The sequence below is a fragment of the Sparus aurata genome, chromosome 7 (assembly GCF_900880675.1).
Source record: "Sparus aurata chromosome 7, fSpaAur1.1, whole genome shotgun sequence".
NCBI lineage: Eukaryota > Metazoa > Chordata > Actinopteri > Spariformes > Sparidae > Sparus > Sparus aurata.
In genome coordinates, this window is record NC_044193.1 from 10,760,687 (window position 1) to 10,831,432 (window position 70,746).

Below are 70,746 nucleotides of genomic sequence, written 5' to 3' on the forward strand. Positions count from 1 at the left end.
AAAAAACAAAAAGCAGTTGGTGACAATATAAGCCCAATATTCATGTCGCTGCATGTCATGTTTGGTGTAAATTGACTGCCATGGTCCACTCACAGCCTGTCGCCACCACTTAACTCGCTCCGTTTGTTTTATAAATGTACTGAACTGAGTACTTATAGCGAACTCATGCACTTTTTATAATGTCCTTCACAATTGTCTTACCCTAGCCCAAGCAAAGTGCAAATACTAAGCTATATAACTTGTCATTATCCTCTGTAGTCATTTTTTTTTCTGGCCTGGAAGGCTAAAGTACATGTACTGCTGCATCAGAGACAGATGACTGCATGTTTAAACCAACTTATTTAAACTTTTTTTTAAAACGCTGACTCAAATAATTGGAAAATGCTGAAATAATAATAAGCAGTTATTAAACATATGTATGATTTACTTTTTTACCATAATTTGATTTATAATTTTTTTCTTATACAAATACTTTCCCAACTCCATCCCCACCAAAGAGGTCCGCTGCTACCCCAACAACAAATTCTGGGTTACCAGCGACCTAAATGGCCCTACTCAATGAGAAAAGGAGGGCCTTTAGGTCGGGGGACTGAGCAGAGCTCAAGCATATTCATCAGGGAGAGCACGGACAACAATAAGAGAAAACTGGAACATTAACTGGAGAATAACAAGACCAGGCACGTGTGGAGTGGGACGAGAGAGATAACCGGCTTCTAGAGAAAAGGTGGAGGAGCAGCTGAGGGAAGTTAACAAGAGAAAGAGAACAGTGGGGAAATGCCTTAAGTGTTGTTCTTTTAACTTGAATTTTATGACTTTTCCTAAAGTGACCTAAATATTAGAAAAAGGACATATTCATATTTCTTCTCATTGTCTTTGGGTCATTTTTGATCCGGTAGAAACAGAAACACACACACACACACACACACACACACAACCTTTGTGGCTGAAAGGTTGTTTCTGCTTCACAATGACTTGATTTCACTCTTGGTGGTTATATATGACAGATTATAACCAATCCAGCCCTTTTTACTTGTTGCAATACCTTAATAGGGCCAATGCAACTCATAAAAGGCTGTATTTCACCTGCCAAAAAGTGATTGCAGCTCCTACCTTTGTGGCTGAAAGGTTGTTTCTGCATCAAAATGACTTGATATAGAACTTTATAGTTTCTTTGTATATTGTTTAGTACTTTATCAATCCTTATTGTTTTCTATATTTGATCTTGCATTTTGACTGTACTTATATTTGAATTTAGCCGCTGCTATGATAACCAAATTTCCCCTTGGAGATTAATGAACTTATCTATCTATCTATCTATCTATCTATCTATCTATCTATCTATCTATCTATCCATCTATCCATCTATCTATCTATCTATCTATCTATCTATCTATCTATCTATCATGACACCAACATGCCAGCCCGGACAGTGCACTGCTTCACCAACAACAAGCCCTGGATCACCAGTGAACTGAAGGCACTTCTGAACAAGAAGAAGAGGGCTTTCAGGTCTGGAGACAGAGAGGAACAGAGGAGAGTGCAGCATGAACTCAGAGAGATGCTGAGGACATGTAAGGACAGCTACAGGAGGAAGCTGGAGGCCAACTCCAGCAGAACAGTGGGAGAGATGTGTGGACGGGAATGAAGAACATCACGGGGATGAAGGGGAAAGACAGGCAGACATCAGGGAGCCTGAATAGAGCTAACCAGTTCAACCAGTTTTTTAACAGGTTTAGCTCACCTCCTGCCACCCCCCCGACACCCAGCCCCCGTCACACCCACACTGTCCCAAATGGCTCGACCCTCCCCCCAGCACTCTCCTGTGCAGCATCTCCCCATCTGCCCCCCCTCTTTCTCCCCCTCCCCCTCCTCCACCTCCACTGATGACATCTGCATCAACCCCCGCCCAACAGTGACTACAGGCCAGGTAAAGAGGCAGCTGGAAAGACTACATCAGCGAAAAGCTGCAGGCCCTGATGGCACCACACCCAGGATCCTGAAGACCTCTGCCAGCCAGCTGTCTCCTGTACTGGGACATCTGTACAACCTGAGTCTGAGTCAGGAGAAGGTCCCGATGCTTTGGAAAAAGTCCTGCCTGGTTCCAGTCCCCAAGAAGTCGAGACCATCTGACCCGGCAGACTACAGACCAGTCGCCCTCACATCTCATGTGATGAAGGTCCTGGAGAGACTGGTCTTAGCCCAGCTGAGGCCACAGGTGAGGACGTTTCTGGACCCTTTGCGGGTTTGCCTATCAGCCCCATTTAGGAGTCGATGACGCTGTCATCTACCTGCTGCAACGAGCCCATATGTATCTGGATGGTGGAGGAGGCACTGTGAGGATCACATTCTTTGATTTCTCCAGTGCTTTTAACACCATCCAACCTCTGCTACTGGGTGAGTAGCTGCAGGTGATGGGAGTTGATGACACAATGATCTCCTGGATTACTGACTACCTGACAGGCAGGCCACAGTTTGTCCGTGTGGGCAGTGTTCTGTCTGATGTGGTGGTCAGTGATACAGGAGCTCCACAGGGAACTGTGCTTTCGCCCTTCCTCTTCACCTTATACACCACTGACTTTCAGCACAACTCTGAGTCATGTCACCTGCAGAAATTTTCTGACGACTCAGCTGTTGTTGGGTGTATAAGAGAGGGAGAGGAGGGTGAGTACAGGACACTGGTAGACGGCTTTGTAGATTGGTCCGAACAGAATCACCTGAGGCTGAATGTTGACAAGACCAGAGAGATGGTGATCGACTTCAAGAAGAAGAACATGCCTTCACAGCCACTATGGATCAGAGGGGAGGTGGTGGAAGAGGTGGAGGACTACAAATACCTCGGAGTGGTGATCGACAACAGACTGGACTGTAAATCGAATACCGAGGCTGTGTACAAGAAGGGGATGAGCAGACTCTATTTCCTGAGGAAACTGAGATCCTTCAACTGTGCAGCAAGATGTTGGAGATCTTTCACCAGTCTGTTGTTTCCAGCGTCATTTTCTTTGCTGCTGTGTGTTGGGGCAGCAGCATCAGAGCCAGCGACACCAACAGACTTGATAAAAATCATCAAGAAGGCTGGCTCTGTACTTGGTCTCAGGTTGGAGTCTTTTGAGACCGTGGTGGAGAGGAGAACGCTGAACAAACTTTTATCCATCACAGACAATGATCAGCACCCTCTCCATCACACAGTAGACAGACAGCGGAGCACCTTCTCTCACAGACTGCTGCAGCTCCGCTGTCGAAGGGACAGATACAGGAAATCTTTCCTGCCACATGCCATCACACTGTACAATAACAACAGCTAAAACTCTGGTCATAACACAAAGTCTCTACGCACTTTAATATTATACAATCTGTTCACTAAACCTTATATTTTATCTTGCACTACAATTACTCTGCTTATTTATAAATTTTTATACATTTTGTACATTTTGTATATGACTTTTTTCTATTGCTATTTAATATGTCTAGGTTGTTCCTCTTATTTCATTGTGTTGTTATTGTCTCTGTGTATAATGCTGCTGCTACACCGGAATTTCCCAGCTTGGGATCAATAAAGTATATCTATCTATCTATCTATCTATCTATCTATCTATCTATCTATCTATCTATCTATCTATCTATCTACAAGTGGCCAGTGGAGGGCAGCAAGGCGCATGCGCTGCGTCCAGTCTACCCGAAATTTATCAGTAGAAGAAGAAGAAGGAAAAAACGTATACAACAAAGATGGCGTCTCCCGGCGAGGCAACGGTGAAGGATTCACACGTGGGGAAAAAGAAGAAGGTAACTACGGATAAAGAAGTAATAAGAGGAGGTCACTGTAACCGTGTCAAACGTTTGATATAATCAGCTAAGGCAGACTAGCACAGTGCTTTTCAAACTGACAGAAACAACGTAACACTGGCTGATTAGTTGCTAGCACCGTGCAGCTAACGCAAGTAGTGCTGGTGTGCGGTGGGCTAATACATAAAATAATGCACTGAACCTTCGTGTTTCCTCCTGCTAACCTGCCGGTGTTTTCTCGTTTTTTACAGCCTCCAGCCCGTTACTGGCCGGAGCAACAGAAGGAAGGGAAAGATGACAACAAAGTGGGAAAAAACGAGGAACATGCTGAACAGGCTGTGGAACAAGAGGAGCAAAAGACTCAGAAAACAACGAAAAGAAAGCAAGAAGGGGGTGAAAGAGATGGAAAGAAGTTCATATCAGGGGTAAGGCTATGTGTGACCGACTCAAGGTGTCAGTGTCATCAGGGAAGTGGGAACTCGTGTTGAATATCACAGGGAATATGATTACATACCTGACATGTCATGGTCCTTAAGGTGTTTATTTCTTTCCCATAAGATTGTATGAATCGTTATCTTCCATATTTCCTGACAGTATACAATATCATGTTGATTTTTTTTTTTTTACTGCTGCACTATTCCATCCAATTGGAAATGGTAGTTTAATTAAAGTTTCCCCAAACTCCAACCTGACACATTTGAGATTGTTATAGGATGATTCTACCTCTAAATGAAAGTTCAGTCATCATCTACTCGCCCTCATTCCATTGGAAAGTTGGAGGAAGTTTCATAGTCCTCAAAACATTTTATGGAGCTTCACGGCAAACATTTTTGCAGCAGTCTCCTAAGCATCTGAGGTAGATGGGGACTTGTTTTAAAAAGCTAAAGAAACAATTGAAAACATCAACACTGAATGCCTCCATGTAGTTTGTCCGACGCAAATTCGCTTCATAAGAATATGAATGGGGTTCTGCCTAGGAAGCTGCAACCGTAAGGATGTTGTTGGCTTAGCAGCTACAATGAAGATTTTGGCTTGAAAAAGCATGAAAATAACATCTTTTCAAATCAATTTCGGACTCTTGACAAAGTGAATCTAATATATTTCTTCTGATTATTGTTCCTATTCTCTCAGAAAATGGACCCTTTCCCTGGGCCTGCTCGTATTCCAGAGGACAGGATAAATAAGTTCAAGAGGAAAGATAAAACTAAAAAGGTAAGCACCCCAATTTGACTTATTAAAAATCTATCTAGTGAGTTAGCTGTTGCCACCAGCCAACAAGTCATCAATAAATTGTTCTTTCCCAGCCTCGTGGAAGTCATTACAAGCTGAAAGACATGATAAGTCGCTCAGAAAAAGCATCAGAAATGGCCCAGAAACAAGCTGCCCGGTTCGACCTCCTACTCCCAGAGGACGCAGGGTACATTTTCTGATTGCTTCTCTGTGTCACGCTTTATAATGCGATGGAGATTAAACTGTTAAAAAATGTCACTTTAAGCCCTTACTTCAAAGCCTGGTTGTGACACATTTCCCTCCAATCTCAGGTTTCTAGAAGGAGATGAAGATGAGGACACATGTACGATCTCTCAGGAAGATATTGCAGATGCAGTGGACATAACAGCTGGGTCAAAGGTGAGACACTAATGGGACACTTCACTTGCAACATTTAAGTGCTGGGGCCTTTGTTGCAAAATATTGATTGAAATACTGCGACCTACTTTATACTTTAAGTAAGGATGCCAAACTTGATTATGGCAAAATAAAATAATTACATTATATTTAATGATGTTTGGATTACATTTGAATTGAATTTAAGAGTACCTTTTATAGATTATGTTCCAGGTGTCCTGTTGTTGGTTAGATTATTTGCCTTTTTATTAATTCATTTTCTCTCTCTCACCTCCTCCTCAGTATTTTAATCTGAAACTGTCACAGTTTGGACCGTATCGAGTGGATTATAGCAAGACTGGACGGTCAGTGTCACGCTCTAATGCTGTTCATTCCAAGTTCAGCTTGATTGTCACAATACAATACACAGATACACTTTACAAACAAATATTACAATATTTAAATTAACATAGGATAAACCATTAGAATAGGCAATAGATTAGAAGACAGTATTTAAAGGTGGTACAAACAGAATTGAGTATAATGTAAACTATGTGTGCACTCAGACTGTTGCAATTTCAAAATATTTTAGATATCTGTGATACTAAAAGAAATGAAATATTAACGTTAACAGTTTGTTCTCTTCACTTCAGTCACCTGGTGCTTGGTGGGAGGAGAGGCCATGTTGCCTGTATAGACTGGCAGTCCAAACAGCTTATGTGTGAGATAAATGTGATGGAGTCTGTGAATGATGTGAAGTAAGTCATCCGCATTACATAAAGCACAAAACATTGTATATTACAGGCATGCAAAACAGCTGTTATGAAAAAAGAAAAAACTACATTTCGGTCTTTTTGTAGGTGGCTCCACAGTGAGGCCATGTATGCGGTGGCTCAGAAGAAGTGGCTGTATATCTACGACTCAAATGGAATAGAGCTTCACTGCATCCGCAAATTCAATGATGTCCTGCGAATGCAGTTCCTCCCGTACCACTTCTTGCTTGCCACAGCGGTAGGTTCATTAAACCCATTCTTGTAGATTTTGCATGTTCATTATCTAAATACATTCACCTGTCACTTCATATACTACACTTGTACTGCATGACTTTATTTACACCCTTGGTGCGTGGTCAAGTTCTTTCACCCACTTCAGACGAGCTACGCTTGCAATTTCATCCTGGCAGCTAAAGTGAAGATTTGCATATATAACAACTTGTCGTGTTCTCAAGGCAGAGACTTGGATTGCACGGGATGAGCTATATGTTTTTCCTAGTTGTCTTATTTTTATGTTAATATTTTGATGAACTTTTAATTTAAACTAACTGCATGTTAATTGATGAGGATGTAGTTTGCAAAATAAAAAACACAAAGTAGAATTATTGTGGTTATTATTGTTTTTGACAATGTGAACAAAAACTAAATAATAGAAGCATGTGTTGATACGCTGACAGGGTTTGTGCAAACTCTCGAAAGTTTGGAAAATTTCCACCGATCAATTTAATGTTTGGGAATGTGCTTAAATGCAAAGACATTCCTTTAAAGGTTATTTGATAATAGTGTTTTTCATCCATTACTCATGTAATTATGTTTTCAAATTTGAAAGGAATCAATCCTGTCACCATATTTGTCTCCTGGAATCAGCGAGTAGTATCTTTGAGTCACATCTCTCCCTCTGCGCCTCACAGTCTATAAACTGTTCATGTAAAGTAAGAACAACAAATCTCAAAACAAAAGCACACACACTGACAAATCTTCCTGTCGCTTGCATCGTCAGAGTGCTACAGGTTTCCTGCAGTACTTGGATGTGTCTGTGGGAAAGGAGGTGACAGCCATCTGCACCAAGACTGGCCGGCTTGACGTGATGTGCCAGAACCCACACAATGCCATTATCCATCTTGGCCACCACAACGGCACAGTCACCCTCTGGTCACCAAACCAGAAGGAAGCCCTCGTCAAGATGCTCTGTCACCAGGGCGGCGTTCGCTCTGTCACTGTGGACAAGACGGGCACGTGAGTCACTGAAAACAGAAGTTATTAACATTTCTCACGTAGGACAACATGGACTTCATTTACTGGCAGGAAGCTGTGGATAGTTGTCCCCAAAATTTTACTGAATTCTTTGAGAGTGTAATAGGGGTGTTAACTATTCTGAAACTAAGCTTGAAGCCACAATCCAAATGTCCATGATCTTGGGTCACAATTCTGGACACCGTCCAACCCCATCCCAACCAGCTGCTGCTTCTTTGGTATTAATTCAATTTTCATTTTTATTCAAAAGGAGTCAGACGCTTTACTTCCTGCTGTTTACTATCAGGCCCGTCCTTAAAAGGACAAAAACTGTGAATACATAAAGATTCCCCTCAGTACAGATCTTCCTTCTCATCCTAAATCTTCTGGTTTTGTCACTTTGTTGGACCGTGTCCTACTGTAAACAGCTGTCTGCTTCTGTTGGCTGAAAGCCTGGTTGCAAGAGAATTGTTTTGTTTTTTTTAAGTAAGCCCCTTTATGTGAACTAATTTATAAAGTTATTTTACCTTCATAGTATTTCTTATTCACCCAAAACTCCGGTCTCCCAAAACAAACTAAAAGAAAAATGTAGGTCTGAGGCAAACCACATTTAGAGAATTATTATACGCATAGGGTTTAATAAGTCCTTGTAATTATTGACACAATCTTTCTGTTTTCTCCTCTCTGTGTGTTTAACATGTTGATAAACAGCTTTATGATCAAGATGAATAACATTACATTTTCTGGTGTAAGAGTGAGCTGTACTTCCCTCAATGTCCACCAGAGAGCAATCTGTAACACTTGTCTCCTCTCACCTTACAGATACATGGTGACGTCTGGCATGGATAAAAAGCTGAAGGTGTATGACATTAGAACCTTTAAGCCCTTGAAGTCCTACTTCCTGCCTGCTGGAGCTTCCTGTTTGTCATTGAGCCAGAGGGGACTGCTGTCTGCAGCCACAGGGGATATTGTCCAGGTCATTATCAACTCCACACTGCGTGATTAATGATTTTTTATTGAAAACTGATCGAGCGCAGAGGAAGCAATGCATTTGGTGCAATGATTTGCACTATAGACGTGCAAGTGTCTGCGGTTTCCTTTTGGTTAAAATATGGAACAGAAAGAGGTTAGACGTGAGTGGTCATTGACTTAGCTTGTATCCCTTTCAACTTCCTCAGGGTGTGTAAAAAACAAACAGCTCATACATATCAAGGCTGGTTTCGGCATAGCTCTGCATAGTTGTCACAGGTTGCACTCGAGAGTGGGTGTGTTCATAAACAGGTAAATTCTCATTATGTCTTTACATTTCTTTCGCCATATCTCAAAATCGAGTCAGATATGAAGGCACAGTCAAAAGAAATGCAAACACAATTATTGAATAGGGGGTACAAGTCCATTAACCAGGCCTTTTTTTTAAAGCTGAGAAATTGAGAGGACAGGAACACATTGACTTTCTGACCCATGACTAATTAGTTTTGATTACTACATTATTACATCAGTAGTCAGTACTCATTGGTAGGACCATGCCCATCTTCAAACTTCACTTTAATTTTTATCTCAGCGAAAAATCTGTAGAGTTTGCACTGTATCTTTAATCGCTGTGACGATACCGAGGTTACAAAATCTGTCCACAAAAAACCAGACATGTAAACACGTGCTCGTTCTGGGCTGGTGTCAGTGCTGGTTCATGATAAGTCTTTAGATCCAAACAGCCCGTATATGAAGCCTTATATGAAGGCAACACAGGCTGTAAGTGTATATTAGCTATATTAGCCTACTATCAAAATGACTAAGTAGGCTACAAATACATAATGAGCATTCATGATTAAATGTTTATTTTCCCTGCAGCGCATCCTGGAGAGAATGACACACCACGTGACTACTCTGCTGTACGATATTTGGTGCTTTAAGTTTAACTTCCATTACAATATTAATGTATTATGTTTTGTTGCATTGATGAAATTATAGAAATACAGTAAAGAAATCCGTGTTTGGCCTTTCAGTGGTATTAATCATTTCTTCTTGCGGCCCATCAGAGTTCACATACCTGCATAACAGCGCTGTCTGTTCGATATCGATCACATCACACGACTCATCACAGGCAATTGAGTACGCTGGAGTTGAATTAATGTCCTTGATTTGCCGATTGGTGATGTCGCCTGCCATTTTAATGGCCCTTTCTTTCACCGTCTTTGCGGAGAGAGGCATGTCTTTAATTTTCTGGATTATCTCGGTTTTGTTTTTGAAGTCTGAAAATAGGTGCTCTGATATTTTGATGAATGAATCCTTCATGTAATCACCATCCGTGAACGGTTTTCCACGCTTTATTATCTCTCGGGTTGCAACAAAACTTGCATCAGTAGTGGAGTTTGGAGATGCAATCCATTTCTTAAATCTACCTTTGCGCTCCTCTAATTTCTCCAGAAGTACTGCAATCGCACTTTTTCTCTCACTCCCAACTGGGTAGTCGGCTGCAAATTTAGCATGCCTTCCCTGGAAATTTCTTTCCAAATTACTCTTTTTGTTGTTTGACAACTTCTCATTACAAAGCAAACATGCAGGCAATCCTTCCGGTCCATTCTTCCTTGAATCCTCTGTTCTCATCAGCTATCTTTCTCTTTTTCCCTTTGGGATCCATGGCCCTTGACACACCCGCCGGTTTGTTTACAACAGCCACCTGCCTGGCACGGCGCTGCGCTGAAACGTGTGTTGCAGGCTATGACGCAAATCTTCGTTGACAGAAATGTTGAAATTTAATATTTATTATGCACATTTTTACAGCATTGGAAACCGTTAAGAATGTTTGTCCTCCTACAGAAACCACAAAAAATATATCCCCCCATCCATTTTCATACATTTTTGAAGAGGCTCCGCTCTAGAGCCGCGGGTTGCCGACCCCTGTTCTAGTTCATCGAAATGGAATGCTTTTGTTCATGTTATCAATTACAGCTCTGCGTTTCCTGGTATGATAAGCACAATGTAGATAAGTTATGTGGTGCCTTTTACTTGACAAAGATCGACAAAACATGCAGACACTTTGTCCGCTATAGCTTTAAACTACCTATGACAAAGCAGAAGGTGAAAGGGAGGTCCTAAGTCAGTCACTGAACTGACAGGATAAATCTGCTAATCTAAGAATGGACGATGTGAATGTGTAAATGTGTGCATTTAACCAGGGTGTTCCTGAAAAAGAGAACTTTGCTCTCAGCGAACCTGCCCTCAACCTTTTTTCTGTCTTTATGACAATGGTTTCTTAAATACACATGATGCCTGCATAAAAGTTCAATTATAACCTCACACCACTTCATCTGCGTCTGCAGGTGTACAGGGACGTGTGGAGTTCTCCAGTGACTAAACCCTACATGGCTCACAGAGTTCCGAGAACAGTTTGGGGCCTTCACTTCTGTCCCTTTGAAGATGTACTCGGAGTGGGGCACGGTGATGGTTTCACCAGCATGCTCGTTCCAGGTCCTGCTCAATTTCGCATTATACCATGTGTTTTTCTGTGCATTGAAGCCGTTGCCATCTTTACATTTGTCTTCCTCCATTTGCATTGACAGGTGCGGGAGAGCCTAACTTTGATGGTCTGGATGCAAATCCATTCCGTAGTGCAAAGCAGAGGCAAGAGTGGGAGGTCAAAGCCCTGCTGGAGAAAATCCAGCCAGAGCTCATCAGCCTCAACCCAACCGAGCTGGGGCAGGTTGACCGTGCCAGCTTTGCACAAAGGCACCAAGACAGGGTCCAAGCTCTGGTCAGTGGCTGCATCTTGATTGGCACACATCTAATAATATTTCAAGATATAGATCTTTACTTCTTGGTCGTGAAAGTTTTATCGTATTTACAGCCTTTAAGTGCATTTTTTGTCTCCCCAGGGCTTTGACCCATTGGCCAAAGAAAAGTTTATTCCCAAGTATAAGACAAAAGGGCGTAGCTCTGCGGGTGGTGTTGAAAGGCGCAAGAAACAAGTGGCTTATGAGGACCAGAGGGTAAGAAATCCAGAATATAAGATACTGATGACTGATGCAGTCACTTAATGATCTTTCTGCTGCATCTGCAGTGTTGGGCTCATCTATCTTGACTTGTTTACCCCCCCAGGATGTGATCAAGAAAACTGTGGAGACCAAAATGAAGATGGAAAAAGAGAGAAAGCAGAAGGAACAGAAGGCGACAGTGTTCTCTAGCCAGAGATCCGCTCTGGACAGATTCAAGAAATAGAAAAGGAGCACCCTTTGTGCAGCCCAGAACCCAGTGACTTTCTGTGGGAGTGACCTCTTACATTCATATAAAGGACACATTTTTTGGACACATTGCTCCACCGAGGGAACAAAACATTGTGCAGAAGTGCAGAAATCCTGTATGTAGTCGTGTCTCTCAAGTTGAGACTTGAATTCTGACTAATGAGTATTTTATCTGAATTCAGTGTTGATTGCAGTAGTAGGGCTGTTCTGTTTAATGACTACTGCCTGAGGTACTCCCAGCCTGCATGAGTAATGGGGTAATGTGAGGTTCCATGGCTGGAGTGGGTGTCAACCAGAATTTGTCGTCATTGTTTTCTCTACTGATAAACAAGTTTTACACGTTTGATCTTGTTGAATGGAGTGCTTTGGAAGCTGAACTGACTGTCAAATATTTTGTATAAATATGTTCTCAAACTAGGTTAATGCTTTCTGAATGAATTGTTATTAGAGATTGCAACTGAATGTAAAACATGCTCACACAATTAATACATAAAGGACCATCGCTTAGAATTTAGGTGGGTCCATTGGTAAAAATCAGATACGGTATTTATGTCTGTTCTCATAAGTGTTGTGTTCGATGGACTACCAGTGGTCTGCGAGAGCCCCCTACTAAAATATGTTCTAAATTAAGTGTTTCGCAAACTGTATGCGATAATGAGAATCTCCGAAGCCTCCTAGTGAGGTGTTGTTTTTAATATTAGATCAGTTTGCCTGAATATTTTTAATTGGCTTACCTGCTATGTTGTCAGACCTCAGCAGTGTAACCAAACATTTTGTGGCCATTTTGAGACACTCCCTGCATAGCACATTTAAGATTTATGTCAAAAAGGATCAGCCGTTGAGTGCTATGTGAGACTAAAATTCTCCACTTTGGAACCGGACATTGCTACACATGGCAACAGAGAAAATTAGTGAGTAGGTGAGACTATTTTGCCAGACTGTCACCTAATTAGGCCATAATATGATAATATACGGTTGAAGTAGGCCGATTGTATTTTGGGGGATGTTGAGAAGTTAACTCTAGTTGTCCGTGAGGTTATGTTTTTATTGGTTAATTGGTCCTTGGTCTAAAGAAGATTGAGAAACACTGGTGTATAATCACCTGAGACCAGGGGTATTACATGTGTTTCAATCTGCAACCTCACTACTAGATGTCATTAAATCCCACACGCTGGACCTTTTATTCATGAAAGGGCTACCCCAATTCCACACATTAAAGTTCGTTTACAGGACTGATTACTACTACATGTGTGAAAAAAGTAGTGTAAAGTCTTTTGTGATTCCAGAGGAAGCTGCACATAATCTGATTAATTGCCCGCAATGGCTAAATTGCAGTGTGGGTGATGTAGGCACCAGGTTTTGAAAAGCAGTCCACTTGTGTGGCATTGCACTGCCATAACAGTGGTTAGACTCATCTTGGACAGTTTGAAAACAAAAACCCAAGGTCAACACAGCAGAACCAGATATTATCTTAACCTTAGTCCATGAATTCTTCTTCCTCTTAAAAACATTTTACCTGCATTACTCACAGTGCAACCTGTGTTGATTGATATCACTGGAGGAATTTTATCAGATAACATGGAGCTTCCTCTGGAGGTTGATTGGTTGGTGGTTATGAAATGGTAAGAAAATCAGACCCATCAGCAAGAAGATTTGCTATTTCTATAAAGTTACAGTTCTTAAAGACGTCATATCATACTTTTGTGGTTTTTTGCCTTTCCTTTCCTTTATTGGACTATGTTGCATTTCTGCGCATGTAAGACGTCTACAAAATCAAAAAAGCCAAAGTCCTGGCCAAACTTACTCTCCCAGAGAAAACACTGCTCCTTTACTGCCTAACACACCAGGTTTAGAGTGGAGGCCTTTACTTCCTTGACTTATGTGTAATATGAGATATATATGTATCTATATATATACACGTCTGCTTACCAGCTGTGGCAGCGTTATTTTCAATCACACTATCTTGGCATGACCTGTCCTACTCTGAATCTGCATCTGATTAGCTACATCCTGCCCTTAAAGTAATGTGTGTGGGAGAAAAATTTTATTCTCCCAGGACATTCTGTCTCTGACCACTGCTCTGTGAGGATGTAACCAGCTCTCTGATTTTCCCTTTCTTTCTCCACAAGGGCAGCAACGTCCATGCACAAGTCATCATTCCTCTATTTGGTCCTCTCCCTAGCTTCTTCGTCGTCTATTTCCCTCTTGTTTAACACCTTTGGACAAATGGTTGGTACGTATGAACAAGTTATGTGCTCTTGGAGAGGTATTTCAGTAACTAGAAGCAGTGCACAGAGACGCATTCCTTCCTTTATTCTTCTCCCATGTGTTACAACTCGCTTTGGTACAACCCTCTGTATCTATACGATTGGACTGCTGAATCTGAATTTCAAAGACAGCCTTACCTACATCCATCCTTTTTCTCCAATCTACGTAAATGTTGAAGTGTTCTATAGCCAGCACTCCCTTCAGCTAGCATTTCAGATCAGCCGACAACCACACACATTTCTTCTCGTAATCTTTTTCTTGCTCTACACCGGAAACCTCAGCCCATTCCTTCCCACATTTAACAATATGATTATTACCCCATGTGGGATTACCAACCAGTGGGTTCACATTCGCACAGAGCGACTCAATTTTATCATGTTCAAATGTTCCATCATACGGCCACTCATGCTTTGTCCAAGCTCTCACCAATACGGTGAATAGATACACACACTCCCATCCTTTTTCTCTGAAAACGTTTCCTGCAGGCATACTCACAGGAAACATGGCGCCATAGAAAGTTTTGGGCTGAGTTAAACTCAAATGTTAAAAAGTCTTAAAAAGTTATTGCACTTGCATTAATATATTGCTCTACGGCCGCTGACCTATAGAGTCTTACACAGAGTCACCGTCTGATCTTGCCTTTATATAAAATTGATTCTACTCAGTAATGCAACCCTGGAATGTCTTCCCACGGATATAGGCTCACAGTTTGATTCCTCTGTGTCGGGCACAGCCTTGATGTTACCTACTTTCCGCAGGACTGCTGTGGTGATTGAAACTAACCCCCAGTCTTTTCAGCCCAACTCAGACCAATTGCTATGATTTCTTTTCTCAGAATATTTTCAATATTATTCTACTTTCGTGAAGCTTGAATTAATTAATCTGCTTTGCTCTGGCTTGGTTCATCTGTGCTATCCACCCGTTTCTTCAGAAGCCTATGGGGGCTGCCATGACAGATAACTACTTCAGCCAGCGGTTTTGCGGTTGCCTTGCAACTTGCATGACTGATTGCCGCCGCAAAGCTAGCCCAAACAACTAGTGTTATGTCATAAATGCTAAATTGTTTTTAAAATGAGCTCAGGTTGATGTGCCATTGTTGGTTGCCACAACAATTCAAGAAAATTGAAGGTTTTTTTCAAAAACTTCTTGTGTAGAACATCAACAACTTCGACAAACTTGTCCAGGCCCTGTGCGCCATGCCGAGGAAGGAGGAACGGAGACTAGTGTGGCTCACGGCTTTGAGACTAAAATAAATATTTGGGTTTATGTATACCTTCCACAGAATAGCTGCTGCATGACTACATGACTTCCCTAACCCGGCAATGCACGAGCAGCCGCCTGTCTCCACAACTCCACTTTCCTTCAGCATTATCCACGCTGTATGTTTAGCTTTATTGACACTCTGGGTGGGCTCTACTGCTGCCTTCAGAAATATAAACTCGCTGTGTCTCTACAACATTACTTTCCCTATTTTGTTGCTGTGCAGGTAGTTGTATGCTTCTGTGCTTTTGTCACTGTGTAATTCTCCGCCGTCAACACCTTCAGAAAAAACAAGATAATTAACTATGTCGATGTAGCTAACATCGGGCCATTGCTTCATGTCATCTGCCCACTCTGTGAGAACTGACGGGTGAAGTACTGTTACAGAACTGTCCTCATGACTTTTTAAATCATCCGAACTGTGTATCCAGCTCCGATCTTTGTCCATTGTGTCGCTTTCTTTGTGTTAAAAGCTGTTTTTTTGAGCTACGCTAGCTTAAACACCAAGTTCAACCAATTCAACCGGAAAAGCATAACCGACTACCGCTATGAACCATGGGTAAACTCGCGAAGTCAGGAATAAGGTGGATAGACATAATCTACAGTAGCTTCGAAATGCTAGGTTGCAGGGACCATAAGATATAAACTCATAGAGCAGACATCACTATGCGCTGCAGACCTTGACATTTATACAGGGTACGTATGACATCCTGTCGTATAAAGACAGAATGTCCTGGGAGAATCATATTTTTCGCCCCCCAAGTGCATATGTGCAACTCTTATCAAAGACTGAAAACAGGAGAGATGTCTCACTCCATAGCTAAAACAGAGCGTCTAACACAAAGTGTGGAAAGGATGTTGCAGCAATGCATCTTAACCTCCTGACTACCAGGAAAAAAAATGTTGTCCAATCACAATTTTTTTTAATTCCCCAATCTTTGTAAGGTAATTAGAATACTGAAATCATTTTCTTTGAAAAAAAAGCTTTTATTTTTAAGATATCATATGTCCATGTTACGACCCTCTAGTAACAATCCACTACAGTGGACATCGGAATGCCATACATGTGAAACTGAACCTTGATGCAACCAAGGTGCTTCTGAGAATGACTCCCTTTCTTTTCATTTGAAAAAACAGAACAAAATGGAGGAAATAACTACAAATGTCCACTACAGAGGACATTTTTAAAAACTTAAATACTATGCTAAAATACAGTTTAAAAAATCAGACAATGTTTTAATGTGTTGTTAAGAGACTTATATAAAATATGCCAACAACATTTCAAGCCAAAATTTGCTCAATGAAAAGTGCGCTTACTTTTCCTCTTTCCATAAAATGTGCTTGCCATTTTCCTAAATGAGGAAGAGAAAGGTACCAAAGCCCCACCCCTTCACATTTGGTATCATTGAAAAGCCCTAAATGTCCTCTGTAGATAGCAAAAGGAGTTAATTTATTAGTAAGCAGTGGGTGGGAGATATTCAGGTTTAGAAATGTCCTCCACAGAGGACAAATTTGAACTACTGGTAGTCAGGAGGATATGAGTAAAATAACTTGTACATTAGAGTGTGTAATCCTAATCTATTGGAACCCCCAAATAAAAGTAGGAACCTGAAAAATAGCATAAAATCACCTCTTTAATGCCTGTCACCATGTTCGATTCTGTCATAAAAGTCATATCGAGTCATAAAATTAAACTGTGTGGCGAAGTACAGAAGATGAATCATGGAGTCTCACAGCCTGAGGAAAGTAGCTCCTCCGTAGTCTGGTGGTACAGTGAGGTACTACAAAGAAATGTTTCAAACCCTCCACAGAAAAGTCAAAGTCCCTTGAAGCAAAAAAGTCAGGACCTGGTGCCCTCAGTTGTAAAACTGAAGCACTTAGGCTTACCTCATTCACGGCTGCACCAAGCCAAGGGTGAGGTTAAAAATTCTTTAATAGTTAGGGCATATCAGAGAAAAAAACACAAACAGGTAAACAGCATTTTTTCAGGTAACATCGCCTATAAGCAAATCTACAGAAGTAGGTTTTTAGAAGTGATAACTCAGGTAAGAGGAAGGTAGAAGAGGAACCACAGCTTGGGTAATACAGGAAGAGATGTGACAACCACTTGTTTGTCTAACTGAAGTTCATATCCACGGTTGAATTGAAAGTGCAGGTTTGACCGGATTACCGGAGAGATTAGCTTTAAACTTGGAGGACTGGCTTCCTTTAACAGACTGCTAAATACATTAAGGACAGAAAATCTCATTCCTTTTGCTGGATGTTCAAGTTCTAATAACCAATACATTACACGGTCTGTTTATGTCATGTATTGTGTAAGTGACATGCTGGATAATTAATCTCTATTTACATAACACTTTACACACAACAGAGTTCATCTTAAAGGTCCCATATCATAAAAAAACTAATTTTCTCTGCTCTCTACATATATATGCTGGTCCTCCCTGAGCCTGCCAACTCCCAGAATGAGGAAAACAAGCGAGTCCTGCATGGTCTCTGCAGCCCACCCATTGGTAACACGGCGCTCCAACAGGCTGTTCAGATTCTGCTCCTTTCGTTACGTAACGAAAGGAGTCATTATCATAGGCCAGCCCCCTCTGCGCCGTGATAGGAGATATCAGAGAGGGGGGCGTCCATCCCCGAGGTGAAGTTCGGTGTGTCCAGCAGAGAGACAGCGGAGAGACATCAGTGTTTCGCAACGTTGTCGCTCAGAGCTAGACACGCAATTGCTCTGTTGTTGTTGTATAAATCAACATAAGTGCCTATATTCTGTCCCAGCTACGGAACAACAGAAGAGACAGTGGTTGTGTTTCATTTTTAATGACAACGTGCCGGCTGCGGTTCGTGTTAGCTTGTATGTGTATGCTAACCACTTCACATCGGACTGCTTCAGTAACGAGTGTCAGTAACTACAAAGCTGGCTTTGCCTCGACACTGACCCTCGTAAAAGGATCAGTCCCAACCATACCAGACCCAGCAACTGCACCCCAGCCACCGATAAGTGTCGCCGCGGTTTGATAGTATTTACAGTTGCCGACGAGTACGGTGAAGTCAGCTGGAAACTGGCTAACTAGTTAGCTCCACTTCGGTCCGCTATGCAATGGCGTTTGAAGCGAGTTTGATGTTAATAATATTACGATGGTGCTTGGTTGTCACAGTAGAAAGTCTGGAAACATGTTCAGACTGGAGACAGAGAACAGTGTACAAGAGTTTGGAGACTGTGTTGGAGTCAAACACAGCTTTCGCTAGCTGTTAGAATGGTTAGTGTGTCTTAATAATGTTAGTTTGTTTGTATATGTTGTAACAGTTACTACCGTGTAGCTAATGGCTGACACGTCCTGCTGCAGCCGCAGAGTCTGTACTTCTTCCAGAGCCTTTCCTTCTGGGTCCGATTGTGGGTCAAACTGGTTCGGCTGAACGAAAAAATCAGCTGGAGTTCAGGACCACGGATGTGTTTGGGGCAATACATATCGAATACAGAGTTGTTGGACCTCTGACAGCTGTGTGAAATTGATGAAAAACAGTATAATATGGGACCTTTAAGCGCTTTGCAGCAGACACAAAGGCAGAAAACAAAAGAAGGCAAACAAACGCAAGAGGAGAGAAACCTGAGTTTATGGATGAATAAAGCCTAAACACGAATTTAGTTCTCTCAAACAGGACGGCTCAGACTGGTACCTGTGTGGAGCTGTGATTTGGGATTTGGCATATAGAAATAGATACAAAAACAAACACCTTGACTTAAAGCTCTTTAAATATAGAAGACAGGACTGCTGTGGGGAAAAGATGAGTCAAGTCAGGAAGCAATGCTGACTCAAACACATCCACATTATTTATTAATAACATAGTCAAACTACCTTTATACTGTTGTTCCCCACATTTTGTGTCCTCATTACTTATAATGCCTCCTTTCCTAGTGTGTGTGTGTGTGTGTGTGTGTGTGTGTGTGTGTTGGTAGGTGTATCTCTTGTAAGAAAAGATATCTGGCAAACTGCAGATAGGATACGGAGCATTTTATTGGTGACAGTACATATTTTTCCTGAGCGTAAAACACACCGACTTTCTCTCCGTTCACATAGTGGCTGAAGCACGACCGCCAGGACTTTTATCCTGACACATTTTTAAACTGCACTCAGAACATACACACCAGCACAAAGCTGTCATTCACACTCACAATTTCTTTGTTATTATTATTGGAAAAAAACACAATACTTAAAGGATAAGTTCACCCAAAAGTGGAAATTCTACTCTTTTTTCCCCCAGTTTTGCTGTGAAGCTCCAGCAATTTTTTGTGGATTAGGAAATTCCCCCCGTCCTTCCATTTCCATGGGGGGTGAGTAGATAATGACAGAATTTTAACTTTTTTGTTGAACTGATCCTTTAAAATCCTTGAACACATCCTGCACTGAGGTGATCGTTTTTTCGAAATCATCATCATAAAAGGATTTAAGCTTATATTTTTATTTAATCGTATCGGGTACTTGAAGCCTGTGGTTCGATATCTATTGTACTATTATTTGGAGCATCATGCATTTAGGCATCTTCATAATCTAACATCTACATTTAAAGTACCTGGCGAAAGACTACAGGGGGGTTAAATATATGACTTTAGCAGCATATAGATGTAAGACCTGGTGTGTTAACTGAATACCTGTCCCAGTGCGCATTTAAACAGAAGCAGCTGAATTTCCTCACTGTATAATATCAGCATGCTAATATTGTTTGCTCAACATCTACGATACTGTCAGTGTGAGGATGAAGGATGCTCTAACAGTCAAAGGATAGGTTACAGACTACTGTGACAGTTCTTCGTACCACCAGCTGGTCGTCCCCCTTTTTTTTCTGCAAAATAAAAAGCAGGTTAAATATATTGTAGTGTTTTAAAAAAATAAAGCTACAAAAATAAAGTGACATTTTCTCAGTGCACAATGTGTAGCTTCACAGCCTCAAGTGCACTTGTGCTGTTCACAGTATTGAAGCGAGGCACGGACAACCCGAGTGAGTTCAGCCTTCCTTCTCATTATAGCCCCCTCTCCAGCCCCAGGACTGAGCCGAGCATCGACCTGACTTTGCACATCCCCAGTGAGGCGCGCACACTCAGCCAGGAGCAGGGTTGTGTTGAGTGGATGTCAGCCCAGAATTGGAGCATCTCCCTGGGCGAGATGTGGTGGATGGACACCATCGCCTGATAGCAGCAGCGCCCGTATGGCACACCTGGACCACCGGAGAAGAGGGGGCAGTGAGAGGGCAGCACCCCAGCTGCCCGGGCACACAGGCCTACAAATACATCCTCAGGGGGGAGAGGGGTGGATAAGGGTGATGCAGAGGCTGCCAGGGAAATTTTGAGCAATGCAGAGCGGGACAGGACATAAGCTGTACCACTGCAATAGTCTGGGAAGACAGAAGGAGGGTAGGCCCCTGAGGGGAGATAGTGTTTGCTGTCCGGGTCACGGTTTGGAGCTACTTGGAGGTGCACCCTGCCAAGGTACAGGTCCCCTTGTTCATACGGGTTACGGCTCTTGTTGAGGAAGTGCAGGAGGGTGCTGGGATTGAACAGGACGTCATCATCCACTTTGGCCATGAAGTGAGCCTGAGGGCAGAAGCGGCGGGCCCAGCCCAGCATGGACAGGGTCTTCAGGGTGAGGTTGGAGTAGGTGTCCAGAAAGCGGCCCTGGATCAGGTCCCCTCTCTCCCTCGCCTCCTCTATCAGCAGCTTGGCCAGCCCGGGGTCAGACGCCACGCCAACCATGAAGAGGGTCATGACCCGCAGGCCCCTCACCTCCACGTCCCCTCCCCAGGTGTCTCTGATGGCTTGGCGGGCCCTCTGATTGGCAGGAGCCGAGGTAACCATGGTGATGAGGTAAGGCTTGGCACGCTGACACACGAGCGGGCTGGGCATGAGCAGGAACTCCTCAGGTCTGGTGGGAGGGACGCTCTGCGGGGGGATGATGCCGGCGTGCGGCTCCACCACCGTGTTCATGCCCATGGAGGTGACCCATGACTCGATGCAGTCCACGAAGAGCAGCGCCAACAGGGCCGCGCTCGCGATCCCCGCGCACAGAAACGGCAAAACGCCAAGCCTGCTGCCACGCTTTCCAAACCGGGGCTTACACATCCACAGCCCCCGTCCGACCATGACCAACCCCCACCACCACCTACACCACCGCTACAACTGCGCCGCTCTGAACACCACTGTGGCCGCTCCAACTCGCCCCGTTTCTTCCTCCCTGATCCTCCTTCCCTTGTCTCCACGAGCTGGTTCACTCTCTCATTCACCCGCTCCGGAACTCATCTCTGCTCGCAGGCGGAGTTGGAGGGGACCCTGATGGTGCCACGGAGGATGCAGTAAAGCAAGCTGGTACTCCCGTGTTGATGCTGCAGCCCGGTCACTTTCTACTAAAGTGGGATACGCAGCTGCGCAAATGGAACGGTCGATTGGGCCGAAAGCCCGAGGCTGTAAAAAAAAAAAAAAAAAAAAAAGAATCTCAACCGGAGCGACTGAAAGGTCGATTGCGATACGTGTCAAATGATGGCGACAACTCCACCCCGACGCGATGTTGTTTTAATGTGTGATGCTCTTATGCTCTGCTTTGCTCTGCTTCTGGCAAAGAGGATGATGATGATGATGAGCGGTGTTTTTCCGACCATCGGCCTGCGTGACTGTGCTGTGGGCGAACCAGTGGTTAACGGTTAACACACATCGAGCTAGACACCCCAAATTCCAATCTGCGTTCAACCATTTGCGCAAATGCTGACCTAAAACATAAAGATTTTTATTTTTATTTTTTTTATATTTATATTATGTTTGCATGCATTTGATGCAATTTGGTGATTTAATGGCTGCGTCTATAGAAAATGTCCATGCGTGGAAATCTACCCAGCTAATACAAGTCCGGATTCCGATTATTGCGGCATAATTTGCTGTCTAAATGTGCAAACAATTAGATGTGGGGATAAAATAAAGACTCCCTTGGTTGAAAGAAGCGAGCACCCAAAAGTGAATTTTTAGGAGGGTCATTTGAGCAGATGTGAGGTTCTGCTATGCGCCTATTGTTCTCCTGCACACGTCGTCCAACCGCACCTGGTGGTGCAGGGCGACACCTGGTGGTCGCTCCGAGGGACTTTTCCTGGTAGTTTGTTTTTCTTTCTCCTTTTTTGGAGCAGAAATTGTTTTCACAAAAGGAGGAAGAGGAGGTCATGTAAATGCAGGCAAATGCTCTCATGCAAATCCGAATGGTTCTCGGGCTCGTCTACCTCAGAGATCCAACTGAGTGCAACTATGGGAAGAGACAGACGTAGAAAAGATGCCTGTGGTGCAGTGTTTGTTCATTCAGAATGCATTTAGGAGAGTCGTTTAGTTGGGATGGGCCATGCAAGAAACACAACTACATTAAGTCCACTTATTGGAGTAAAAAAGATTTCCATACTTTGAGACCATGGTGACCAAATGGCATCTATTAAAGACTGCCATCTGGAAATGTTTAGAACATATGTTGTGCTCCTTTTAAAAAAAAACAGAATCTAAGACATATCCAGACGTTGTTTATTTCAAGTTTAACTAAGTACAAGATGTTTCCTGCTTCACTTAAAAGTCCTTTCTCAGTACACTTGTATAATAAATGATAACATAAATAAAGAATAAAAAAAATCAATAATAAAAACACAAAACGACTCAATGAGTCATTACAAGTAAAAGAAATTAAACAGGCAATATCACAGAAAAATAATGGGAGAACAAAAGTTATCCAAAAATAGAATAAAATAAAAAAAATGACAAAAAGAAGATGACAGATGTGTGAGACACAAACTGGACTGGGATCAACTTATAAATCAGTTCTGGACTCATGAAGTTCTGCTCATACGTCTTAAACTCTGATTTTAGGTTGAAGAAACTTTCAACATTTAGCAGATGATTTTGAAAACTGCCTATAGTGTCAAACTAAACTTCACACATACACAGGTAAAGTGAAAAATTAAGTGTTTTGTTAAAATATTACTTTGCCCACCCGTACAAATAATACTTGGGTAAAGGTCGTGATGAATCTGGTATTAGATCAAAAGTACAAGTAGCAGTAAGTTATACATATGGTTGCATGCATGCATGAAACCACCTGACAGTAATGGGATCTGATATTCAGCATTTTTCCGATGACCTGATTCAGTGTTGTTTTAATCTGATTGCAAGTAAAATAAATTAATTTAAAATGTGCAACTACAGCAAAGTAATTGAGTAATGTAGTGAGCAAAAAAGTACAATATTTGCCTATGAAATGTAGTGGAGCAGAAGTATAAAGTAGCCTAAAATGGAAATGCTCAAGTTAAGTCGAAGTGCCTCAAAATAGTGCACTTGATTAAATGCACTTAGTTACATTCTGCCACTGCACACGCAGTACGCCACTCTGCTTAGTGAAGGTCAAACATCCAACAACAAGTGAGGTGACATTAAGCAGCACATTTACATTCACGAGTATCTTTATGTGCATGTAAATGTGTGCGTCTTCCGCTTTGGCTATAAGAGCAAACATCGATTATGAGTTCACTGTGTTTTAAATTCACTGTAAATGACCTGAAATTAAAACATATGGCTGTGAGGGAACCAAGAAATGTTTGTGTTTTTATTGCACTGTAAAAGTTGCATAAATTAACTTCTAATATATAAATTGTGACAGACCTTTTCTTGTGCGGGTCCTGGACAGCTGGACATGTCTGGACGGCGTTAGTCACAAGAAGCAAGTGATTGTCAGTGTAAAAACAGCACATAGGAGAATAAAACAACATCAGATTTTATTTATATTTAAATGTATGAATAAAAAGCTTTATTTTGACTAACTGCAAGTCTGGCCCCTCTTCTCTACTGGAGCAATACTCTACTATATACTATATAGTGTATGTGTGATTATTTCTTTATAAATAAATACATATAAATACATCTCTGATCGACTTGTACGCTACAAAGCATCCCGACCCCTCAGTACATCAGGGACAGGTTCAGTCAGTGTTCCCAGAATCAAATCCAAACGAGGTGAGGCAGCTTTTTGTTCCGCTGCTCCACCCGTGGAGCAAGTTTCCTGATTACCTGAAGGCTGTTAAAACCGTTGGCTCATGTAAATCATTGTTACAGCTCATTGTGGCTTTCAAAGATTAGATTCATAACTTCCTTGTGAATCTGTAACATTGTTCTAGCTTGCTTTTGTTTTAAAAGCATTTTCAAACCGGTAATAATTTGCATGGGTTGCCTTTTTGTTTGAATGATGTCTCAGCATGTTTGGATAAATATACTTAATTTGTTGTAAATTTTGCATGTAGTAACTTTACTGAACTGTAAAATTGCGTAGATTTAGAAAACATCTTTGTCTAAAAATTCTATGATAACAATACGTAAATAAATGTGTAAATAAAAGCTGTGGTATTTTGACAGTATCTGCAAAGCGTGGCCCCTCATTCCACTAGATTAATCAATAACTAAATAATGTATGTTGTGTGTTTGTTATGCTATTATACGTCACAGATCCGAGCCAGATCTGTCTCTTGAAAATGATTTATATGTGGTGCCAGGCCTGTATTTGTCTTTGTCTATTGTGAATGTTTGTGTCTTTACAATTATTTAAATCAGTTTAGATAGATAGATAGATAGATAGATAGATAGATAGATAGATAGATAGATAGCACCATCTAATAAAAAAAAGAAGAAATGGCTTCATTAATAATACAGAAACAATGCTAATGCTAGTAGGTTTGTCCGTTTCACATCTGTCATGACACTTTTTGTCTTGATTGTGTACATTTTCCAACATCTTGACAGCAACATCCCTAGACAGTCAGACACAATGACGTCAGTCCTGTCTGGCTCGCGTCAGGAGGGTAAGGGAAGGGAGGGGTGGCGCGCGGGGACGCGAAAGAGGAAGGAGTAAAAAAAAAAAAAAAACGAACCATCACCGACGCGCTGGCGGAGCGGGGTCACGAACTATGACCTTTAACAGAAGAAAACCAAAACAAATATTTTATAAAATAGCCGAGAGCTCTAAATCTGTGTCCACCGCTTCTCGGAGGTAAGTCTCAGCCTCGCATTGAAAACCGTTGAAAGCTCTGTGAGATACTGGATGATTAAAGAGCGCAGCTAATCTTCCAGCTAGCTTGTTAGCCTGCCGATGCGGAGCTCCCTTCCTGGCCGACTCTGGCTGCTCGGGATCCGGGGCAGGGAGCTTGAATAGCTTGGCGTTGTCGGGCAACACTGATCTGCTTTACAGACAGTTAAACTATGTATTAATATCTGACACTGCCGTTGACGTAACCTCAAGTAGTCCCTGCATGCTAGAAAGGGGAAACACGGGTAGAGTCGGCTCCTGCTGCAGCCGTTACTGCGTTTAGGTGAATAAAGCTAGCTTAAACGGCTAACAGTGAAAAGCCACAGCTGCTGCAGATGAACTCGACCCTTTTACCTTTGCCATCCCGGGGACAGAAGTGGGTTGAGATGACAGGGACTGTGACTTAATTCACCAGGGCTGCATTTTCATACTTATGATCAGCACATCACGTCTTCCACCGTAACTTACAGTTTGGAAAGAAAAATGCTCCAGTATATTTATCAATAGGATTCGTCTCTAGTGTTATTGGCTGACTGCCAAATTCTCCATTTTGTTCTGTGTTGTGATGCGTTTTGGGGAAGGAGGTATTGATGATGGGCACTCTGTTAGACCAATCGGTCCACAGCGTGAGGCAGCATGCTCCTCCCTTTGGTGAGTAAGCATGTGGAGCCACTGCAGTCACATAAATCAGTTTTCACTTAGGCTGTCAGGATGCATTAGTAGTTATGATCCCAAATTAACAGGGACAGGGTCAGAACTGTCAAGTGCAGGGAGGTCATTAATGGTGGGAGTATATCCTGACACCTATTTCTGCAGAGGATGATGCTCAGATGCAATGTGTCACCTACAATTTAAATATAGAGCTTCAGAAATCATGTAGTATTGTCTGTGGTAGTAGGGGTCGAACAATATGGCTACCGATTATTAGAAAGCAAGGAAGCTGAAATCGATATTTCGGACTGATATTCATTTGCAGTCAAAATGTTAATCGTTGTTTGAAAATCTCCAACGATCAGTGATGAAATGAATCGAAGTACAGTATACTTAATGCTCCTCTTAAGTATACATTTTAGGTACTTTGCTTGAGTTTTTCAATTTTCTGCTACCTCTGTTTCCTCTCCACTACATTTATTTGATACATTTATTGACTAGTTACTTTGCAGATTCGGGATCATTCACTCTTAATAGGCGATTAATTATGACGTGTTAGCAATTAGAATATTGTCGTAGGCTGGATATTGGGTCAGAGGATGTTGCATCAGAGCCAAAGTAGAACATTTTAAAATGTGTTAATATTATTGGCCGTCAAAGAGAAAAATCTAGTCACACATATATTAGAATTCAATACTGTAGATATGCAAATATACACGACAGAATAACTGGTGCAACCCTAGTGCAAAAAAGTATTTTTCCCTCGGTGTCTGCTCATCCTCTGTGTGTCAATATGCTGGATTGTGTGATACAATATGTCAGACACCATAATCATTATGAGGTCAAATGGAAAGGGACACACCAGGTTAGTAGCCTGCCATTTTCCAAGAAGCAATGGCAGTAGGAAAAGCAGCTGGGAAATGGGGATGTGTACATCTAAGGTGGTTAATTTATATGGAGGGACATCAGCTGTCCTGTGTCATATTGGTCACTGTGGGGTTCAGACTGCAGTGTAATCTGGTTATCAACGGTCTCTCAAATCTCATGTCCAGGTCACACTCAGAGGTCATGGATTTGGCTTGTGGTGACATCACTGCAGTCATGTCAAGGCTGGATTTGTCACACAAAGTATTTATCTAAGGTATCTGAACAGGAAGAATATAAGAGTAGGTGTGATGCAGTAGAAAATCTATTATCTGATCTTAATGACGGGGAAGATGTGGAGCAGTAAGCAGTTGTTTATTTAGTGTATTTTATTTTCGGTTCTCGCCATTAAATGATCGCATGTGTGAATGTATGATTTGATGTACAGTGTTTTTCATTTCCCCTTCTTGATTGAGAATTTTTAACATTTATATAACTACGACTGAAGTCTCAAGTGCACTGACTAAAACAGTCAGCGGTACAATTACACAGTTTTAGACCTAAACATGAACACTTCATTTTGTCACCAAATTGTAATAATGCATCCGCTGTGACCCACCAGAACAACATTATATTAGTAAAACCGCCCCGGCATTGGCCTGCTCTTCTGTGACACTTTGCACCTTTGTGGTTGATTAATGTCTGTGGCATCTTTCCATACAGACATCACTAATGACCTTACATCATCATGACGACCAACCTCAATCTGCCCGCTCAGCAGAAAGTGGAGGAGCATGAGGCAGAGGTGAGCGTGCACTGGGTGACCTTGATGATGTACTGTTTGCTCGCAGTCTGAGTTGTTCCATTTAACCTAAAGTTGATTTTAATTCAAATACTGCAGCCTCTGTCTGGCTGTCTGGTTATTGGATGCTGCCTTTATTTATTGCCATAGAGACTTACCTGCTATAGACAGCTTTTCTGTAGACATGTTGCAGAGTGACATTACTATGCTTTAAACAGACTCAAGTAAATATATATTTGTGTTGTAGACTTATTGATTATAATGTGTTTACAATCTGCAGGTGTCATCCTCTCCATCAGACTCGATGATGAGTGAGTCTCCACAGCGCTTTCAGATCATCTCCACTGAGCCTGCAACGACACCACAGCGAATACAGGTAACTGCTTCAGATGACGTGACACTGCTGCTACCTGTTGCTGCCTGTTTCGGCACATTTGCAGAAGCAGCAGCAATGAACAAGTTGATGTAACAACATGTGACTTATCTCTCCAACCTTCAGTCTCTCTCTCTTCTCTTTTTTTTCTCTTTTTCTTTTTTCAACCTCATTGGTGCATGTTAATTTCCACCTCCCTCTCTTTCTGTCTCCCTCTGTCAGATTGTAACTGATCAGCAGACAGGTCAGAAGATCCAGATAGTGACAGCGATGAAGCCGTCCAGTGCTCCCAAGCAGCAGTTCATTCTGACAACGGCTGACAGCTCAGGGGCAGGCAAGGTTATCCTGGCCTCACCAGACAGCCACAACACTAAGCAGCTCATCTTCACTGCTGCAGACAGCTTGATGCCAGGAAGAATACAGGTACAGTTCCCCCCATAATATCACCCCCTGGTACATAGTGTGACGGTACTTTTGGAAGTATTTGTTATTATTTTCAGACAGTGTTATAACCATGATATTGACATTGTGTTAAGGTGAAAAACAAGATAAATGGTTTGTGTTTGACTTTGATCCTCAGATTGTCACAGATCCAGTGTCAATGGAACGGTTGTTAGGGCAGTCGGGGGACTTAAGTCGACCACAGCCAGTGGAGTACTGTGTTGTGTGTGGGGACAAGGCTTCAGGTACTAACGTTTCTTTACCAGGTGATGTAAGGATTTGTTTGTGTATTTACCGATGTATCCTGATGCCGAACCTGACTGTGTGTTCAGCAGTCGAACATGCACCCACGCACACAGTGACTCACACACACTGACTAGTTTCTTTGTGTGCAGGGCGTCACTATGGAGCGGTCAGTTGCGAGGGATGCAAAGGTTTCTTCAAGCGAAGTGTAAGAAAGAACCTGACCTACAGCTGCCGCAGTAAACAGGACTGCGTCATCAACAAACACCACCGCAATCGCTGTCAGTTCTGTCGGTTGAAGAAATGCCTTAAGATGGGAATGAAGACTGATTGTGAGTTAGCATCGAAATCCAGAACAGGATATGAAAATATGTAGAAAAACACAATGTTGCTTAGAAAATAATCCGGTATTATCTGGTTGTCTGCAGGTCTCCAAAAGTGTTGAAAAGTTGAATTCAGTTCCCTCAAAAAAAAAAGGCTTCAATCTTACACTTAATATACTAAAAGTGGTGGTCACACTTCACAATAACCATCCTTAATAAATGGTACATTTATAGTTATTTAAACTTGTTGTTAAGGTAACAACATGAAGTGCTTTAAGAAATATCAGTCGTAACTTAACAGTTGCTTAATAAAGAGCTTATGACACATTAATTTTTTTTAACAGTGAAAAAACTATTAACTATAGAGCTTTAACTTGTTGGTTAAACCTGCTAGAGTAAAGTGACATTTATATTACTAGGAATTGTTCTGTACAACTTAGAAATACTGGGAAAATGTGATATAAATGATAATACATTTATGTACTTAAAAAAAAATTGTAGGTCATGTCTTTCCTACAAGATTTCTGTCATACTATGCCTTTAAAAACAGCATTAAATTGCATCTTTGTGGTCCTAAAAATTTCTTTAAAACTTTTAAGTCAAATGTTGTGGACACTACAGAAACCTTAATAATATATCTGTGCAAGAATACTGCTTAGGGATAATCTTTATTGTTATAACGATTAGAAAAAAGTAAATACAGTTTTTATGCTTTCTGTTTATTCTCAGCTGTCCAGAGTGAGAGAAAGCCCATTGACGTAGTGCCCAGAGAGAAGCATGCCAACTGTGCTGCCTCCACCCAAAAGATCTACATTCGCAAGGACCTGAACAGTCCACTCATCGCCACGCCAACTTTTATTTCTGATACAGAGACAGATGGCTCCAGGTCAGTGGTAATATGAGCTACAGACAGACCTCAGGCCCCCAGCCCTCTTGATGTAATGTGAACTGTTTTTTGATGATGCTCTTTGGTGCCGTGCAGATCCAGCCTGCTGGACCAGGGGATGCTAGTTAATATCCAGCAGCCGGTCATCCAGAGTGATGGAACTTTGCTGCTGGCCACTGACTCAAAGGTACAGCTGCAGATACTATAAATATAACATCTGCCTGCTCTGCTGCTGTCTGTCTCCTTCTGCTCCTTGAAATATGTGTAATCGTTCAGACGGAGATGTTGCAAGTTTCTGTTGCTCTTGTATTATGGGGTTGTTATGTTTGGTGCTTAGTATTAGAGCAGAAACAAAATAAAGACATTTGCACTTAGAGATCTTTATAGCTGGGAAGACACTGTGTGCTTTAATTTATCTTGTACATTTTGTGAACTCACTTTTCCTCAGCCCTTTTGAATGACCAGAACCTGCAACAATTATGCTCTGTGTAGATCGATTGACTGTCTATGATGATACTGCTCACACTGAACATAAGCACAGAAACCCCACGCTGTTTTGTCTATTGAAATTCGTATGACGTTTATTCAAACTACATAACTGTGTCAATCTGGCCAAAAAGTTATATTTTATTTACAATTTACAGAAACAATTGTCTTGTTTAAAGACATTGTATGTTGTTGATCACTGTTGCTTTTACAGACACCTGATTCTTCGCTTACCTGTATGTACATAATATGTTTATTTTGACCTACATTATCCATCTTATTTGTCCTTGTTTTAGCTATATGTTGATAATAAATTCCTGTAAATTGTTCTTGGAACTGTGTGTAAGTACATTGTGAGCAACTAAAAACCGGAGTCACATTTCATGTGCACATGCTTGGCAAATAAAGCTGATTCTGATTCTGATACTTATATTGATTTTGAATGGCAAGTTGGAAGAAATGAAGAAAAATATGGAGCCGCACATGACTGGAGTCAGCAGTTTGAGTGTAATTTCTAACCTGCCAGAAATCCTAATCATTGATCTGGTAATTATACCTGGTGGCAATTTATAACTAGAATGGTGCTCAGTAAAGTGCATAGCTCTTCCAAGAACCAACAGTCCCCTCTAACTCAATCAAGCCTAATCCAACATCAAAGTCGCCCTGTTTGTCTCTAAATTTTAAACCACCCATAACTGCTTAAGTGTAATTTAAGATCACCAGATACAGGATCCACATTTCGATCAGCCATCAAGTAGATTTTTTCTTAATCAAGATCTGTGCATTATTTCCTGAGAAATACATGAAAATATCGAAAAACACACTGCCTCACGATGGTTAAGAAAAGCGAGAGACTCGGCCGAAACCCATCAACCATCCAGGTTTCGTAGAAATCCATTCAGTAGTTTTTTGTGATCCTGATAACAAACTAAGCAACAAACCTACAGGGGTGATTATGAGGCAATAGTGCTCATTAATAAATGGTAAATCTATAGTTGATTATTAAAAAGTAATAATGACTTATTAAGCCTTTCATTGCCTTAATCCAGTAATTATTAATTTAAGGTTGATTAACCGTACATTTACAATTTATCAATGATGGTTATTATAAGTTTATTTTAGGTGAAAGTGTTACTTTGTACCTCAAATTGAACATTTAGCAAGCTGAAAATTCAAACCTGATTTTAGAACTAGTCAGGGACTAAAATCCAGCTCAGATTGTCAAAAATCTTCTCAGTTTAAGGCAGATTTATTTTTTAGAACAAAAAGAAAGTTTTATCAGTGTATTTTGAGCATGTGTCACTTATTTTTGTTGCAGACATGTTTGTGTTTCATTTTGTGTCTATAGTGGGTCCTGGTTCAGTTGACTTATTTGATGAAAAGATAATCTGCATTGTTTTGTTTGTCAACAGATGGAGTCTGGGCAGGGGGACTTGGGGACACTAGCCAATGTGGTGACATCACTGGCCAACCTGAGTGACTCACTCAAAGAGAATCTAAACAATGGCGATACCTCGGACAGCCAACATGAGGAGCAGTCTGCCAGCGAGATAACACGGTCAGTCAGCAGTGCCATGCAACATTCAATAAACATCATTCACATTGGATTGTATTATCTGCAATGATTTTACCCCTGACATTTGCCCATGTTAGGCTTTTAGCTAGCTTTTCTGTGTTTTTCTCTATTTTTTTCAACTCATGGTCTCTCTGGTTTTTCTGTGTGATATGCACAGTGCCTTTGACACCCTGGCCAAAGTTTTCAATCCACCTGAAGTTGGTGTTGGACATAGACTGGCAGAGAAGTCGCAGTGTGTTGGTGGAACAACCATCCAGCTGATTGGTCGAGACCAGGAGACCCCCATCATTGAAGTGGAGGGACCATTGCTCACAGACGGCCATGTTGGCTTTAAGGTGGGTGGAGTCAACACACACTACTCACATATGGGGTTTAACAATTCATCAAAATTTCATGAAAATTGCAATATGGACGACTACAATTTCCAAATTGTAGGAGACCCAATATTTAATATAGGCCAACTTTGGCATTTATCTGTCGCCAAATATGTTTTAATAATTTCCTTTGTCCTTCATCTCTGTCTTCTCCTCTCTGTGTAGCTGACCATGCCCAGCCCCATGCCCGAGTATCTGAATGTACATTACATCTGTGAGTCAGCATCCAGACTTCTCTTTCTCTCCATGCACTGGGCACGCTCCATCCCTGCCTTCTCAGCTCTTGGGTATGAATGGATTACATTACTGTCTTTCAGTATGTACATTTCTGAAGACTACGTGAATACAGTGCATTATCTTCTATATACATGCTCACACTTACTTTTTTCCTCTGTCTCAGCCAGGAGGCAAACACAAGTTTGGTGCGAGCCTGTTGGAATGAGCTGTTCACCCTGGGCCTCGCTCAGTGCGCTCATATAATGAACCTGTCGACGATCCTGACTGCCATCATCAACCACCTTCAAAGCAGCATCCAGGATGGTATGGACCTCAGAACTAGTCAAAAAAACAGAACATTGAGACATGTGATTTGTGTCCAAAGTTGCAATAACTTTTTAAGCATAGAAGACTATGGGAAGAGGCTTTCTGTAATTGCTTCATTCACTTGGCAACACTTGTGAAACTGGACACTGTTGATTAGATGGTTATGAAACCAATGAAAAATAGGTTGTACCACTTTGATGTCACCCATTCCAGTAATACACATATGAGCCGCAGATGGTGCTACATCGTTGTGTATTGGTCCGTGTATCTTTTGATGATGACACCATGTTTTTTGTTGTTTTTCAAATTCACTTTCCTGGATAGATACTGCTTAAACAACAAGAAGAAAAGTTGGCATTGTCTTCTCTTTCAGACAAACTTTCGGGGGAAAGGGTGAAGCAGGTGATGGAGCATATTTGGAAGTTCCAGGAGTTCTGTAACAGCATGACTAGGTTGGAGACTGACAGCTACGAATATGCCTACCTGAAGGCTATAGTGTTGTTCAGCCCTGGTGAGTCTGCTTTTCTTAATCAAGAATCAACTTTCAATAATTTATTACCCTGTCTGGTACATTAAGAAACCTGCTAGGAGACACAAGTGAACTGATTATGAGGAGTTAAGGTTACGCAAACAAGTCGGTCTGTTCTTAATTCTACATAACTGTTTTCTAGAAGGAAGGGGGACAAAAATGAAATGATCTGTATTAGCATTTTGGAAAACAGCTGTTGTATATTTGACCAACAGATCACCCAGGTGTGGACAGCAGTGGGCAGATTGAGAAGTTCCAGGAAAAAGCACTGATGGAGCTGCAGGACTACGTGCAGAAAACATACCCAGATGACTCCTACAGGTACATTTATACCTCCAACCTAACCAGTCGTTCAATGATTTATTTTAGTTGTGTCTGCTGTGAGTGTACATCTGTACCTCGGTACCATTGTAAATAAGGGTTCTCCCTGAATGTGCCACACTGCTGTCGCTGGTGAAGATTACTTTGCAGTACTTGCTGTGTGTTCGTTTCCTCAGGTTGACACGTATCCTGACTCGTCTCCCGGCCCTGCGCCTCATGAACTCCAGCATCACAGAGGAGCTTTTCTTCACCGGCTTGATAGGTAACGTCACTATTGACAGCATCATTCCTTACATCCTCAAGATGGAGACAGCTGAGTATAACAGCCAGGATTCTGAACCCACAGAATGACAGCTCATCACCGCAACAGCCAGAACTGTCTATTTAAAGATGGGTGAGGTACTCACAGTAAGCAGTAACAGTAAACCTTAACTGTTGAGCTGTAGTCCAGAATCCTGCAGCGACCCCTTGTTTCCTAACGATGCATGGTGCAAAGTCATTCAGGAATCCAGCACTGGAGAGCCAGGATGACTCTTTGAATGTTTTGAGTATTTTTTTCCTTTGTGTCCTAAACTCAGTCACTCTGAACTGAATGAAAAAAGGAATCCTCTGCAGCTGCAACGACACTCATCTCCATTAATGTCTTTATAGCACTTAAAGCTGATTGCAAATTCACCTTCTGAGCTAAGCCTTTCAAATTATTTTTTTCTTTTATAAGCCTTACCATGCTCTCATGTTGATCACATACATAAATCAGCACTAGCTTTTGTTGCAGACATCAGAAGTCCTTAATCTAAAACTCCCAAGCATAAATCTTACATGTGGAAGGAGTGATTTAGGACTAAAAACATCTGCGTAAGTACTTTTAGACCTGTGCACCTAGAAGCCATATAGTACTGGTATTTGTTGGTATTTGGGCACATTTGTGTTGTACAAACTGATATTTTTAATGATCTGTTAGTGCTCTTAATTCAGGCTTTTCCAAAGACTCAGTTGGACTTCTCTGAATATCACACAAAAAATTCAAACAAGCTTTGTAAAAATGTCCTCCCTGTTCAATTTTTAAATTGATTGATTTTTTTTTAAACCAACACAATAAGATAGAAGGTACGAGACATGAATCTTCAATTCCTTATGTGTATTATTTATTAGTTAGTTTGCTTCTTTACTCTGTTTACTGTACATGTCTTTTATTTAATTAACAGAGAGAAGCCAGACAAAGTCTCATTGTACCAGGGTATAATGAAAAAATAAAGATAAATATTTAAAAAGTGTTGGAATGGGATCTGCAATCAGGTACTAGAGAGCTAACTTAAACCTTAATTGATTAATCCTTAAACTTTATTAATGTAGACTGGCTATCATAGTGTGCGTTCTTAGCCAGTTATAACGTGTTCACTTTCACGTAAGCCAAATTAGCCTCTATAATTGACCGTATGTCCTTTTTTATATGGAATGACATCTCAGATTTTTAGGTTTGGGGAGTTTTCATGTTAAGCTAAACTTAATTCTGGGTCATCATGAGTTTGTTGTTAATATAACCTGTGCAATCACCTCATCACTTTTCCCTTAATGACAATCAATTCTATGTTATTTCCCTCTGTCCCAGCAGTGTCACGACTGTTTTTCTCAATCTTGATTTTGTTTGCATATTTATCAGTTGCAATGATATCCTACAAAGAATTAGATTATCTTTAAGATTATCGGTTCAGATATGTTACTTATGTGTAGCTATGCTAATGTTTTTTTGTACGTGTGTTTGCATTTGTACTCTGCTAAGTGCACATCATCAGCTTTTGTGGCGTTCCACTGTGTTCATGCTGACTAAAACTTTGTGTTTTATATGTTTTCTAAAAACGTTTTAATTTGTTGTGAACAATTTTGCGTGTTGCATACTAAGTGTACTTAAAGTACTTTTGGGCAGGTTTCCCTTGATTTAAAAAATAGAAGAAAAAAAAAACAAGACATTTTCTGGTAGCCAGTCTCGAGTGCACGGATGTCTTGAAGAACATATGTGATATGAGATGTGCAGCGGCTAACCCACTTGTAAAAGGTCAGAATAAGCATCCACAGCAACATGAATAGTAACAGCGATGTAAAGAAATAAACAAGGATTATGTCTTGTGAAATAAATGTCAATTGTAATATTGGGTTTAAAACCCTTTCAGACTTTGTAAAGGCACTGTCGTGAAATGACCTTTGTACATGTAATTTCATAAAAATGAGTGCATGTTGTTTTTAAGCGAGGTTTTATAATCTCTGTCTGTCCCAATAAGGAGTATTGTTATAATTTTTATAGTGCATTGCAATGCATGATGAAGTTGCTAAAGTGCATTTTATTAAATGCTGTATGAAAAATGTTAATTTAAATGTTGTGGCTTTAAAATATTTACCATGAAAAGCTCCCACATTAGAGGAAATAAGATCAGTTGTTTGTTTTTTTTTCATCTTTGTGGATGGAGTATCATATGGTTGAAATTTTATACAATGTAAATGTACTTTGTTTTTCTGCTCATGTAAAATGTATTTCTTCAGACACAGATCGAGAAATTCTGACGGCATTCACATTTTATCACAACCCTACATTTCTACCTCACACCAATGACAATATAAAACAAATGTATTACCGACTGAGCTCCTGTATCAGCATTCCAGTCTCTGAGGCTGGCTTCTCTGAAGCCAAACATTATAAAAAATAAATGAATATGAATTATGACATGACTGAGTCTGTTCATGCTGGAAAAGCACCTGGATACTGTAGAGTCTGCTATCATAACATAAAGCTTTGCTAATGATATGGACAATACCAGATTTTTCTCATCAATTAAGTGATGCTGCTCCTTTGATGAAGTTAAAAAGTAACTGTAGTAACTGTTTCCTAGATATGTTAACGTGTTGAAAACGATGACTCAAATGCAAATCTGAAGAATTTTCACCACAAATGGACACAAAAGCTGTCAAATGCATTTTACCTTTTTCTGAATGTGTGATTTTAACATTGTGACATTACAGTTAGTAAGGCTCATCTTCTAAAACACTGGAAGTAAGACGTAATGTTTTTTGTCCTTTAATTGTTTTATTTTATCTCTTTCTACATAGAAACTCTGGTAAACACTGTTTCTAAACAATGCTAGAAATATTAATATCCTTTTTATTCTAGAAACTTTTGATTTACAAACTATAAAGTAATAATTAATCACAGCACTATGACATTTCCATAATGAACAGACACTATGAAAGAGACATAAAACATTAAAACGTCAACACAAATCCTCATTATTTGGGGGACACTAAAATAGATATCATAGTAAAACGTGACATTATCATTACAAAATATATAAGAATATATCAATAAATAAATAAATCAATTTATACTATAGATTATTGGTTATTATTTTTTCTTCTAGAAATAACAATGAAAAAATTGCTAATTGGTCGCTGGGGTGACGACAACATCCGTACACGTCATCAAAACGCGCCTCACCGTGTGCTTGTGCGACTCCTGCAAGCTGCAGTCCCTTCAAATGCTCTCCTGTAGATAAAAAAAAAAAAAAATACAACTTTAAAATGCCTATGAAAGGACGGTTTCCGATCCGGAGGACTCTGGAGTACCTCCAGAAGGGCGACATCATGTTTAAAAACCGAGTAAAGATCATGACGGTCAATTATAACACACACGGAGAGCTTAGCGACGGAGCAAGGTCAGAGCTAACAACAGCTAGCTAAAACATTTCCTGCTAAAGAAAAAACAACGCATTATTGTGTCTTTCTCAGTTTCACATTGTAATATTTCATAGGAACCATTTCACTTATAACGCGAACTGTTGCTATCTAAAGTGCTGTGGTTTGCCAGTGATGAACATTTAGGCCTGATAATTACTTACATTATCCATAATTATGGTGGTTATTTTCTCGTTGATAGGTTGATTGCTTATCGTTTGTTCATAAATGTTAGAAAACAGTGAAAAAAGGCTCTTCACAATTTCCCAGAGCCCCTGTTGACCTCCCAAGCTCAAGTCTATCTATCTATCTATCTATCTAAAATTGTTGCTATGACAACTAATAATCAGGTGGTAGTATGTGAGGCTGTCTGTTCATTCAGAGCCAAGAAGAATCTTAAAAAGCTGTCCTCTCTTGTGGAAGTTAGCCAAAGTGGACCTCCGTCAGACTGGCAGTTGTGTGATTAAATTGTGCATTTTCTCCTTTTGTTTTGCAGAAAGTTTGTCTTCTTCAATATTCCCCAGATTCAGTACAAAAACCCATGGGTCCAAATAATGATGTTCAAAAATATGACACCGTCGCCGTTTGTGAAGTTCTACCTGGGTGTGTAGCCTCGTTTACACTGTAATTTTGGCCTTTATTACTATTGTTGTTGTTGTTGTTCTTGTAGTATCGAGCTGGTCCTCACCTCCTCTGTCTCCTTGCAGATGATGGTGAGCAGGTTCTGGTGGATGTGGAAGGGAAGGACCACAAACAAATATCACAACATGTGAAGAAGATTTTGGGCAAAACAGAGTAAGATATCCAGAGCTATTATGAGAGCACCTACATGACTATATTCGTTTATGACTAGAGCTTAGATAAATCAAATATTAGATACTTTTAACTATATATGTCGATATTGAATATGTGACGGTGCTTGTGACATTTACACAAAACAATGCTCAAAGATTGTGAGTGATGTGCATCCATTTCTACATTTCACTTGGAAAGATCAACTCCCTTACGAAAACTGGATCATTCAATCGGAGACAAACAGTGTCCATTCTAATTACAACATAATTGAAGAAAATATATATTGGTAATATTTATAAACTTCAGTCTATCAGAAAATGACTGCCTTTAAGTAACCATGACGGTGCCTGAGCAAGTCATGAAAATAATTTGAGGTTTTCTATGATAATAACAACATATATATGACTACACTGACTTCCCTCCCTCTCTTGTTGACAGCGAAATGTTACAAGCTGAGGCTCGAGTGAAGATGCAGGCCTCCAACCCTGCCAACTTTGGGCCGAAAAAGTACTGTCTGAGGGAGTGTATCTGTGAGGTGGACGGCCAGGTGCCGTGTCCTGGCACCACACCGCTGCCAAAGGAGATGACAGGCAAATACCGTGCCAAGATGGCGGCGTCACAGGAGTGAGAAGAAGAGGAGTAAAAATGTTGTCGATTATTTGGACAATATTATGATTAGATTTTGTACGATGATGCAAAAAAGGACTACGACATTGCATTTTTTGTTGTAAATATGTCTTACTTAATGGATCATAACTGGCTGGACTGAGATATTTTTAATCCTTCGTAACCAGCAGGAACCTTTGACAGCTTGACCTGTCGTGGGCGATCGACCCGCACCCAGTGTTTGTACATGATGTGACCTGGTGTCAATGCTGTAATGTGAACATTCAAATAAAATCTTTATTTGCCTGTCGCTCTATGTAAATAACAGGAAAATCTCAATATTAATAATAACAACCAACCTGGTCACCGAGCAGGAATGAGAAACAGGAACATTTTTCATTAGACAACTTTTTTTACATTTTTTATTGGTGTTGAAATGGATTTTACTAAAGTTATTAAATCAATATCTGTGCATCCAAAATGTTTAGGTTTTGCAATTGTTGTTGCTAAAATCAACAGCTAACACACATTAACAAAGCTCCTCAACTTATTCACAATGTCACAAAACACATACAGTGTCACGTGTCTTGCTTAAAATCTGTGGATGTCATAGATGAGCAGTGAGATCAACAGACTGCACTAAACACTGTTATGTCTAAGAAGAGAAATGTGGACATTCTGACTGACAGGAAAGCACTATGAAACATCCATGTACGGACTAGGCAGCACTGTGAGTGATAATACTTGCTGGCATTTATGTAGTGTAATTGATATGAAAAAAAAGAAAAGAAATTAGTCACTCTACATAAATGGATAAACGTCTGTGCACACTGAATTCCGGTGTCTTATTTCTTCACTTAAAGTTACCTACGATGTGCCTTCGCAAATAGTGTTTTGGATATTCATGGGAAGTGCTGGGTGGACGAACTCTAAATGGACTTAACCTACTGGACAGACAACATGCTTTACATACAGATCTTGCCCGACAGCATGGAACAGTAGCGATACGTTGAGAGATTTTATCATTTTTGTCCAAATGTACAAAACATGAAAGCAGGATAACGAGATCAGCCAATAGCTAGATAGAAAGTCCTGCGTTAAACAGCACTTTCAAAGAAACACAGATACACGAATCATGCAACCCAAGTGCTCAGTTGGATCAGTAGTGCCATTGTAAACGGTGAGATCACAACCTTTAGGGGTCGAACGGGAGGACGAGGAAAATGTTTTGCTCACTTGGCTCACTGTGGCATTAAAAAGGCAGCCATGCCAAGGCTAATCACGTAGACAAGATGCAGAAAATAATGACCGATGAAGTGAATCAGCTTTAGTAACACTTTGATCTTAACCATGCAGACAGGACGAGAAAATATCACTGAGGAGGAACAGGTTTCAATTCGCTTGTACAGAAAAAGCAACTTTCACTGATACAGAAATAATCAGCTGTTAGAAGAAATACTTTGATTTAAGGTGTTCTTGGTAATTAACAGTATGATTAAAGAATAAAAGCTTTTCCTTGCCTTGTCATCATAGTCAACATGAGTGACAATTAACTTAAAGGAGCAACATGAATGGCTTGATTCTGCGTTATGTGCTTTTAATATCCCTATGACACAAAACCAGCCGCTGCAACAAGTGGTGCGAAACATATGACTGAATTAGTCATTTACGCCCGTGATTAAATTTTAATATATAAACACATTATTCAATGATAAGTGTCTTTCAAATACAATCATAAAAGTCTAATTTTCAACTGTTTCTCGTAAAATTATCAGATGGTCATTTTGTCTGAGGATAATTTGTGGCCCAGTTAGAACAGAAATGTATGGTCTGGTTCTTTGGTACAAGTTTAATCAACAGCAGGATTTTCAATTTCCACAAGCTTTAAAGGACAAGATCACCCAAAAATTAAAATTCTGTCATCCTCTACTCATCCTCGCCCTACTGGAAAGTCGTGGGAAGTTTCATAGTCCGCAAAAACATTTCTGGAGCTTCACGACGAAACAGTGTTGCAGTATTCTTCTTAACAAGTGAAGGAGATGGGGACTTGTTTTTGTGGCCTATGAAAATGTTTTGTGGACTACAAAGCTTCACTCGATTTTCCATCAGCATGACAGTTGAGTAAAAAAACTGAATTTTCATTTTGAGTGAATTTATCCGTTAAGTTGTAAACAGGCGGCAAGATTGAAAACAAATAAATCTGGGGGTGTGGAATTAGAAAGAAGTGAGTTAACCACACTCCTGTCGCCTGCTTGAGGCTAAATAAACTGCTACTAGCATTCACACGCTAATCTCTGACCTGACCGTCAGCCATTGCATTGTGGGTAATGTAGGTGGTATATTATAACAACGAAGAACCACAAGAAGTATGAAACAAGAAAGACAATATCTCTGGTTCTTCTGCAATGATTTTACCTTTAAAAAAAGAAAAAATTTCCGAACTCGTTATATAACCATAGTTTTTAAAACATGCATGGCTCTTGTGTATTTACCCTTAGCTATTAATACATTTTGACTTTGTTCATTGATCTTATGGCAGAGAGCCAAACCAGACATCCTGACTTCTGTACAGCCAAACTCAACTCAAATAACCATCTGACAGTCCCATTAAAAATCTTTGAAGTGGCATTCATTTATCTTCCATTGTTCACGTTCGCACTGATACAACAGGGTTAATATGTTCAGCAACTTGCCTGTACGAACAGATTTCTACTAGCAGTGCTTATAAACTGTGCTGGGATAGGCACCAGACCTCTGCGCCCCTTGTGCAGGATAAGTAGTTTAGAGAGAAATGAACAGAGTCACTCCAGACTACTGAGCTCTAGTATGTATTTAATTTTGGGACTAATCTAACCTTGGCGTGGCGCAGCAGACCTCCCCCAAACTAAAAGCAGTGGGCTCATAAGTCATGTAAAGTGAGCTAGCCTTACAGGACTTGGTAAGTAGTGGGTAATCGGACTCGCGGAGTTGAAAGAAATGTGTCAGTGGTTCTTTTTTTTCTGTTCCTGTAGGGTGTGCTGCAGCTCTCTGAGGTTCTCTGACAGGAGCTCCACCTCGTCGAGACGGCCGCTGAGTTTGGCATCAAAAATGTAGGCCCTGATGTTGTCAATCTGCTGCAGCAGCAGTTCCTCCTCTATCATGTCCACGTCAGGCAACACCTCATCGTCGTCCCCGTCAAAGGGGTTGGTCGAGACCTCTGGAGAATTCCCAGACGCCTCAAGGAAAGGGTTACCTGTGTCAGTATCATCCTCCTCCTCAAAGGGGTTTCCAGTTACAGTCTCAGCCTGTTTGTCCTCCTCGATGTCTTCATCTTCATCGAAGGGGTTGTATTCTTTCTTCCCATTGGTTACTTTGTGCTCCTTTTTGATGTCCTCAAAGAAGGGGTTGGATGGATCCTCCTCAATAGGAGTAGACTCCTCATCGAAAGGGTTAAGGGTGGTGCTGTTCTGTCCTTCACCACCAGGGGGGGTTACATGCCCACCTAAGCTCCTCAGCCTGGGAGGTGACTCCTCCTGACTTGTGAGGGCAGGGAATGCTCTAACAGAGGATGGACTCCTGTCGGCTTTAGGAGTCAGCTCCTCCTCTGCTTCAGCTTCCTCCTCTTCTTGGAAGCCCTCAGCTGGACTGATATCCAACAGCTTCCCCCAGGTGATGGAAGGCTGGGTGGACCCCACAGCAGGGCCCCAGTGCTCCCTCTCATCCCTTTCCCGGGCCTCCAGACGATCGAGCTCACCCTGCTGCAAGCTCTCTTCCTCGGCCAACTTCTGGGAGAGCACAATGGCCAGGCTGGTCTGCTGCTGGTCGTATTCATCCTGCAGCTGTCGCAAGTTCTCCTCCAGCATAGCTACCTCATCCGTCCGCCGGGCCTCCCGTGCTTGACGAAGGAATGACTGGATGTTCTCAATCTGCTGCAGCAGGGGATCCTCCAGCTCGCTGCGTGCATTGGCAGAGTCTGCTGAGGGCAGCCAACCACCAGCTTTGGTCATGCGTGGAGCTCTAGGAGCCTGCGGCAGCTCTCCGTTGGTGCTTGGAGGTGGACGGTTCTTCTCTGACTCCTGCCTCTTCTTCAGGGCCTCCTGGGATGCCTGTTGATCAGGGGAAATTAAGAATAATCATTCAGTAACTTGTAACATGTATGAAAAGACAGCACAGAAGTATTTGTATGCAATCCATGTTGAGTCTCTGTAAAGACATTAATTAAAGTGTATGGTCTAGTCCTGCTCCTACTGAATAGTGCCATGAGATAACTTTTGCTGTCAATCAGCGTTACACAAATTAAGATTGATTGATTGAATCTTACCAGTCTCTCTTGCTGGAGTCTCTTCTCTTGTTCCTCCTTCCTCTTTTCTTTGAGCGCATCATATTTCTCCTTTGTGGGTAAAGACATAAGACCCAACAGCTTCTCCTAAAACAGGAAGGATACAAAGACAGGGTAAATTCAGGGGGAGAAATCATCAAAGCAGGAGACATTGGTAGCACAAACACTGCATTAAGTGTAACAAAGTTAGTAGTCTAGTTCTGACAGGATGTATTTCTCTAGGAAAGGTGGAAACATTTTTAGTCACCTCCTCTTCATGTTTAACGTGTAATATGTAACAACTGCCGAACTCAAAACAAACAAGAGCAGTAGATTACTATAGTCACCGCTGACTGCCATTAGCTAGCTAGCCACGCTAGCAGCTTGTTAGCAGGCTAAACAAGCTTTCCAACCCGATGTCACAACGTGAAACTGCTACTCTTTCATATTTTGTTAATGATTTTAGTTCAACTTGGCAAGAGACAAGTTTTCTGCTTCAATGTATCATTATCCTGTAAATGGTGATTAACAACATTTCATTACATATTCACAAAATATGATGGATATAGAATATGGAAACCACCAGTGTCTAGACTGGGTCTCTATAAACAGGGTTCGTACACATTTTTCAAGGTCAAATTCAAGCACTTTTCAAGCACTTTTAAGGGTCATCTTCAAATTTTTCCAGCACCTTATCGCTGGGGTAAAATACATATCTACAGGAATATATACACTCATTTTTTTTTTTTCACTTTTTATCACAATTATGTACATTGTATTATGCTGTAAACATCTAAAATGATGTTTCATAATAGCAAAAAGTTTAGAAATTAAAGGAGAACACAAAGTTTTATCCAAAAAAATGGAAACCACTTGGCGTTCTTCAGGCACACCTGCACCGAGACATAGAGAGACCTGAGAGCACCCTGTAATTTTCTTTTTTGACATAAGTTTGTATGTTTCAAAATGCAGTGTTGGGAGTAACGCATTACAAAAGTAATGCAATTACTGTAATGCATTACTTTTTGCTGTAACACAGTAATGTAAGGCATTACAAAAAAAATATTTTACTCGGTACAAATCCCAGTAACAGCACAAGTAATTTAACGAAACATCTAGAGCGGTGCCACACTAACATTAAGCTAGTAACCAAAAGAAAGCAAACTGAGGATGAGAGCTGAGAAAAAACTAAGCAGCAAAAACATTCTCCCCATCTGCGATGCTTGAAACTCAAGTAGTGAGGAGACTGTGGCAGAGTATGTTGTCGAAGATATGCTGCCACTTTCAACAGTGGATTCTCCGTCTTTTAGAAAAATTGTGAGCAAGATCCCCGTCCAGGCTAGCAATAACAAGGTAAGCTATCATTGCCTCAACAGGTTAGTGCTGCTGGGCTACTGACTATAATATATCAGCCAATAGAACAGCGACATAACGTCAATCTGTTTCACATCAGTCTGTATCCAGATAAAACATACAAAAACTTCATAAACATTAGCTAAAGGGCCTTACAATGTAGGCTAATGTTAATTTATTAGAAGTAAGTCATGAAAATGGGAGAAAAGTGAACATTTCCTTTTCACACTTAAAGCTCTTACGTATGTTAGTGCCTGGTGTGACGTAACAGAGACAAACTGAACAGTCAGTTTCTGACTCTGGCACATCAAATTCAACCTTCTCTTCAGCCATCCTTCTCTATTGCTACCAGTCTGCATGTGTAACGACACACGGACAATCAGGCGCTAACCTAACGAGGTCACTTAACATGATTAGTGGTGCGTTAACTATTATTTAGCATGTTATGGTTTAGCTAACGTTAGCGGTGAACATAAAGTGTTAATGTGCAGTGTTGGCCTAAGTTACTCAAAAAGTCTTAACTTACATTTCTTGTGACTGGAGAGCACAGACTCTCCCATTGCACAAATCTGCAAATCTTTTTTGCAGACCTTACATGATGCCACTCTTTGATTCGGTCTTTATCTTAACCATAGTTTGTAGTTATCATTTTCAAGCCAACGCTTGTTAAAACAACAGCTTCCCGGCATTTTGTCATCTCCTGCTGTCTCTCTTTGAAAGGGGTGGGGTCACACACAGACCGGCAGGTCGCGGAGAGGAGCAGAGAGGCTCAGCGGAGCCCTGGAGGAAACATCTCCACATACGGATCTCTTACTGATTTTATTTCTCCTTGTAATGAGCAAACTATCCAGTCTGATCCCAATTTTGTGAAAGACAGAGTATATGACATTAACATAGACATAATGTCAAGCACTTTCAAGCACTTAAACTAAAATCCAAGCACTTTTCAGACCTTGAAAACACAACATTGAAATTCAAGCACTTTCACGGATTTCAAGCACCCGTACGAACCCTGTATAAACCTTAGTATCACATACAATTTTGTCTGAGAAAAGAAAAGAAAGGTTAACTGGTGATGCATTTTTACTACACACCAACTGATTGAAATAAACTCACTTTATTGCAATTTGCAACTGAGGAAAACAGACATGTCCAACTGTCTTTGCAACAGTGGCTGCATCAATAATACCACTAAGAAACGCTGGGGGTGGGAAAGTTGTCTGTTGCCACTTTAAGTTTGGATGTTTGCTTGTTTTTAACCAAAATTCTTACATATCCCACCTTTAATATTTATTCTGTCTGAATGTGGTTTATGTCTTTGTCACTGGTCTCACCTGGACGAACAGCGTGGCTGTATAGCGGATCATTTTCTGCAGCTGGATAGACTTCGGATGCGGTGGTGGATCATCTTTTGCATTTAGTGTTAAAATTTTCTTACTGAGAATAAAACACAAAACAGCAGCATTTGAAAAAAGACAAATCATGACAGAAGACTTGTGTTCAATTTGGAAACAGTGATTAAGGACTGATATCTACCTCAGGGCATCGATCAGTTCGTAGTATTTCTGTACTTCCAGTCTCAGTCCACCAGCAGTGTCAAGATTGTATGTGGTTTCTCCGGCACTGTGAAAGCATAGAACCGCTGAGCAACAGTCTCTCAAATCAAAGATCCGAAGATTATTTCTCATATCAGAAATGCTTTTTCATGGGGCTTACTTAAGAGACTCGGCCATTCTGATGTATTCTGGAGCCTTTTCATCTACCTTCTCCATGCACATCCTCAGCCTCTGACAGGAAGACAAGTTTAGAGTAAAGTGAACAACAGGAAAGCCCAAAAGAAAAACACTGTATGACAGGAAGGATACTGCAGTGTAAACTCGAGACAGCATGAAAAGAAAACCCAGAATCCACTGCACTACTGGGAACAGAAGAGGAGACAGAATGAGAAATCTGTTCTTTTCATTTTTACCTCGTAAAGTTTCACAATATCTGGCACATGATCCTTCTCTTCCAACTTCTGCTGCCTCTTCAGCAGTGTGTCCATACAGTGGTGACAACAGCGAATCTTCTCATCATCCTTTTCCTCCAGCATGGAGGTAACGCTGCTCAGGCTGCTGATGCTGCCCCTCCTGGAGCCCATTCCGCTGCCGCCACCTCCTGCTGGGGGCGACTGGGTCTGACCTGGGCTTCCAGGCACGCACAGGGCCTCCCGGGTTCCACTGATCAGCTTTTCTGAGGACAGAAACCAGGCAAACATTTCATAAAACTTTAACTTGATATCTAATGATATCCTTGTTTGAAGGGGTTCTGTACATACGTACGGGCCAAAGGCAAGGGGACGAATTCCATACACTTCCTACACATGATGGACCCACAGAGACGACAGTGGTGACGCCTGTTCCGGATGTTGAACTTGTTTCCACAGTCGGGACAGAACGGGACATCCGAGTCATTCACCCATGACACCACTGACTTTTCAATGGCTTTAAAGGGAACGAACACTCATTAATTAACAATGTTAAATGCACCATATCACAGTACACTGAGAGGAGTCAGAATTGTAATGAAAACACATGTGGACAAACCTCTGATCCTGGCAGCATCTGAGTTTGTCCTGTCAAACGACGTCAACTGAAACGACAATTTTCATGGTGAATAAGTTGGCACAGTGAAGCCCATCTGAAGTTACAGCCGTCTGAGGTAGTGGTGGGAAACAAACCAACACAAATTCATGATAACACTATTATTGTGATATTTACAGAATGAGATCCAAATTTGGGGTTATTGACTTTTCAGTTATTCATAATATGTGTTTTTAAATGGTAAATCACAATTCAAGTTATTTCACTGTTTATGAAGTGTCTTACAAACTTTGAGCAGCCGTTAAGGTTTATAAACACTAGCTGCAACTTTAAACAAAAAAACAAACTGTTTAACAATTGTTTAATGTTTAATTAAGTATTTCATTGTTTAACAGTAACTAACTATTTATTAAAGTTTAATTAACTAAACTAAACAACTTTTCTGCGTTGAGGCATAATCTTTTAGGAGAGAATTGCGATGCATCTGAGAATTGCCTTTTCCCCACCCCTAACCTCAGTGTAATTTTATTGAGTTATGAAAACAGCAGATAGATGATGGTGTGAATGAGTTATGAAAACCTATTGTAAACAGACCTTTTCCAGTCTAATGATGAGCTTGTTGACCTCAATGACATAGTGATCTATCCTGGCTGCCCGGTGCTTTTTAAAGAAGTCAAGGTGACTTTTGGTAGCTCCTGTAAAAACAGCAAGAGTTCAACAAAGGGTTGCCGCTTTAACACCTTCTTAATCATTCTCATCACTAATTATCAAATATATACAATAGATATGAGAAGCAGTTTTTCAGTCTCACCCAGTTCCTGAGGTTCCCACATGTAGGGGTCCACTCCACCATAGTAGAAGGACTCATAACTGCCTGTATCCGGTCTGTCCTCTCCGTCCCTTTTTAGCAGCTTGTCTTTGGCTTTCTTTGCCTTCTGGACCAAACCTGTTCGCAAAGAAAATTAGCACAGCTAACTTCATGTGTCAACATGCAGAGAGGATATGACATACACTGAATCTTATGTACAGTATGATTCATTTGTGTGTGTGCTTAATCTCTGTTTCATCTGCTGTTCCTCCCTCAGAGGCTGCAGCAGAAAAACTTGCCAATTCATCCTGGCAACAATTCCCCCTCGTCCAGCACTGCAGTGCCCTTATATCAAATTTAAATTCTTCTCCTGAAATTGCATTTTAAGGAGGCCACACTGTCCTCATGCCCACAAATCAGCACACATAAGACTAGAGGGCACAATGGTTGTATATAAATTAGGCTTACTTTTGAGCTGTCCCCGAACGTGCCGGTCATCCCCAGAGTGCTCCTCTTCATAGTGGTCTTGGAGTTGGTAGAATGACTGCAGGTCCTTCAGGCACAGCGGGCAGAGAAAGCCCTCCTTCACTTCACCTGTACCTTCAAAGGGGGGTGGATAACTGGAGGCCATGACAGCAGTCAGCCGTGTTGTTGGCGAACAGATGCGGTGTGCAGGAGTCTTGCTTCGGTCCACATGTCACGGGGTGGGAAACCCACCCCATATTAGCTCCATCACACCAGAGACACTGAAAAGCGGGACAAAGCAGATTCAACAAAATCAGTACATAAAACTCCAGATTAGTTAAGTGTGTACTAACTTGCCCAAAAACACAGAATTTGTTTTTCATCTCATGTCTGCCATGACACTGTGGCTTTTAAGGGATTTCTATCCATCAGGCACAACTATCAAAAACATATATTTAATTTCTAACTTGGTATGGGCGTATTATAATACAGTTGGGGTTATTACATGTTTCAAATTCAGTAAATTATGGTGTATTATTGCTCACATAAGCCCAGTAAAACTTGTTCCATTTCACTCCCATCCTTATGCAATTCCAGCCAACAAGATAACCGACAGTTTTATGACTCACGCAAATTTTCCTCGCCGATTATTTCACAATGATTTCAGTGACTCAACGCAACATACGTCCCCTTTTTTTTATCTCATGCACTTAGAGTTAACATGACTTACGTTTTAAGGCTACCAGATAACGTTAGCTAAGAGTTTATACACCCAATTAATCCACTAAGTCAGCTTGTACATGCCACACACGCAGTCAGTGCAAAACAAACCTTACTAAAAGAAAAGTATTTGTGTTTTTTGCCTGGAGGTGAGCTCTATTCTATTTGTTTTGTGATGTTAGCATATCGGTTAACAATCCAACGGCTGAAGTTACACTGTTTAACATTTTGGCTAACGTCGGCCGCCGTTACATTTGGACAACGTTAGCTAGAAAATGCTAACAGCAGCTCTCGATTTCTTTCCCCATCTCGTTGTTCAAAACGCGAGAACAAATAACTTCCAACTTCGCAAATACGAACACTCTCGGACTTATCGACACGATGCGTGGTGTCTACTTACAATTTAACACCACAATAACTGTTTGGTTGACACTGGGTCCTCCCTTTGACAGCTCGACAACACCAGCTGCAGCAGCAGCAGCAGCCCTGCCTGGTCATGTGATTAGCATTCAGTCTGTAAGGGAAGCGAAGAGGGACAAACCACACGATTCACACACGGGCTGCTTTCAGGGTATGATACTGTTATCATACAGTGTTTATTTGATATCTACGGTATGTGCATGTTATGTTTAGATCAAGTTTCATGTCAAGGATGTCATGGGATAAAACTTTAAAATGATGTGGTAAATAAAGAATAGTATGATTTTAAGAAGTAATAATTATGACATAATAAGTCAGAATTATGACAAAAAAATTATCATCAATCATAACAATGATTTTAAAAATCCCAAATAATTACATAAAATCATAATTATAACTGAAAAAGTAAAAATTATTAACTTAAATTATCGATATCATAACATAAAAAGTCATAGTTATTAGTTCAAAAGAAGAATTATGACATAAAAAACTCATAGTAGGCTAATGGGAAACCACGTCAAAATTATGAGGGGAAAAAGGATAATTATGATTTCAAAAAGTCATAATTATGAGATAAAAGTCATCATTTCTTGATAAAAGAACACAAAAAAAGTCATGATCACGAATTTAAATGAAGAAATGATTGGATAAAAAGACAATTTATAAGAGAAACTTTTGTTTCTCATTATATATTGCTCTCATATTTTTGTCCCATAATCGTGACTTACCATAGGAGTATTTCTTTCATCAAGTTATCATCTTGTTTTATTTTTTCTAACTGGTGGAAAATGAGCTTCCGTGGAATATAGTCCGCTTTAACATCTTTTTTTTTCTTCTATCAAATACTTTATTTTTGAAATTCACATTGTAATTGGTCAAGGAATTTCTATAAATATTTTACAGATTTTGCTGTGTGGGGCCACTGAAACTCTTTGGTTGGCACCAAACTCAAAAGCTATAACTGGATTTCAGCAATTCTATTCTATTAAAAACTATATGTGTATGAAAGTTAAGGAATCACATAATGCTATACATAAGTTTCTTAATTTGTAGTTAATGTTGGTGTAAACGTTTTGTAACTTTTCCCTTGGTGGGGAATCTATACTAATGATCCTGGCTGTAGCATCTAAAATAACTATATCTATTTCTGCATATCAGGGATCTTACAGTTCAGACCTTGTAGACCTTGAGCCTCCAAAACACACAGTCACTTACAAATTTACCAGTTCAAATATACCATGGTGAAAAAGTTAGATACACTGCCAGAGAAAGGAGATGCAGGAGTATTTGCTTCTGCCTACTTCGAATCTCTTCATTTCCTTTAAAGTCATAGTAATCAGGAGTCTCTTTAAGAGACTATCTATAAACGCACAACGTGATCCCTCTCAATCATAACTCTTGTGCTTGTATCTGCAGAGACTCTGTCCTCTGACTGTATTTTCTTATTTTCTTCCTATTCCGCCATTTGCATTTTTTTTGTGTGTGTGTCATCATTTGGGTGATGGGTTTGTTCCCCCCAGCCAATAACAGCAGGAGGTCAGGTTGATAAAAGTGTAGCCGACCGGGACATGTTGTTTTCTTCATCTCTCTCGTTTGCTCTGTCTGTGTGTGAGCAACAGGAAATGATGGAGCTCAGCTGTTTCTGAGTCCCCAATCCAGCATCGTGGCACCTTCCTGCAGGGCAGGCCTCTACCTGAATGTGCCACATGAGTGTGATATTTGTCACTTGACTTACTTGTCTTTAAGCCATAGTGACAAACACAATGTACTTTTTTAATCTATTTTTTTTTTTGATCTTTGAAACAGAAACATGTATGTTCAATTATGTTGCTATGTTGGCAAATGCAAGGTTGGTGTGCAAATCAGAAAACTCGACCCTGGCACTAAGATATGACCTGAAATGAGAAGAGCGTCAGGGTGGGTGTTGTGTTATTAACTCACCCTGAGCCTCAGGGTGAGTTAATAACACAACACCCACCCTGACGAGGCCTTGTGTCAAAATCTAGTTTAAAGATGTTCAGTTATTTCAGGCTCAGTTCATGAACTGTATCAATAGTTTAAAGGACCTATTCTTGATATTTGAGCCTCACGCCCAACTGAATGAGACTCAAAAACCAACTTTTCTCACAAATAAGACTTTTAAGCCTCCAGCTCAGTGGCAAAAGAGAATCAAGATAGCATGTGTGATGCGTGCAGTGTACTTGTTGATGTCAACTGGGAGGAGGAGGATTGAGAGGTCAGAAGGAGCCGAAAACTCATTTTAACTTAATTTAAAGGTTAGTCAGTCAGGGGCAAATTAATATCTAACTTGTTGGACTGTCTCATTCTGGGTGTCAGGATAATAAATAATGAGGTGTCAAGCTGACTAAATAAAAAAAGTACACCTCCTTATAATATTGTATTTACTGTGAATTTATTCATTTTGAAGTTTCTCTCATTTGTGCTCTTGCTTTGTGAACTCTTGGATGTTTTTTCTTTGTTAAAGGTCTCAAAACTGACATCTCCACTAAAGACATAATCTGCGAGGAGATCACATGTTGACTTTTTTTCTGAATTTGAAGGGTTCACAAAGCCACAAAAGGCTCATCTAAATCCTATCTGTTGTCTTCTGCCTTCTCTCTGAGATTGGCTATGCATGAAATCTCCATCCGAAATATGTCTCTGCACGCGTGTGAGATCTACTGCGCATTTTCTCCCGGCAGTCTGCTGGACCCTGAGCCTCACTGCTGGAGCTGAAAGTTGTGGGCATGTTTCGGTAATGAATAATTTGCATATTGATCAGGCCAATGGACAGCAGCTCCCAAGGCACCGGTGGAATGGGCCCAATTAAACTGAGAATAGTGATGCCTGACACACTCAGCCTGAGAGGCTATTGACGTGCTCTTACCCCTCCAGATGATACACACTCATTAGACCTGTAGTCGGGTTGAATAAACAGTTTAATAGACTTTTAATAGTGACTTAAACACACCAAAGACTTTTACCAATGCGTTTTATTGTCCAACAAAAACATTGGTGGTTGACTTTAAGGCAAGGGTAGCTTGTAGTTTACAACATCAGGTTAAATAAACTTAATCCATGCAAAGATGAGTAGAAAAATAATCAATGACACATCTTATCTGCTGTGGTAATAATTATATTTTACACATGTGGCAAAAAAAACAACAAAAAAAACCCACAAAAATCAACCAATCAATGGATGGATTTCCTACACGTGACCGCGAACGTGAGCCACTTTGATTAATCGTATTTCAAGCACGTACTGAAGGAGCGTGTTTCCTCACAGAGGCAACGCCGCAGAGGCCAATAGACTGATGCTTTCATTCTAGGACTTGAGCACAAGTAGCCTGATTAACGGAATCAATTATGATGGTGTTAATTATGATGAATAAAGTTCGACGCAGGCACGCACTCTTATGAGAGACTTATTTACAGGGACACAGTCTGGAGGACAATTACGCACAAGCTCTCCAAAGAAACAAACAGCAGTTAAATGTTTTTTGTTTTTTTTTTGCACTGATGATACACGAACTGGTTAAATGAAAGGTTAAACGGTGTCAGTTCTTTTTTCGTTTTTAATGATTCATCATGGTCACTTAATTTACACATGTACGTGTTTACAATACAGCAGTTAACGCACACCGGACTTCAGCGGAACCTACTCTGCTTCCACTGACTCCTCCTCGGGCGCAAACCTTTTACCCGGGTGTTGTCTCTTCTCCTCGGCGTGACTCTTGTTTATGTTGTCTAAAAAGTCGAGCAGCAGGCTGGTCTTGCTGCAGCTCGTAGGGTCCAATACGTCACACGGACTGTTTGTGCCCAAATCCGGACTGGAGTTATCCCAAAAGCGTTTCCCTGGGTGCTGACGCTTTTCCAGCTCAGCGAGGTCTTCGTCTCCATCTGCATCCGCATCCCAGTCCCCATCGCCGTCCTCGTCCTCCAGATAGCGCTTACCTGGGTGCTGGCGTTTGCTGTGCAGCACCAGGTAGCGCTTGCCCGGGTGCTGTCGTTTTGAAAGTTCACTCAGGAACATCACGGGGTTCTCAGAAACGTGTCCCATCGTGGTGCGCTTCCCTGGGTGCTGCCTTTTCTGGATGTTCTCCATGAACGAGTGCATTTCATCTTCGCGTTTGCCCGGGTGCTGTCTCCTTTGAACATCCAAGTACTGTTCATCCTCGTCCTCATCCCTCCTGCCCGGATGCTGCCGCTTCTCCAGGTCTTCGCTGTACCTCTTACCGGGGTGCTGTCGTTTTGTCACCCATTCGGTCTGAGAGGGAAAACCATCTGTAATGAGGAAAACATTGTTTAGATTATACAACGTTGGCACAACTCCATCCCTTTGCTGCAGAAATGTGTTTACCCAGCTTGGGTACGCCGTGCGTAAATTGCGCACAAACCGCAGACCATGCATCGCAATCTTTGCCATTTTCATGTATTCACACACAATTTCAGACATGATCCTTTTCAAAATCATGGAAAACATCCAAATCTAGGCTTGACGAGTACAACTTTTTGGAAGGTGTTGCCACTCTAAACACAAACCCAACATCAGTATCACAGTAGCACAACTGAAAATAAAACATTTTTAAACATTGCATCAAATAAATCGTTCCTGGCTTGCCTGTAAAATCCACCCAAGACGCGCATTTTACGCACCGTTTCTGCCGTCTTCATCCTGCAGCTTTTGGAGAATTGATCGTAACAGGAGACTCTCTGCTCTCTGCAATATGATGTCGTCTATGGTCCTTCGGTCCGTGTCGTCCTCAGCGGGGATGCCCTGTCCTCCACACACTCTCAAGTTGCAGACCACGAAAGAAGCCAAGATGAGCAGGCATGTCGACTTCATGGTCATTTAGTTGGTCGTCTGTTGAAAAAAAAAAATGATCACAAGTGAAATGAATGAGGGTGCAGTGAGCAAGCTTCATTTCTCAAGTTTTATTTTTCTGAAAAAGAAGTGCAAATCAACCACAGGAGAGGAGAGAGCAAATTTCAGCTTGTGTCAAACCTGATAGCTATCCTATAATTCTGGGAAAAAAATCCTGGAACAAGTCAATCTGCTTTTGAAAACAAAATGAGTCAAATCAGCCCAGCAGCATTTAAACTTGTTTCGCAGAAGGAAAAGACGTACAAACTGAAGCTTGTTGGATAAATAAAAAGGGGTGAATATTTACTCCAATTGTTTACAGAGTTTCGTTTTTTTTTTCTCCTAAAACTGAGACTCACCTGGGAAGTATCCGAATTCTCCTGCTTCTGTAGGAGGGATGTGATGGTCGCTCTCACTCTCAGCCTCTCGCAGCGGTTTGTGACCCGTAAAGGCCAAGTCTGGAGGTATGAGCAGATAACTTTCCTGCCCTGCATTTATACTTGCTGCTCGCTGTCGTCACACCAACGCTGGAGTCATTTTTCAGGATCCCTCGTCCCCACTGATGTCACCAAGTCGTGCGCAACTGGATGTGGTGAATGATCGCCTTATAGGGGCCTCTGCCCGAGTTGTCATTGAAAAAAAACAACAAATACACGTTTGAATGATGACTGGATAAGACAAAAAAAAATTCGCTGAAGGTGAATTTTAGACATTACATACACAGTTTTCAATCAATTTTATTTTAAGGGTGAACAATCTTTGCTTTGGCGCGGATAAATATTTCATTTATTCAGACTGTTCGTACTGAGTATCCTTACAACACGCTCCTATCTTGTTTTTTGTCATTCTTTTCATTGCTGTTTGCCACTCAGACATTAATGGTTTAAAAAAAAAAAAAAATCAGACAGTCTCCCATGGCGCGCCAGTAAGGTCCGCAGAGAGATGCTTTTATATATTTTTTCAAAAATACCCTGAGGTCACAGGACTCAGGGGGGAGAGCTGAATCCATCTGCTTCTTCTGAGTACATAACTCACTATCTGGTCACGATGCAACACAGCTGAATGTTGCAGGAGGAGGATCTAACAAGTTTTACATGCAGTGGGAGCAGGCAGGGGATTTTTTCTTGTTCTAAAGCAACCAGGAGAACAACACATGCTGGTTTCTGATGCCAGTTTGAATGTTTTTTAATTATTATATTATCCGAGTAATATGTACGATGAGCTACACAGTATTTAAACTGTTATTAACATAGTTGCAACTTAACAATAAACTATATCTCAATTGTAGTTTCACTTCAACATTTTCTTGTGTATTATCTGAGAAATAACTATTAAGTACAGTTTAATTAACCATAAATTCACCACGTATTAATGATGGTGAAGTGTCAGCCGGGTTTCTTTGCAGATAAATGAGGAACAATAAAAATGAAGTTGCATTATAAAAGATGAAACTATCCAATTGTTTGTACAAGTAAAACTTGCTCATCTTCATTAAAGGGTAAGTCGAACAAAAAAATGAAATTGCGGTTATTATCTACTTAGCCCCATACTGATGGTAAGCCGGGTGACGTTTTGTAGTCAACAAAACATTTCTGGAGCTTCACAGCAAAACATTGTCACAGCATCTCTTTATAAAAGCAAGGAATCTCTGTCTGTCTGTGTGTGTGTGTGTGTGTGTGTGTGTGTGTGTGTGTGTGTGTGTGTTTCTGTTGATATTCTGTCAAATATCTCTGCGGATCAGGATCACACTGACCTGAGACTTTCAACATGGCTGCTGCGTGGTTCAGTGGTGTGCATCTAAGCATTTGCTTGGACTGCAATGATACCGTGAATAAATTATTTCATAAATTTACAAATTCCGCTGAGCATTGTCCACCGGAGCCACCACAGTCACGTGCGCACCAGAGCCAATCACTGCAGAGCTCAAGCCCACGACATACCTGAAGAAACAAGCGGATTTATACCTGCAGTGGCGCGAGCTGGACCGGGATTTTGCCGGCGGTTCGGTCCGTTCTGTTCTGGTCTGTGCATCTAAACTGACTGCTGTGGATTAATGAGATTAAACGCGTCCGGACCGAGTCTGTTCGGGTCTGAGGAGATCCGGAGACGCGCGGACAACAAAGTGGAATCGGAATCTGTGGATGTTCGTGTGTAGTTAGCCGCTAGCCGCTAGCCGCTCCAAGCAGCAAGTTTGGTTGTTGAGGAACAGGAAGTTGTGGGAGGGACGTAGGCGGATGATTGACAGGCAACGATGGTCAGTGTATAGACAGCGATATTAAGAGTTGAGAGATTTGTGACATTTAGCGTGTTTGGAGTGTGTAGTTAGTGTGTTGTGTAGTGTTTGGTGTAGTGTGTTTAGTGTGTAGTGGAGTCGGTTTTTTGTTTAATGAGTCAGAACAATGAGAAGATGCTGAATGTGGAGCAGGCAGTGCAGCTCTTTATTCAGCTGGAAGGAGCACAGGCAGACCTGAGCATTGCCTGCATTTAAATGTAAATAGTTACATATAACTTCGTAAATGTTTAAAATGTATGCACAAATTTAGCAAACAACAATTTATATTTGCATTATAAGTAAAAAAAAAGGTTTGTTAAACATATTTGTGGTTTTCACAGTAAAAAAAATCAAACTTTTTCTACTCTGATTTTTTTTTCTTTTTTTGTGATTTTAGGTCCATTGTGTTAATACAGTATGTCAAAATAAAAAAAGAACTGTACAGTCACACATGTGAGGTTGTGCTGAAAATAATGACACCAAGTAAATAGTTTTTAAGGTGAAATATAATGGCAAAATCAAAAATAGTCAAAAACGGCCAATTATACCCTGGAATATCGGATTTCACAACAAACCTAAATATCCCTGACGTCCCACCTTCAAACACAGCCTCATTTGGCCATCAATGAAAAAGCTACTTAACCTCCCACTTTTTTATAGGAATACACTTTTCTTACGGGCCCTGCACTAATTCTAATAAACAACAGAAGTAGATGGGGACTTGTTTCAGGGTTGGGGAGACTAGGATCAAGCCAGATGAGCTGTACGGAGTCTTTTTTCCCGCCTATCTACTTTAATTGTTTAGGAGAATGCTGCGACACTGGTTTGCTGTGAAGCTCCAGAAATCTTTTGTGGACTAAGTAAGTTCACCTGACATTTCATCCGCATAGAGTGGGGGGAAGTTAGGTGAGGTAGTGGTTAGCCGGGGGTTAACAAAACAACACAGGGCAACCTTTACTTCTCCTTTTTCTACACAGTGTCCAGAGCTCTGATATGATCAACTTAGATTCAAATGTACAGATGCCTCAGAGGAAGATCTAAGAAGCCTGCTCCTGTCTACTTCAGTTCGGATGGAATTGTGTCAGTATCAGTGGATTGTTCATCGCAGCATGGTGTCCGGTCGGTGGTGGTCGGTGCGTTCACTCGATCGTCGCTGAGCTGGTCCTGAGTACAAGAGCAGACAGTTGGCATTTTATTTACAAGGAAGCTCTCAATTAAACAGCTGACATCTATGACTTTATGAAACTGTCTGGATTCCTCCTCAGAAAATAAGCATTTTTGAAGCTTTGCCGTCACAAATTATAAAACTGCAGATCTTTTCCGTTTTGCAGAGTTGAATCAATCCACCATCTGGATGAACTCCTGTATAGTCACGCACAGTCAGTGGTGAGAGTCTGAATGAAATGAATTGACCGTATAATGCCAATAATTGCCGGCTTTCAACATGCTGTCATGTCCAATATGTCAAAACAGGTTGATACTCCTGACGAGCCCGCAGTCAGAAACATCAAGTTCATGGTGGAAATCATTAGGTTTGCTTCATGACTGACTTTTATTGAGCGGCGTCATAAATCGTAAGTTCATCTTCAGCTGTAATGTGATGATGTCTAAGTGAGGGGAAATGATAGCTGTCGCTGACATTCATCTATTCATCTGGGGAGAGAGACAAACCACTTTCTGATGCAGTTTGACTCGTGCCCTGAATCTACATATGATGTTTGTGAATATGAGAGATAATCATTCAACCTGAGAAAGTCGCAGCTTGTCGTTAAACTGTTTAAAGATGAGATTGATAAAATATTAATGTGGACAAATCATAAAAAAAATCTACAGAGCTTGTAGAAAGGTGCAGAATAAAATAATCACTTTTTCTTAAAAAACAAAAGATTATAATGATTGGGAATCAGTCTTTTTAAAATGTTTGTCAGGTTCAAAATGGTGATTGTTTATCTCTGCGAGAAATTCTGACAGGTGGTTCCAGCTTCAACCGAGGTTTGTCAGCACATGGTAAAACTCCCCTGGCATATTTGCCAACCCTCCTGAGTTTTCCTGGGAGACTCCTTGTTTTTCATCTCCCTCTCTCGGTTTCCCACTGGAGTCTCAAATCTCCTCAATTATTTCACACTTGTTCCCATTTTAGTTTTGTTTCTGGCATTGTAGTCTGCTGTAGTGTTGCGCTCGCCCTCCTCATTGAGTGAGAGGCAGACAGAGAAACCGAGAGGAGCACACTTATGTAGGTTATGTCGACAGCTTGGAGGGAAGATTTCCAGATTCTCATCTAAAGTCTTAAAAGGAACGGGGCTGTGGAATCTGCCACGTTAATGTTTCTGTCGATCACAGAGGGAGGTCGCACAGCGTTCACGAGATGATGTAGTTCGCTGCAACTTTCTCCACTTTTGTGTATTTCAAATTCGACCACAAAATGATGTCTCTCGCCATTAACCAACAAACTGAAATAGGCTCCCATGAGAGAAACCTGGAGGGTTTTTGGACTCTCTATTAACCTTTTTGGCAGCACTTAAACATGAAACTTAAATACACCTTAAAACAAGTGTTAAAGTGAGTGTTTTGTTAAAGCCCACAAGACGAGTTCAATGTCTCCCCCAGTTAGACTCAGACTACAGTGTTCCGGTCCAGGAATGATTCCTTGCGCGACTCTCTGTGTTGCGGCGATTTCTTTCCACCGCCACAGACGAACAGAGGAACCGACGGCGGCACAATTAAGACATGCCTGATCTGTATGGGAATCCACTGCCTCCCATCTGTCATGTCCGTCCCCTCCCTCCTATTAGGGCCATGTATGTAACGACATGCCCGGAGGAACCAATTAATTGCCCGAGAGGGTCCTAAGCAGTTTAAAAGACATTTGAAAGTCATGTGAAATACGCAGGAAATCTATTCAGTGAGTGTGTTAGCCCGACGCTGAAAACGTGGAACAATTAAAGCAGATGGAGTGATTGCGGCAGGTGTAGCGGCATTCAACTTTTCTTTTTCTCCATTGTCCCTGTGAGGCTGTGATGAAGAATACGCACTCCTCCCTTTGGATTCACTCTCGCTCATCCCACACGAATAAAGCTCGCCATCAGAGTCTTTCAGAGCTTGGAAATCATGACAATTAGTATTCCGGTCAGCATTATGTACCTAGTGTACTGCGGAAGGGGACAGGTTAAGTATACGCCCTGTGCGGTGGGAGAAAATAATAAGACTCATTAGCCTCTGTACTGTTTACTCCTGCTGCTGGTAATTACATATCTTTTAAAGGGAACTTCTTCAGTGTAAAGGAGGTTTTCTGCATACAGCGTGGCCGCATTGTACGTAAACCATGATTAATGCTGCAGAGATCACGACCCTGTGCCACGAAGTGATACCGGAGGATTACCAGCTATCTTTGGATTTAAAAAAGGAGCACTTCGCCCAAAAATGAAAAACGGAAATTCGGTCATTATCTGCTCAGTTGTCAGGTTACAATGATAGCACTTTCTGCAAACCAAGGATACATTCGAGGTTGACATTTGCACCAAACGTGGCATATCACGTACACATTATGTGCTCATTAGCCCGCTTTCGCATATGGAAGTGGAGGGATGGTGGTGGCTTGCTCACAAACAGGTGTTTTAAGCCAAGCCATGACCCTTGTCAAGAGGGTTTTGTGTGTGAAGCTAACCAAAGCATTAGCACGGCGTTGTCAAAAGGGAGATACAGAAAATAAATGGGATTGTGGCGATTGGGTTAACTCAGCCAAGCGAATTGAATTGCACAAAAAGTTTCTGGAGCTTCACAGCAAAGCAGCATTGGCAAGTTTTGATAGGAAGGAAGAAGAATGTGTGGAATAAGTCGACGTCGATGCATCTGTGGCATCAATTTATATCCTTTTTAGCCGTCCAGTTTGGCAAAGCTCTTCTAAGAAAGCGTGTACCCTCTGTTCCTATGTAGCTTCTTGTTCTATTCTAGGCGTATGGTTGTGCTGTGCACTATGTTTAACCTCAGTGAAAAACACTGAGTCAAAAGCACCTGAAATATCCTCTACAGAAAACAACAACACAGTATAAAACCACCCTGACCATCACGCATGACCGCTGACCATGCCTAGACATTTTATTACACATGCATAAATGACACTTAAACGATCCCAGAGAGGAAATTGACAAAGATGAAGTAAAATTTGACATTATTGCATCCAAATTAAACTTAAACTGTTTCATGTGCTGTCTCCTGAGAAACTCTGACATATATCTCTGTCTTCATCTCCAGTGACTTCATTCACATTTATTCTCAATGATGGACCGTAGCTTAGTTTGGATTGACAGAAATTACAGTCAGCAGGTGTTTCATCAAGTGTCAGGCTGACCAGGTTGTCATCGAGCAGGATGTGATCTAAAATTGGTTCACAATACGTACTTTCTGAGAGAGACTGAGCAGACATATATGATCTTTCATCTATTTCATCAGACGAGCTAAAACTGTTGAGGGCTGTTTCTTTATATATTTAAAGCTGCAATAACAGATTTTTTTATTTTTTTTGCATTCATTTGCAGTCGTGCTTCAGGGAACGCATCGTCTGTGTTGACATTTCTACGGAATGTTTCATAGCACGTTCACATTACATCTTTACGACCTCACTTTCTTATCAGATGGTGGAGCCAGTGACCGCAGTTCAAGGCTGTGTCGGAAAACAATGGAAATTTGAGACCCTTGGATAATTTCCAGCTGTATTGTAGCGGCACAAAAATATATTCTAGACAGGAAGTCTGGACATCTTCAGCTGTGTTTGTCGTGACCAAAACATTGTGGGTTTTTAGCCTAAATGTAACCAGATCGTAAGAACAGCACCTTCAAAAGATGAATATGAAAACTGAACCAAAAGAAATTAAAATTTGCATACATAACGAAAAGTAAGGTTTCAACATACCTGTAATTTGCAGAAGCTTACATTGTCAACATTCATTCTAGCAAGTGTGTTGCAATATTCACTGTCTTTTGGCTTTGTCAAATATTTGACTCCTTGCGCGGATGAATGCTCAATGTAACCAACACGTGTTGGTGTTTACCGTTGTATGTATGTATGTAATAACCGTTAACATAACCGTAACAGTTCAGGCAGGCATAACTGTTTGGGTATAAGTTGTTCTAAAGGGTAGTTACAAAACAAGGTTGGGTCTTAAGCCTATGCAAACACATATGATAAGAGCCTTGGAACCTGCAAAACCAAAGCTGTGAGTTGAAAGACGCTAAAACACTCTTCAGTGCTGCAGAGTTGTGATAACCATTTGTAGTTACCTTGCATGAAGTCCACTGACCTAAACTGACACACAGTAATACAAAAATATTTATTGTAACAGGTTAAAATGAACAATTATACTGTCAGAGGTGGGCCTGCAACAATATGATAAAAAAAAAAGTCGTTTTGTGATTATTTGTTGCCATTGCAAAATGATTAATGATTAATGGGAATGATCATTTCTGCATCACAGTTTTCATTTTCGCTGAGACAAACTGATGATGTGACGGGGTTCTGTACCAAACAAAGGCCAGGGCGTCCCTGCAGCACTGCAACACTTTATATTAATCCTGTTTGTCACACATTTATCGGAAACCTTGTGCTACTTGCAATTTGAATATTCACTACGCAATATTGTGAATTACATAATGTTTCCATTAATTGTCTAGTCCAAGTCAGTGGGCGGCAGGAGGGTTCAGCAGCCGTGGAGTTTACAGTATACTCTAGAGAGCCATACTGCAGTCAGCCAGAAGCCACGATGCCTCTACGCAGCTCTAAAATGACACTGAGGCACAGCTTCTCATGACTTACTTCTTAATAATCCTCCAGTTTTCTTTCAAGGCTTGCAATGAAGGATGTTTTGGTTGCACAAAAACAGATGAATTCAGGAAAGGAAAGTCAATTATAAAAGTCCTGACAAAGTTTCGTGAAACTCACTGAGAGTGCTTCTGAAGACAGGTGAAATCCAACACCTGGGTGTTCATCGACACCTCAGAGCAAAGCAGTCGGAGGTGGCAAGTGAAAAGACAAGACATCCGACTGTGACCACAGGGGCGTGCGAGAGAGGTGGAATGGAAGACGGACAGGATGAAGGCAGACACCAGAGAAGGAAGCGACAAAAGCGAATAAATAAACAAATGGAAACGAGAGCGTGTATGGATGGCGTGATAACCCCGTCCCCCAAACAGTGACACAGGCCTGACAGGGGTCACTGCAGCGGGGAATGACTGACAGCTTACAGGGTGCACTGGTGGAGACGGCTGGCTGGAAGTTCGTGTGTGCGTGCGCGTGTGTGTCTGTGTGTGAGTGTGTGTGACAGGTCAGAAAGGCATACGCTTTACTGGTCAGCTCGTTGTCTTTGTCTTGCATGTTGATATCCCGTAGAAATCCAAAGGAAAGTTCTCAGTGGTGATTCTTTCCAGTTGAGATCATTCAAGTTTGTGCTCGCTCGTGATTTGTTTTGTTTCTTATGACTGTTTCTCTTCACCACTGTAATATCTCAAAGTTGGTGGATTACTACAGGAATCATTTAGGCCCCGTCAAAGAGCCGTTTCCAGTTGAATGCATGCTGCTGAATAAACTGCGAACTGCAGTGCCTAGCGGTTGTCCAGATTTACATCCAAAGGAAAGGACGGGATGACGGACAGGATCAATTTGCATCAGAGGATGTACAATGTCCTTAAAGTAAAGATCAGAACAGGCTCTTAAAGGGCTCGCTCAGTGGGTGATTTTACAGCAGCCCCCTGCAGCTGTTCATGAAATAACAGCGCCGTCACCACGCCATGATCCACCACAGAGATGACGATAGGCCAAGTGGCTGTATCACTCAACTAACCCTGGCACCTATGACGTGCTGTCAACTATGTGAGAAATCTAAATAAAATCATTTGAACATTTGGATATAAATGAAACTCCTCCCACAGTAAGATAGTCACACGCTGCCCTTTTAGTTTTATTCTTTTATCATAAATGCCGAATCAAGAATGTTGCAGCCCGGAGGTCAGATTCAAATTAAAATGTAATAGAAGATGGAGAGACGTACAACATAAAGAAAGGTCTGCACGTTGTAGCACCCTCAAGTGCAGTTTATTAGCATTAGCATTTTTTCTGCTAGGCTGCAAAACCAGGTAAGCTTGAAGAATGCCACTGCTGCCACTACGACTGGGTCAGCTCATTTTTAATATGCATCATCAATGTTTTTAAGAACTTAAGCAAGAAATAGCTACCTGAATAAAAGCGTTTTAATCTTTTTGCCAGAAGAGCGCCTTGGATGTTTCTTCTTCTTTGACCTTCCATGTTCCCCACCAAAGAGCACCTTCATCACAGTGTGTTTGAACTTCCAGAGCACTCTCGACTTTTTCTTTCTAATTTTAGCAAAGTGGGCTGCGAAATGTTCACATTCTTGGCAACGAAACCAAGTATCTTTAGCCAAAACATGATCTTTAACAACGTGTTTTTTGTGCCTAAACCTAACCATACCCAAGCACAATGTTGTCACAACATAAGATTTAAAAAAGACAAGAAACATACTGTAAGGTTCCAACATAGCCGCGGTTTGAAGAAACGTACAATGCCAACATTTAACACGATCATTATTTAGCTTACGAGGAAGAAGTTCCCCAACTTTGATTGATTGATTTGAATCATTTTTCTGTTTCTTTTTCTATTCTATTTCAAGATGATACACCTTTTTTTAAAAATCTTGTTTCATCTGATCTTTCATTTTTAAGACTCTTTCACTTCACTAGATATTCAAGATTCGCTGTCTGAAAGGACAAAGACGCCCATTTTCCAAAAGACAATTCATCTACAAAAATATACGTGGACGGATTTGGAGCTTTTGCAGTGTAACTCCTCTGTTGTGAGTTTATGCCATTTTGTGCTGAGGAATCTAAGTTCGGTCTTCAAACTCTGAAAGCCGGGGCTGTTTCTGTTCCCATATTGACTAATGTCTTATTTCCTCATTACTCATCACACAGAACCGTTAGGTGGAGTCACATTATGCACACCCATAGACCGACATATACGACCCACACAGCAGAAGAGAAGGACGATTTTGCATTATTTATTTTCAGATTTCATCTCTGTCTTTAGCTGTGTCTGATGCCCTCAGAATCCCATTATCTCCCAATAACCTGTGAGGCGCCTGTGTGTTCTTTCAGCCGGAGACCATGATTAGTGCACTGCTACCACATGCTACAGCTCACTTATCATCGCACTCCCCTCTCTTTCCCCTCTGTGTCTGTCCTCCCTCGTCTCTGCGCCCCTCCATCTCAGTCAGGTAGCGGCTGGGACGAGTCGTAATCGTGGTAGATTGAGCTGATCTTTCAGTCTCACGCCTGGCTGAAATGGCAGATGTGAGGTTTTGAATATTTCACTCTTCAGGAGTGATGAAGGAACAATATTTAACTGGGGGGGGGGGAATAAGTTTCATGAAGATTCTCTAATCAGAGGGCTGTCGAAACAAATCACCATCTCATCAACGCATTTTGTCTGCGATCGAGTCCGAAAAACACATTGATGAATACAAAATATTCCACTTGGATTATTTCAACCTGTCAACCTGATAATCAGACTGATGTGTCACTTCATATCACTTGATCATTCGTTAGAAATACTCTTTGAATTGCTGAAAGCGATTCAGATGTGTGGAGCCAGACTGTCAAGCTGTTTTCAATTCCATTACAGAGTCTATGAGTGTCAGTTTTCTTGATAACAGTTCATTGATTGGCTTCATCTGTCGTGTTCTGAGATAGTTGCACCGTTTTTTTCAGATATTCGATATAAGTGCAAAACAAGCTGAAACAATCCAACAACCCTGCAGAGATTGTCACTTGTTTTAAGAAACTATGGCTTTTAAGAATCAGCAACAGAAGGATTGGCTTAAAGCGAAACTGTCGCCAAAATGCAATCTAGACTTTTTTTGTGAATGTACTTGAGTCAAACCTTTGTGTAAAAGCAAATTACGACGAAAGAGGCCCTTTTTAGATTTACCGTATTTTCATTTTCGGGTCAAACTCATTTTCAATGGGAGTGCTACGGGCACTTTAGCGATCTCATCAAAATCACTATTTTTAAAACACTAAGAAGGCTCGAAACAACATGAAACTTTGCTCGTGGTATCACCAGGGTCTCTACACATGAACACGAGCATTGAGAACATTGTTTGTGTACATAGAGTTTACTAAAAAGAAGGTTTTTGAACTACTCACATTAGCAGTAGCTTGTTCCGCTAACCGCCGTCCTGCCAGTGGAGAAGTGTCGATTTCCGAATGTGACGTAACTTTGAGGAGAGTTAAGGTGGACCGCTACTGTCTTCCGGCAACAACTATCCACGCAATATCTCATGTGACTTTTCCGGCTTTTTATTTTAGTATTCTTTCTTATATGAGGCTCCTTTTTCAACTTCAAGGTCAATACTGTTTTTCGCTAAAGACAAAAGAACACATGGAGTTTACTAAAAAGAAGGTTTTTGAACTACTCACATTAGCAGTAGCTTGTTCCGCTAACCGCCGTCCTGCCAGTGGAGAAGTGTCGATTTCCGAATGTGACGTAACTTTGAGGAGAGTTAAGGTGGACCGCTACTGTCTTCCGGCAACAACTATCCACGCAATATCTCATGTGACTTTTCCGGCTTTTTATTTTAGTATTCTTTCTTATATGAGGCTCCTTTTTCAACTTCAAGGTCAATACTGTTTTTCGCTAAAGACAAAAGAACACATGTTCTGTGCATTTATATGGAATTAAGCTTTAGGAGCGGTCCACCTTAACTCTCGTCCATGTCAAGTCGCATTCTGAAATCGACACTTCTCAACTGGCAGGACGGCAGCTAGCGGAACAAGCATATGCTAATGTGAGTTGTTCAAAAACTTTCTCTTTAGCAAACTCTATGTACACAAACAATTTTTTACGAGAGTTTAGCTTTAAGATGTGCTTGATATTTATGTGAAATTAGGATACATTTGCAACGTTTTTTTATGAGGGATAAAAACAGCTGCAACAGACATGTAAATTCACCATCTAGGTGCTGTATCGTACAATACAGCACCTAGATTTACCATGACCTGGATGAACCTTCATCAACAATTCACCTTATAAATTTGCAATTTTATTTCCTCTATTTCAAAGGTAAAGAAAAAATAAACAGGAAAACAGATCTTTGGAGGTGGAGGTGGAGGTGGGGGTGGGGGTGGGGAATGTATGCTGACTGGATCCGACGTAGGACTCGAGGACATGCCATGTTGACCATCATGTTTTATTGTTTATTTTACTCTAAATTTGACCATGATTTACTAGCTGAACATAACACTGCAATAAAGAAGACCTGAAACTAGCGATTGAGACGGTAAACTCATTAGGAAAATGTTTATTGCGGTGATAAATCAAGTGAGAAGTGTGGTCATTTTCTCATAGAATTAAATGGACTTCTTATTGAAACCAGTGGAGTTGCCCTCTTCCAGTCATAAGAAATAACACACATTTAAGGCACTTCTGCATTGGCTTCAGTTTGAGATCCAGAGGCTCCGTCAACGAGGCCTTTATACTCTCGTCAATGATCACATTTAAGTTTGTGAGTCAGCAGATTTCCAATGAATCTTTGTCTTCAGTCTATTATTATCAAACACTATATAACTTCAGATTAGACTGTCAAACCTCAAAGCGCTGCAGTGCTAAACGATCCGTCGTGAGGCTATGCTTCGCTCACAATATTTTACATGCATCTCAGAGAGATCTGGTGCCTGAGATACAATCACCCAGTAGTATTTTCAGCCTTTTGTGGTCCTCGGGGGCTGTGTGGGAATGTGTGAGGAGGTAACAGGATAGAGATGTGCTGCTACCAGTGTATCACTATCAGCACATATTGCTGAGAGGTGTTTAGGCATCATATGCAAACCATCCATCTTGTGAAGGTAACCAGGGGGGAGCGCAAACACACACACACGCACACCAGTCCTTCTCTATCATCCCACCCTGAACATCCTTCAGCTTAGTTGATCTAGTTTGAGAAAATGGTAGGCAGCTGCAAAGCATATTAAATGTATATTTATCACCTAATGTAAATGCCACAACATGCAAATGCCTTTATCTTCCTCATCGTTATATTCCCCCTGCACAGAATGGAGAAGTAATGTCATATCCATCGCACACACGCTGAGGAAAATATTTCTAACTGCCATTCCAGCAGAGGCTCATCAGGAATGCAGTGAGACTTTTGTTTAAGGGAATTGTAAGAAAGGATAACTGTCTGGCAAACACAGCCGTTGGTACCACAATTGTCTGTTTTCAGCGTGCAGGATGAGCTGGAGGCTGAGGTGAAATGGGCCAATCCCTTTATTTTTAACCACAAATAAATTCACAACCACTTACACAGTCGTACTACTTCTACTAGTCAAGTAAATTGCTTTTATACAGCCCACAATCAGAAATCACATTGCGTCAGTGGACTTTACAACTCCCTCTGTGTTTAGACCCTTGATTTAAGTGAGGAAAAACTCCCTGATTACTGGTTTCTGCTCCGATTTCCATGTTTATTCAGGTCTGGTTGCCATGGGAATAGGCTGTGCAAGGCACCCCAGCTGTCCCTCCTCCGCCCAGCCACGTCCTCCAGCTCTCCCTGGGAAATCCCCGGGTGTCCCTGGTTCAGCTTGGGTACATAATCCATCCAGCTCCCGGAGTTTATCCCACGTTCTCCTCCTGGTAATGTGCATCCACAAAGGGTGGTGTTGTAATCAGATACCTGAATCCAATTTTGCTTTCATTGCCACAAGTGTAGTGTTCATAATTACGTTTCATGACGCTCAACATACAGAGAGTTAAATGCACCACGTTACCTCAAGGTTTATTCAGCATTCAAGTCCTCTCCATCAGCCAGATGCTAGGATTAGCATGTGCATGGACATAACACATTATCGACAAGTATGAATTTTAAATTGACTGCAAATGCCGGACTAATCCACCCGTCAGTCTTCCACTACAACCTATACAATTACTTGTATACTTCTGTACTTTACTTGAGTATTTGTTTTTTAGACAACTTCTTACTTTCACTCTCCACATTTGAGTGCAAATATCTGTACTCGCTACTCCTTACATTTTCAAACAGGCTCGTTACTTAAGTTTTAATGAATCTTGAGGGGACTTATTGATTGTTTTTTTACAACTGTTTTTTTACCCCCCAAAAAATTTCTTGATTGGAGCAAGGAAAAACTCTCCCCAAAAACTCTAAGCAGGTTTGCTTCCCATCCTTCCCCGACTTGGACTTTTGTTGACCCGCTTGAGATCTGATTTAGACTTGACACAAAACTTGAAGTAGACCAAATACTCCAAGCGGGAAAAAAAGCAAATCCTTATGAGAAGTAATCAAACCTCTTCTCCATGATGTTGTTCTCTTTTTGTCTCTTACTGTCTTCTTTCCATATTAGCATACAGACTGGGGCAAAAGTGAGGCATTCAGCAAGAAGTTTATTTCAGCGAGAAGTTGATTCGTGTTTTTCTGCTCCTTTTTTTTTCCACCACTTTGTCTTTCAGGCAGGCAAACAAACACATACACGAGCACACATCCTCACACTACTTGTATCTGTTTTTGAGGCTTTTTTTAAGCTCGCAATCAGAGGGTGGACTTTAGGGAGGCAATGTCAAGGACTGCTGCTTGATTGTGTCTTTGCAGAGCAGTGAGTGAGCATCTATTTATGTCCGCCGCAGCAATCGATGCAGGAGGCTTGATGAGCAACACATAGGTCCAGGAACTGACGTCAGATCAGCAATAATCTTTTCCAGCCTTTCATCTTTACAGAAATATAGGTAAAAGATTAACTTTATCCGTGGAGGAAAGAGATGGCTGAGGCCATTCTGAGGCAAAGATTGACAGAAACTATCAGACATATGGAAGTCTCGGCCTGCAACAGCTGTAAGCAATCAAGAATTAAAAATTGACCCTCACACCACCTGAGTAACAGGTCCTATTCTTATACATAAGTCCTGAAATCTGATATAAAAATGGACCAATTCAGGAAATAATTACCGCCAGATTTTTTTAAATCTTACTTTTTCAGCACCTACAAGAGAATTTGCATTATCTGGTCTTGTTCCGGGTGTCTCATGCATGGAAAGACGACCTGGGGAGTCGGTCGAACCGCCTTAGATATGCGTCTGCCGCAGCAGGTGGTGATTCCCTGCATTGACCTATTCCTATGAGACAGCAAATGAAAAGGTCCTGTCTGCTCTGTCAGTTCTAGCAGGAAAACAATACCCCACATCTTCATTTGCTGTCACTACTGAGAGAGATGCACCTGTATCAGTACTAATAACGTTGTTTTCATTACGTTAGGGTCAAGTGAAAGCACCACCCATTAGGTCACAGCTATTGTTCTCCGTTTTTATCTTTGCTAATGAGGTTGTGTTCGGGTTGATGCTCGCTGCTATTGTCATTCCATCTGAGTTTGTATTGTATCGTTCTCACATGAGACGAGTCTGTGGTCCCCTGGGATGACAACACAGCCGTTGTCTACAGTAAAGAGCATCACTGACAGGGTCGTCTGTTCCGCCATCCTAATTGACCGCAACTGTGGATGAAGATGTCTGTCTGCGACGTTTGCAGAGGTTGTAAAGGTCAGACTGCAAAAAGAGTTGATCTAAGGGCCAGGCAATCATGTTTTGTTGTGATTGAACTCTTGTCACAGCGCCGTAAGATGCCAACTGAGTTGTACAGCCACGGAGGGACATATCCATCTCAAGAGCCACCGCTGCTTGAACTGAAGCCATTCACTTTGGAGTGAAGTATGATATTTCAAATTTAAAGATGTTGGTTGTCGTTTTCCTGGCAAACAGCTTCACAGGGAGTGTGATGGAGAAAAACGGCATTACTGAAAAATGTATTTACTCTCAGCTTCTCTTGTCATCAACATTAGACAAATGGAATAACGTAATGGCTGTTAAATTATTCAATTTGTCTCAGGGTGATGGATGTTTGAGTCAGGAAATGTTTGCAGTAGTCTCAGGGTATCCCATATTGTACTCCAAGTTCTACAATGTTAAATGATAAGGTTTGATGTTATCGCTATATTTCTTGCGGTCAAAAACTCCCAGGAAAACACCAAAAGCATCAGTGCATTAGCTCAACTTTCAATACCTTTTGTCTTCTCTTACCTGTCAACATTCCGATTAACTTGCCATATCCTCTGCCCTTCCTCAGT

At 41.1% G+C, this 70,746-nt stretch overlaps 6 protein-coding genes across 7 annotated transcripts; 3 read left to right on the plus strand and 3 right to left on the minus strand.

Annotated features, from left to right (window-relative positions):
* Positions 1-3,629: 3,629 nt before the first annotated feature.
* On the plus strand, positions 3,630-12,047 carry wdr46 (WD repeat domain 46). Its single transcript, XM_030424264.1, has 14 exons — positions 3,630-3,780; positions 4,032-4,205; positions 4,912-4,992; positions 5,085-5,197; positions 5,322-5,409; positions 5,689-5,750; positions 6,039-6,143; positions 6,246-6,396; positions 7,159-7,394; positions 8,214-8,367; positions 10,712-10,859; positions 10,952-11,142; positions 11,264-11,377; positions 11,487-12,047. Exons 1-14 carry the CDS (start codon positions 3,724-3,726, stop codon positions 11,604-11,606), a joined length of 1,794 nt encoding a protein of 597 aa, XP_030280124.1. The 5' UTR covers positions 3,630-3,723; the 3' UTR covers positions 11,607-12,047.
* Positions 12,048-19,155: 7,108 nt separating this feature from the next.
* Positions 19,156-22,218, minus strand: b3galt4 (UDP-Gal:betaGlcNAc beta 1,3-galactosyltransferase, polypeptide 4). Its single transcript, XM_030423315.1, has one exon. The coding sequence runs from the start codon at positions 21,291-21,293 to the stop codon at positions 20,178-20,180; it is 1,116 nt and encodes a 371-aa protein (XP_030279175.1). The 5' UTR covers positions 21,294-22,218; the 3' UTR covers positions 19,156-20,177.
* A 2,829-nt stretch (positions 22,219-25,047) lies between these two features.
* nr2c2 (nuclear receptor subfamily 2, group C, member 2) lies at positions 25,048-36,370 on the plus strand. Of its 2 annotated transcripts, none has more exons than XM_030423312.1 (15): positions 25,048-25,206; positions 27,481-27,562; positions 27,840-27,935; positions 28,155-28,355; positions 28,513-28,618; positions 28,769-28,948; positions 29,669-29,825; positions 29,922-30,012; positions 31,724-31,869; positions 32,045-32,222; positions 32,427-32,548; positions 32,662-32,801; positions 33,178-33,315; positions 33,549-33,654; positions 33,831-36,370. In XM_030423312.1, the coding sequence occupies exons 2-15, from the start codon at positions 27,506-27,508 to the stop codon at positions 34,003-34,005; spliced, it is 1,893 nt and encodes a 630-aa protein (XP_030279172.1). In that variant the 5' UTR covers positions 25,048-25,206; positions 27,481-27,505; the 3' UTR covers positions 34,006-36,370. The 2 variants fall into 2 exon arrangements, with proteins under 2 accessions (XP_030279172.1, XP_030279174.1); XM_030423314.1 differs by lacking the exon at positions 25,048-25,206 and adding an exon at positions 25,313-25,893.
* A 740-nt stretch (positions 36,371-37,110) lies between these two features.
* On the plus strand, positions 37,111-39,097 carry mrps25 (mitochondrial ribosomal protein S25). Its single transcript, XM_030422905.1, has 4 exons — positions 37,111-37,355; positions 37,871-37,977; positions 38,082-38,169; positions 38,608-39,097. Exons 1-4 carry the CDS (start codon positions 37,222-37,224, stop codon positions 38,795-38,797), a joined length of 519 nt encoding a protein of 172 aa, XP_030278765.1. The 5' UTR covers positions 37,111-37,221; the 3' UTR covers positions 38,798-39,097.
* Positions 39,098-39,183: 86 nt separating this feature from the next.
* rbsn (rabenosyn, RAB effector) lies at positions 39,184-49,533 on the minus strand. Its single transcript, XM_030422903.1, has 12 exons — positions 49,401-49,533; positions 48,284-48,561; positions 47,819-47,953; positions 47,602-47,702; positions 47,011-47,056; positions 46,747-46,908; positions 46,395-46,657; positions 46,142-46,212; positions 45,962-46,048; positions 45,760-45,862; positions 43,076-43,180; positions 39,184-42,860 (listed from the first exon to the last, which is right to left on the minus strand). Exons 2-12 carry the CDS (start codon positions 48,444-48,446, stop codon positions 41,757-41,759), a joined length of 2,340 nt encoding a protein of 779 aa, XP_030278763.1. The 5' UTR covers positions 48,447-48,561; positions 49,401-49,533; the 3' UTR covers positions 39,184-41,756.
* Positions 49,534-52,353: 2,820 nt separating this feature from the next.
* On the minus strand, positions 52,354-54,862 carry trh (thyrotropin-releasing hormone). The gene is made up of 3 exons (XM_030421947.1): positions 54,644-54,862; positions 54,077-54,284; positions 52,354-53,704 (listed from the first exon to the last, which is right to left on the minus strand). The coding sequence occupies exons 2-3, from the start codon at positions 54,270-54,272 to the stop codon at positions 53,079-53,081; spliced, it is 822 nt and encodes a 273-aa protein (XP_030277807.1). The 5' UTR covers positions 54,273-54,284; positions 54,644-54,862; the 3' UTR covers positions 52,354-53,078.
* Positions 54,863-70,746: the final 15,884 nt, after the last annotated feature.

Coding starts and splice junctions, on each gene's coding strand:
- rbsn (XM_030422903.1), bottom strand. CDS start 48,446: ATGGCCTCCAGTTATCCACCCCCCTTTGAAGGTACAGGTGAAGTGAAG. Junction 46,909..47,010: donor AGATGCTGCCAGGATCAGAG/GTTTGTCCACAT, acceptor TTCCCTTTAAAG/CCATTGAAAAGTCAGTGGTG. Junction 45,863..45,961: donor GAACTGATCGATGCCCTGAG/GTAGATATCAGT, acceptor TTTTATTCTCAG/TAAGAAAATTTTAACACTAA.
- trh (XM_030421947.1), bottom strand. CDS start 54,272: ATGACCATGAAGTCGACATGCCTGCTCATCTTGGCTTCTTTCGTGGTC. Junction 53,705..54,076: donor GGATGAAGACGGCAGAAACG/GTGCGTAAAATG, acceptor TCCTCATTACAG/ATGGTTTTCCCTCTCAGACC.
- wdr46 (XM_030424264.1), top strand. CDS start 3,724: ATGGCGTCTCCCGGCGAGGCAACGGTGAAGGATTCACACGTGGGGAAA. Junction 5,198..5,321: donor CTACTCCCAGAGGACGCAGG/GTACATTTTCTG, acceptor CTCCAATCTCAG/GTTTCTAGAAGGAGATGAAG. Junction 8,368..10,711: donor CCACAGGGGATATTGTCCAG/GTCATTATCAAC, acceptor CTGCGTCTGCAG/GTGTACAGGGACGTGTGGAG.
- nr2c2 (XM_030423312.1), top strand. CDS start 27,506: ATGACGACCAACCTCAATCTGCCCGCTCAGCAGAAAGTGGAGGAGCAT. Junction 31,870..32,044: donor TCTGCCAGCGAGATAACACG/GTCAGTCAGCAG, acceptor TGATATGCACAG/TGCCTTTGACACCCTGGCCA. Junction 32,549..32,661: donor CCTGCCTTCTCAGCTCTTGG/GTATGAATGGAT, acceptor CCTCTGTCTCAG/CCAGGAGGCAAACACAAGTT.
- mrps25 (XM_030422905.1), top strand. CDS start 37,222: ATGCCTATGAAAGGACGGTTTCCGATCCGGAGGACTCTGGAGTACCTC. Junction 37,356..37,870: donor GAGCTTAGCGACGGAGCAAG/GTCAGAGCTAAC, acceptor TTTGTTTTGCAG/AAAGTTTGTCTTCTTCAATA. Junction 37,978..38,081: donor GTTTGTGAAGTTCTACCTGG/GTGTGTAGCCTC, acceptor GTCTCCTTGCAG/ATGATGGTGAGCAGGTTCTG.
- b3galt4 (XM_030423315.1), bottom strand. CDS start 21,293: ATGGTCGGACGGGGGCTGTGGATGTGTAAGCCCCGGTTTGGAAAGCGT.